The following is a 72,089-nucleotide window of genomic DNA, read 5'->3' as shown; positions in this document are numbered from 1 at the left end:
ATTATCGAATGGAGGGAGTAGCTCTTTCTCTCTCTCTCTGCTATCTCTCACGGGCCTCCCCTCTCACTCGAACTCTCTATACCGACGGCTTATACGCTCACTGTGTCAGCATATAGCTCCGTATATTGTTTAGTTGACCGATCAACCAATCCACATGTCGCGTTGTCAGCTCGTGTTCTGTATCTTGGTGTGTTGGCCCATGGGGAAGTGGGTGAAAAAAAGTAAACTAGAGGCCCATCTGACATGCGGTGAAGTAAACAAAGTTGAAACCACTTGGGGTAGCACCCCACACGCTAGTAAATTGAGGGTGCATTGAGGACAAACTTCTTGCACGCGAAGGACGCAGTCGTGCACAATTCACCACTACGCGGCGGCATGCACAGAAGGACGCACTCGCGCACATCCAACACACAACGCACACCAGCACACGTGTACACCGGTGTCGCCGCCGGTTGAGATGGATGGCGAGGCAGCCAACAAGCGGAGGCGGATCGAGCCAAAACCGCATCCGGCGAGCCTGGACTTCATCAGCAGCCTCCCCGATGACATGCTTCTCGTCATCATCGGCCTCCTCCCCACCAAATTTGCCATGCGGACCGCCCTGCTCTCCCGGTGGTGGCGCCACCTCTGGCGCTGCGTCCCCCTCAACCTCACCGTCGACAGCTGCCTCTGCGATGGGGATTGCAAACGCATGGCCGCAGTCTCCAAGATCCTTTCATCACAACCTGGGCCAGCCAGACGCCTTGACATCCGCATGTTCAGTACCAACTACAAGGTCCAACCCAAGTTCGACGAGTGGTTCTTATCCCCTGCCCTAGATCAGCTCGAGGAGCTCAGCTTTGAAGCTGGACAATGTCGCTCTCTGCCGTCGTCCGCGCTCTGCCTCACGCCAACGTTGCACCGTGCCAGCTTCAGTTCCTGCTATCTTCCCCAGATTATTGTCGCGCCCGCCCTTCTTCTCCCTCAACTCAAGCAGCTCGACCTCTTCGACATTGTCATCTCGAAGAAGGCTATGGAGCACCTGCCCCGTAGCTGTACTGCGCTCGAGTACCTTCGTCTTGAGCAGATCCACGGGTTCATTAGCTCCACATTGCCTCGACGAATCTCCGATGGATTTATGTGTCTTGCTGGCCCCGCAACAAGACATCAATTGGGAAGAGATCACTCCAGCTGTTCCATGTTATGGATATTGAGAATGCGCCTTTCCTTGAGAGATTGCTTGTATCGGATCTAGAAGGTCCAACAAAAATCAGGGTCATTGACGCGCTGAAATTGACAACGTTGGTGTACTCGTCTGCCAAATTCTCCGAACTCTTTATTGGATCTGTAATCGTTCAGGTACAGCACTCATCTTCTTCTCCGTCTTCTTGAAATTCACATTTTTAAATTTCTTCTTGATGTATTTACGACCGTCTTCTAGAAAATGATTCCCACAAGCTTGACCCAATCCATGCGCACAATGAAGATCTTAGCACTAAAATCTATCGACCCCAATCTGGATCAAGTTGTTGGATTCCTTACATGCTTTCCGTGCACAAAGAAGATACTCATCCAGGTGAAACTTCTTTCCTATAAGTAAACGGTAATCACAACGTAGCTCAATTTTTTCGTAATTTTCTCAAATTATGATGACAAGTGTAGTGTTCAAAACTACATCTACGCACTGCACCGAAAGAAATGTTTTTAGTATTTTTTTCTCACGTGATCACCTGCATCGTTTTTATGCTGTACTACTATAGTAGCCTAGGCTAGTCATAGTGGAAAGTAACTTAGACTACTCCAGTAACTCTATGGTTACCCTAAGAGCAAGTACTACCTCCGTCCTGGTTTACTCTTCCAATTTTGTAGTATCAAAATTTGACCATAGATTTAACTGACAAAATGTTAATGCATGTCACTAAGAACTATATCATTGGATTCGTATTTGAACATAATTTCAAATGGTGTAATTTTTAGTGACATGCATTGGCATTTTCTTAGGTAAATCTATGGTCAAAATTTTATACTAAATACGAGGTAGTATTCCCTCCGTCCCAAAATTCTTGTCTTACATTTGTTTAGATACAGATGTATCTAACACTAAAATGTAACTAGATACATCCGTATTTAGACAAATTTAAGACAAGAATTTTGGGACGGAGGGAGTACAAAAGTGGGCTATGTAGGCCAAAACATGTGCCAAATTCACTTGTGATGCATTTGGCATCGATGCCCCTCCATTGCTCACCTGGTGCCCCAATCTGGATCACCTACTTTGCTCTGGTGCCAAATTAACTCACGCAATGAAAAAACACTGCATGGGAGAGAGAGAGGACTGAGGCAATAAAAAACACTTGTTTGGGAGAGTGAGAGGCTTGTGTAGTTGGTTTTATTGATTTGTTTATACATGTGGGTCTGTGTGCACAGCGGTGCCAACTCTCTCACATCACGAGAGCGGTGCCAAAATCTTTTGATTTGACATGGATGCGTATTATGTTGCATACTTTTGCGAAATATGGCATCGGCCACATAGTGGAAGGCAACAAATGCCCAAGCTCTTCACGTGCTCCTAGTTAAATGAGAGGAAACAGAAAGAGAGAGAGAGAGAGAGAGAGAGAGAGAGAGAGAGTGAAAAAATATCACTAGCTAGCCAACCCTATCGTATGACCGAATGATATTGGTACCTCTTGATGACACGGCAATCTTATGCAGCCAGCTGCTCTAATATGTTCTCTTCTTTTGCAGATAAAAAAAGACCCGAAAGTGAAAAATGTGCTGCACTATAACAATCTCATCGAATGCCTTGATCTCCATCTTACAGAAATTAATTTGATTGACTACCGAGGCAGGACATCTGAGATTAAATTGGCTAGGTTCTTTGTTCTGGAGGCAAGCATGCTCAAGGTAATGAGGTTTGGCATTCTCTGGCGCAACAATGGATGGCATGCTGATCACCGCAAGCATCTAAGCCTAAATGACAAAGTCTCCGCAGAAGCTGAATTTGTTTTTGAAACATCAAGTGGCCATAGACTCGAAAACTTATTTTCCCATTAGTGACTTGTCAGGGCAATGGATTTTAGTTTGTACGATAACGCTGCATCCACCTAAAGTAATGAAAGTTCTTACGTAAACTTCCTAGTAATTCCCTCTTCCTAGGTGCAACATTACTCCTAACATTTGTAATATCAGTTTGAAACTTGTAATATTGCCGTGTCCTATTCCCGCGTTTTCAAAATCCTGCGAATCAAACAGGTCCTGAGTTGGTGATGATGTTGTGCCTCCCATCTTTCACCAATAACCGTCGGAGCTAGATCTGACGCATACAAACCAAGCTTCTCCATTTTTGCAAAAAGATGCCCGCACTTGTTCCCTATTTACAAACAACTCATTGTCTCTCACAATTAGCCTTATCTCCTCCCCACCACATCTAGAAGGCCGTGGAAAAATCTGGCACGATGGCCGCTGTCGGAGCCGTCCACCCCCAATCTTGGTGTTCCGTGCAATGCACGGGCATCTATGTCATGATACATATATGTCGTGACTCTTTCCATAGCTCCCTAATGTATCATCGTTCTTGATCTCGCACATTGTTCTCTACACCATCTATTCTAGATCTATCCGTATCACACACACGATGACTCGCATCCCTTGCGCCTCCGTACATAGGCCAATTTCAAACAACATCAACATTGTCTCCCTATCTATACGCCATTTATGGACACAAACGACCCCTCTCGCCCCACCCCCCCTCTCTCTCGCTCTCACAGCCCTCTCCCACACACACACACTCGATGTCTCTTCCGAATAGTCTGCTCCCCCCGCCCACACCCATGCTCCCACACACACACACTCGATGTCTCTTCCAAATAGTCTGCTCCCCCCGCCCACACCCATGCTATCCCACTACTACACATGTCACACCATTCCCCCTTCCCTTATACTAGGTTTACATCATTAGTGTTCTCTCTACTCCACATACACATAGTCCCTCTCACACACAAACGCGTGCATAAACACACACAGACACGCACAAACACCCATTTATCTGGATCCTCATCTCTCCCCATGTCCGCATGTGTATGTCACACAATCACTCTCTAATTATGTGAAAGTGCAACTATCCCTAGGTGGTTTTGGTAATTCCTAACAACATATAGCTCATTGAGCTAACATCATTCCAAGATGAATATTTCAGGAAAAGCTCAATGAATGGCATGGCATGGATTAGAAAAGTGGACCCCTCAAAATGCTAAGGATAAAAGGATTGGCTAAAGATCAAAAGCTCAAGACTCTACATTTTATATTGTAGTGATCCAAGATCACATTGAGTCTATAGGAAAAGCCAATACTATCAAGGAGGGACGAGGTGTTGCTTAATGGCTTTCTTGCTCAAAATTCTTAGTGATATGCTCCAAAGCCATCAACTACTTTCTCACATCCACATATGACCTAAACCAAAAGTCAAACTCAGCCCTACCGATTCTTTCTATCCGGCGCCACCGAGTTCAGATGTCATAGCCACTGCCACAAACCCTAGGCAAATCATTCTCACCTATAGGGATCTCGGTCTCACCGAGATTGGATTGTAATCTCTCTATTTCCCTTCGTAACGTTTCGGTACCACCGAGATGAGCGATCGGTCCCATCGAGATTGCAATGTAAACTCCCTGTTTCCTTTTCGTAACATTTCGGTCCCACCGAAATGGGCGAACCGGTCCCACCGAGTTTACCTGACCAACTCTCTGTTTAGCTTATTACCGAAATTGGTCCCACCGAGTTTGTGTAATCGGTCTCATCGAGATTACGTTAAGCCCTAAACCCTAACCATATCGGTCCTACCGAGTTGCATGTCGGTCCCACAGAAAATCCTAGTTTGGCAAGATTTGTTGAATCGGTCCGACCGAGTTTACCAATTCGGTCCCACCGAGTTTGGCAAGTTGTGTGTAACGGTTAGATTTTGTGAGGAGGCTAGATATACCCCTCCACCTCCTCTTCATTCATGGAGAGAGCCATCAGAATGAACCTACACTTCCATCTTGCTATTTCCGAGAGAGAACCACCTACTCATGTGTTGAGGCCAAGATATTCCATTCCTACCATATGAATCTTGATCTCTAACCTTCCCCAAGTTGCTTTCCACTCAAATCTTCTTTCCACAAAATCCAAATCCTGTGAGAGAGAGTTGAGTGTTGGGGAGACTATCATTTGAAGCACAAGAGCAAGGAGTTCATCATCAACACACCATTTGTTACTTCTTGGAGAGTGGTGTCTCCTAGATTGGCTAGGTGTCACTTGGGAGCCTCCGACAAGATTGTGGAGTTGAACCAAGGAGTTTGTAAGGGCAAGGAGATCGCCTACTTCGTGAAGATCTACCAATAGTGAGGGAAGTCCTTCGTGGGCGACGGCCATGGTGGGATAGACAAGGTTGCTTCTTCGTGGACCCTTCGTGGGTGGAGCCCTCCGTGGACTCGCGCAACTGTTACCCTTCGTGGGTTGAAGTCTCCATCAACGTGGATGTACGATAGCACCACCTATCGGAACCACGACAAAAACATCCGTGTCTCCAATTGCGTTTGAATCCTCCAAACCCCTCCCTTTACATTCTTGCAAGTTGCATGCTTTACTTTCCGCTGCTCATATACTCTTTGCGTTCTTGCTTGAATTGTGTTGAGATTGCTTGACTTGTGCTAAGATAGCTAAAATCCGCCAAAGACTAAAATTGGCAAAAGGATAAGTTTTTATTTGGTCAAGTAGTCTAATCACCCCCCCTCTAGACATACTTTCGATCCTACAAGTGGTATCAGAGCTTTGGTCTCCATTTGCTTTGATTTCCGTAGCTTTTGGTGTTCATAGCCTTGTTTTCACAATCTAGGAGAGTATGGCATCTAGCAAGGGAAATTATCACCGTAGAGGTCCTTACTTTGATGGTACTAATTTTGCTAGTTGGAAGCATAAGATGAAAATGCATATTCTTGGACATAACCCCACCATTTGGGCTATTGTGTGTATTGGCTTGCAAGGTGAATTCTTTGATGGGAGAGAACCGAACCATGAAGCTAGCGCGGAAGAGTTGAAGATGATGCAATACAACGCTCAAGCTTGTGATATCCTCTTCAACGGATTGTGCCCCGAAGAATTCAACAAAATCAGTCGTCTTGAGAATGCAAAGGAAATTTGGGACACTTTGATTGATATGCATGGAGGTACCAAATCCGTCAAGGAATCCAAGTTGGATGTGCTCCAAAGTCAACTTGACAAGTTCAAAATGAAGGATGGTGAAGGTGTCGTTGAAATGTACTCTAGGCTTTCTCTTATCACAAATGAGATTGCCGGCTTAGGTAGTGAAGAGATGACCGACAAATTCATCATCAAGAAGATCCTAAGAGCTTTGAATGGAAAATATAATACCGTGTGCACATTGATCCAAATGATGCCAAATTACAAAGATCTCAAGCCAACGGAAGTCATTGGAAGAATTGTTGCTCATGAGATGTCACTCAAGGATAAGGAGGAACTTCACAACAAGTCAAGTGGTGCTTACAAAGCCTCATGTGAAGCCCCTACATCATCAAGTGAGAAACAAACCTTCAATGAAGACTTGAGCTTAATGGTGAAGAACTTGAACAAGTTCTACAAGAATAGAAACAAAGAGAGAAGCTCCAAGTCAAGGTCCTACAATGACAAAAGATCTTCTAGTCGAGAGCGCAATTGCTACAATTGTGGGAGACCCGGACACTATTCCAATGAGTGTACGACACCCTACAAAAGAAGAGAAGAATCACCCAAGAGAAGAAGTAGAAGAGAAGAATCACCACCAAGAGAGAGGAGGAGTAGAGATGATCGTTATGAACGAAGAACATCCCGGAGAAGCAAGGATTCGAAAAGGAAGGACAAGTCATCAAGGAGCTACACAAAACAAAGACATCAAGCTCATGTTGGTGAATGGGTATCCGGCTCCGACTCCGACAATCACTACGAGAGAAGCTATCACTCCGACTCTGAATATACTCAGGATGAAGGTGTTGCCGGTCTAGCACTTGTGTCAACCAACTCCTACGACATATTTGATTCACCAAATGAAGGACTTGGAAGATGCTTCATGGCTAAAGGCCCAAAGGTAACACACCCCGAGTATGTTGATTTCAATAGTGATGAAGATGACTTGTTAGGTGATGATGATTTACTTGTTGACAACTCTAGTGATGAATACTATGATGAAAGGTCAATTAATCATGCTAATCAAGATAAAATGAATGACAATGATAAGGAGAAGATTGAGCTTCTAACTAAAGAACTAAATACTCTTAAGTTAGATCATGAAACTATCTTAGAAGATCATCGAGAACTTTTAAGGACTCATGAGAAGTTATGCTTTGAAAATCTCAACCTTGAGCAAGAGCATGAGTTCTTAAAGGCAATCAATGATGATCTCCGTAAGAAAAGTTCTTCTTACATTGCCAAGCGTTTACTCTTATCTACTTACATGCCTCAAGTCATGTCTATTAACAAGAACAAGAAGGATTCTTCCTCTAGTAGTAACAATAATCATGCTAAATCCAATATTGTTGCTTCTAGTAGTTCTCTTGATTCCACTAATGATTCTCTTAACCAAGTTACACTTGAGCAAGAAAATAGCTTATTGAAGGGAATTATAGAGAAAGGTGTTTACAAAAGCCTTGCCGGGAGTAAGCAATTTGAGGAAATTGTACGCAAGCAAGGAAGGCACCGGAAGAACCAAGGTGTTGGTTTTGAACGAAAGTTCAATGCCAATGGTGTTGAGTGGGAAGAAGATCAATACCCCAAAATGAAGTTTGTTCCTCAACAAGAGAAGTATGATCCTACTTCCTTCAAGGGGACACAAGCTCAAGATGATCTTCCACCACAAGACCACAAGCAAAAAGGCAAGGATAAGCTTCAAGAGGAGATTGATGCATTTGAAGAAGCTCCAAAGGCCTTGGTCAAGTGGGTTCCCAAGACTACATCAAGCTCTACTTCATCAAGTACAACTACAACTCCAAAGATTCCCATCAAGATGATGTGTATCCCGAAGAAGAAGAACTAGAGAGTTCTTGAGGGTGACTCCGCCAACATATTCCACTCATATCACTTTGGCAATAACAAGTGCAATCAACTTCCACATCTTGCACTAGTTCAACGAGTCACAAACCCTCTTGTTGGTAAGACAAGGGACAAGGTAACCCAGTGCTTTCATAGACATCATCGTGTGTGTGCATCACTCTATGTCTATGGATATCCTTGTTTGTTCCTTGTTGGACTAACCCGTGTAGGTATTGAAAGTGCAACTCACTCCAAAGGATTGCTCTAAATGATCTTCATCAACATTGAGCATCCACATCTTCAACACCTACATGAAGTCATCGTCGACAAAACCCAAGTTTAGTTCATCCCTCTAAGGGGGGATCTCACATCTAGGGGGAGCTTTACTCTAAGAATTGAGTCAAAGCAACTCTAATGGTGTGAACACATCAAAGCATTATGTAAAAGTGGTAACCCCACTTGAGCTTAAACAATGAGTATGACCTATGATCAAATGTTCTCATTTGACTCCTAAGTCAATATACTCATATATAGATGACCTAGTCATCGCAAATTGCTTGATAAATGCTAGAATTGGTTGTGCATGCTTTGCCACATATTTCATTTGCCATTTTATTGTGTGAGCATGTTGGTTGCATATTTTACTCATTCGAGGACATCCACTTGTTGTTTTGATTGATTGATTTCTTTTTCTTTTGCCAAGTGGATGGACAAGAATGCCTAAGAACCTTCTCGAGCTATCTATGCTTTTCTTGTCTCAAACTCTATTCATGCTACATCACAAAATTTGATCAAGTCAGATTCGAACCACTCTGTGTGAGGAGCACTCGGAGTCCCCGATTCGTCATAGACTTAAACTTCCAAAACTACTTTGTGTGTTTCGGTCTGACCGATTCTTCCATTTCGGTCATACCGAGATCACTAAGTCGATCTAGGTTTTCAATCTCGGTGCAACTGATTTGAACTTTTCGGTCACACCGAGTTGCTGTAACTGTCAGCAGTTATGCATCTCGGTGCCACCGAGTTGTTCCACTCGGTCACACCGATAGGGTCGGGCTATATATACCCACGGGCAAAAATTTGGAAACTTTCTCCAAACTCCTTCACCCGCGCATAGCCCGCTCTTCCTCTAGGGTCTCCGGATCGTCCTCCTTGTCGCCAGCCGCCTCCTGTCGCTGGTCTCCGCCACCGTCAATGGAAATCATCCCCGCCGTTGCCGCCATAGCAAGTTCATTGCCGAACTAGGGTATGGACTCGATCATTGTGCTATCCCTGTCCGATTCCTAGCACATTGTGTTCGCCATGAATCTTGCCACGATTGAAATAATCCTGTCTAGTCAAAACACTCTGTAGATTAGAGATGAATTGAAAATTTAGGGTTAGGTTTCCGCCAAAACCATCTCGGACCCACCGAGTTGTAGAACTCGGATCCACTCATTGGGCTAAGGCCATTGCACATGTGATTCTCGGTCTGACCGAGAACTGCAAATCGGTGTGACCGAGTTCAAGACTTTGTGAAACCCTAGCAGTCTTGGTGCCACCGAACTGTGACTTGGTCTGACCGAGTTCACTATTTTAGGTTCCAAAAGCTGCTTCGGTATCACCGAGTTTACAAATCGGTTGATCCGAAATGCTTTATGTGGAAAACTAAAACTAAGTTTTAACTCATTCTTTTGCAAAAACCTCTGTATTTTGTGATGCTCATCCACTCTATCTCATCTATATCTATTCACAGGGTCTGCAGTCAGTGTTTGCACTATGTCTGATCAAAGTGATAGCCAGAACAAGTCAGAGGAGCAGGTTCAAATGATTGAGGGCACTAGTCCCTCTAGCACCTCTGATGATGGTAGTAGTAGCACCCCAAGCAACTTACCCAAAGCTGCCACCAGGGCCAGAAAGAAGAAAACCTCAGAATCTGAGGATGAAGACTATGTGGCAGTTGAGGATGAGGCCACTTCCAAGAAGAAAGTGCTCAAAAAGGAGTATGGCACAGCTGCTGCCATTAAGCCTAGTATGAAGACCAAAGTACCTGCAAAGAGAACTCCCATGTCTAAAGCCAGAGACTCTACTCAAGTTCCTTTGGAATCTGAACCCAAAGAGGCTGCTGCAGAAGGCAAGAAGAGGAAGGAAAGGGTCAAGAAGACCATGGCCAGAGTTGTTGGAAAGCCTTCCATGATGGAAGAGGAAGAAGAAGAAGAGGTTGCTGCACCAGCACCCAAGGCTCAGAAGCTTATGGGTGATGCTATCAGGTCAGGGGCTGCATCATCAAAGACCAAAGAAGCACCCAAAGCTGCCTCAAAGCCCAAGATTGCACCTAAGAGGAATACCAGAAACATATCTGCTGCTGAGAAGAACAAGGCCCCAGTGCCTGAAACTGTTGCTGAAGAGGAAGATGATGAAGAGCATGTCTTGAGAAAGTTGAAGCCAAAAATTCCAGATCATAATGATGCTCATCCTGTGGCTGAGAACATGAAGCTGAGAAAGGATGCAGGCCTCAGACAGTGGAGGTTGTTTGATCCTTATGCAGCCAGGAGAAGGACTGTTGTTGACTACAGGTTCCATACTAAGGAACAGCGGGATTTCTATGAGACAGTGTTGATGGACAAGAAACCTATAGTGTGGGACATGAGGTGGGTGGACTGGACCTACATGAAGGAGAATGAGGAACATTAACATGGTGTGTATGACAGTTTCAGAGCTTGTGGAGTGGCAGACTTTGTTGGGAAGAAGCTCACAAAGTGGAATGATGAGCTCATAATGCAATTCTACTCCACAGCACACTTCTATCCAGATGGCAGGATAGTATGGATGTCTGAAGGTACAAGGTACCAATCATCAATTGAAGAATGGCTAATCTGATCAATGCACCTAAGGAGAAAGAAGATGACTTGGATGTCTATGCCAAGAAGAAGATGGATCACAACACTATGGCACATATGTACAAGGAGATCCCAGATGCTACAATTGAAACACATAAGTTTGGATCGGTACATTACCTTCTGTTAGGACTGCCAACCATCAACTGGATCCTCAAGCAAACTCTCTTGCCCAAGTCAGGTGATCACAACATGATCAGAGGCCATGTAATAAACTTGCTACACTTATTTGATGTTCCACAGAAGTTCAAGGTCATGAGCCTCATAGTTGAGACTATCAAAAGGATAGCGGTTGACCAAAAGAGAAGTTGTGGGTATGCCCCACAGATCCAGGAGCTGATTAACTCCAAGATGGGCACTGGCACATACTTGTTGGACAAGGATCACATGCCTATCTATCTAGACTTTGAGGACAACAAAGTGGTTATGGATGAAGATGAACCATCTTCTGTGCATGCTCAAGCAAAGAAGGAGAAGGCAAGGACAGAGAAGGCTACCAAGATGCCAACAATGGAAGAGGCATATCAGTACTTTTTGAAGAGCAAACAAGATCAGCTAGGGGCATCCACTATGAGGATTGAGAAGGGGCTGGCCACCTTGACTCAAAACCAGGAGAGCCTGGAGAGGATCATGGAGCAGAAGTTCTATGACTTGGATGCGAAGGTAACTGAGATCCAGTCTGTTGTTGAGCAGCTTCAGGATGATATGCAGGAGAGGAAGGGCAAGACTACCACTGATGCATTTGCCAGAGTACCTAGAGCTTAGAGATCAGCTGCCGTGCCAGTGACAGACACTAGAGCCACCTCATCTGCACCAGCTACAGCTCCTACAGCTCCAGTGCAACCAGATCCAACTCCTACACCTCCAGCTCCATCCACAACTACTGAAGTCTTCGTCCAAGGAGCCATCTCTACACCACCACCTAAAGATCAAGCCTGAGAGACGATTTAGTGCTATGCATTTTCTATGAACTTTTTGGTAACTTGTTGCTGAAGAGGGAGAAAATTGTATAGATCATAGGCTTCGAGAGAGAGTGTTGCTTTTTATTCTCTCTTGCTTTGGTGGTTAAACTTTATTTGCTTGTTTTAGATACTTCATGTCTGTGTGATACCTGGATGATCATGTGTTTGATCATATGCTACATTTATGCTTGTTGGATGACATTATCCCGTTTATCTCTATGTGATCATTCACTTTGCTTGGTGATGAGTGCATGTATTCAATTATTATCATTTTGAGCGCTCCACCAAGATGTATGTGACATGGAAGAGTAACCCATGAGCCTAACTCTTTGTGCATTTGTAGTCCAAAGCAAATCTTAAACTATGCACAAATTTAGGGGGAGCTCTTGCTTATCACATACTTCTCAAAGCGACAATGTTTTTCATTCTTAATATCATTTGTCGAAGCTTTAATCTATATGTTGTCATCAATTACCAAAAAGGGGGAGATTGAAAGTGCAACTATCCCTAGGTGGTTTTGGTAATTCCTAACAACATATAGCTCATTGAGCTAACATCATTCCAAGATGAAAATTTCAGGAAAAGCTCAATGAATGGCATGGCATGGATGATAAAAGTGGACCCCTCAAAATGCTAAGGATAAAAGGATTGGCTAAAGCTCAAAATCTCAAGACTCTACATTTTATATTTTAGTGATCCAAGATCACACTGAGTCTATAGGAAAAGCCAATACTATCAAGGAGGGATGAGGTATTGCTTAATGGCTTTCTTTCTCAAAATGCTTACTGATATGCTCCAAAGCCCTCAACTACTTTCTCACATCCACATATGACCTAAACCAAAAGTCAAACTCGGCCCTACCGATTCTTTCTATCTGGCGCCACCGAGTTCACATGTCATAGCCACTGCCACAAACCCTAGGCAAATTGGTCTCACTGATAGGGATCTCGGTCTCACCGAGATGGGATTGTAATCTCTCTGTTTCCCTTCATAACATTTCGGTACCACCGAGATGAGTGATCGGTCCCACCAACATTGCAATGTAAACTCCCTGTTTCCTTTTTGTAACATTTCGGTCCCACCGAAATGGGCGAACCAGTCCCACCGAGTTAACCTGACCAACTATCTGGTTAGCTTATTGCCAAAATCGGTCCCACCAAGTTTGTGTAATCGGTCTCACTGAGATTACGTTAAGCCCTAAACACTAACCATATCGGTCCTACCGAGTTGCATGTCGGTCCCACCAAATATCCTAATGGTCACTAGATTTGCTGAATCGGTCCAACCGAGTTTACCAATTCGGTGCCACCGAGTTTGGCAAGTTGTGTGTAATGGGTAGATTTTATGTGGAGGCTATATATACCCCTCCACCTCCTCTTCATTCGTGGAGAGATCCATCAGAACGAACCTACACTTCCAACTTGCTATTTCTGAGAGAGAACCACCTACTCATGTGTTGAGGCCAAGATATTCCATTCCTACCATATAAATCTTGATCTCTAGGCTTCCCCAAGTTGCTTTCCACTCAAATATTCTTTCCACCAAATCCAAATCCTGTGAGAGAGAGTTGAGTGTTGGCGAGACTATCATTTGAAGCACAAGAGCAAGGAGTTCATCATCAACACATCATTTGTTACTTCTTGGAGAGTGGTGTCTCCTAGATTGGCTAGGTGTCACTTGGGAGCCTCCGACAAGATTGTGGAGTTGAACCAAGGAGTTTGTAAGGGCAAGGAGATCGCCTACTTCGTGAAGATCTACCGCTAGTGAGGCAAGTCCTTCGTGAGCGAAGGCCATGGTGGGATAGACAAGGTTGCTTCTTCGTGGACCCTTCGTGGGTGGAGCCCTCCGTGGACTCGCGCAATCGTTACCCTTCGTGGGTTGAAGTCTCCATCAACGTGGATGTACGATAGCACCACCTATCGGAACCACGACAAAAACATCTGTGTCTCCAATTGCTTTTGAATCCTCCAAACCCCTCCCTTTACATTCTTGCAAGTTGCATGCTTTACTTTCCGCTGCTCATATACTCTTTGCATGCTTGCTTGAATTGTGTTGAGATTGCTTGACTTGTGCTAAGATAGCTAAAATCTGCCAAAGACTAAAATTGGGGAAAGGATAAGTTTTTATTTGGTCAAGTAGTCTAATCACCCCCCTCTGGACATACTTTCGATCCTACATTATGTATATGTGTCTCCACGTTACACAACACAAAGCCCCATGTACATGTCTCTCTATCCTCCACACACATAGACTCAAAGAATCTGTTACCATTGCCTCAGTCTTTAGACATATCACACACGCACACACACACTCTCTCTCTCTCTCGCAAACACGCTCAACAAGGATTTCCCCGTGAATAACTTACCGTCTATTCATCAACAATCATGGCAGTATGGCGAACACGAGACATGAAAAAGAATAAATCTACACGTCCTTAGACCACCTAGTATGACTACTAGGACTAGAGCAAGCCAAAAAGCATGCAGTCGTCACCCCCTCCTTGTCAGTGATAGGAAAACCTTTGTTTTACACAGTCAAGAAGTCATTGTGCTAAGGCCCAACATGCTGAGGCATTGAATAGAATGTAGATGCTAGTTTACGGAAACAAGTATCGATAATACGTTTGTATCTCCATACTTATATTTCTTCTATTATAAAAAACCGAGTTGGAGATGATGGTATGCGTGCCATCCTGCAATATAGATCGTCCGATCTGTATCTGACGGATGGAAATTAAACTAAAAGATACCCGCACCCCTCTCCACATTTGCATACAATGCCTTCCCTCGTTTATCCTTATCTCCAACAACCGCATTCTTGAGCAATTAAGAAAGGAAGCCTTTGGAACAAACTGCCTGGTGGCCGCTGCCGGCATCATCAATCCCCATGCCTCCGCTCAGTCCGACCACTAATCACCACCACGCCCCACTCCTCTTCACCTTATATCATATTTCTTGAGATATCATTAGTTTTTACACATGGGATTACTCTCACATGGGTCAATCACGACAAGTGTTTTATAAAAAAAATGCATCTTGATGTTCCGTGCAATGCACGGATCTTGCTAGTACTCCTACAGAAACTAAGTTGGTGATGATGGTGTGTCTACCATCCGTCGTTTCTGACCATTAGATCTACATCTAATGACAGTGAGGTAAGTTGTTGTGCTTTTTCTCACCAACATCCCACTTGTCTACCAATTTGCAGAAAAACCCATAATCAGTATCTTAAAACCAACCACATCCCTCCCTGACCTCACCAAAAGAGCCCAAGGAATATATTCTAATTGAAACATAATATATCTCTAGTGATATATGTATATCAAAATTAGAGTGTTATCAAGTTTGTGAATAAGTATTATTCTAATTATGATTCTTGCAATGCATATGAACATTGCTAGTATTTCCAACCATGCATTTTTCCTAGTATTCCATAGTTTCGAGTTTTCCATCAAGATATTAGTCACTCATGGTTGATATTTACTTTCAATCATGTACACATATGCACTATGTAACTAGCCTTGCTTATTGGCTTCCAAAGCTTAACTTTCACTCCTACTTACAATATGTAGAGTATTTAAAAAAACTACCACTTTCAACCAGCCCTAGGAAGAATCTATTGTACAAAAAATAGCAAAAACATACCCAAAATTTCTTAACACACACCAAAAACTACTACCTAGTACTCCTACCAATTAGGTTCGTTTAAACACATTTATGACAGGGTTGGCCCACACACCCGTGCTGATGAGGCAGCTTAAACCAACACATTTTGTTTGACTGTTGACACGAGGGACCCACATCTGACCTTCTATCATGTTATTCCCCCTCAAATCATTATTTTTCCTGAACATTACTTCAAACAGTACTGATGCGTGTTCATCGGTGGTGCCGGTGATGAGCGAGCTGGCCGCCGCTCTGCCGAAGGGCCGGACGCCGCGCTGGCCTCCACACGGGTTGGCAGGCTGGCCCGAGCGTGACTCATGAGTGAGCAAGCCGCCGCGCTGGCCTTTGCTCGAGCCATATGGCTGGCCTTAGCGCCGCGCGCGCGAGAAAGCCACCGCGCCGTCGTGCCAATCTAGCTAGCAAACCTTGCAGACAAGCAGCTGGATGGAGCTATCTTGTCTAGCTAGCAGCTGCGAACACCGGAAGGAGTTGGCATCTGGGCTGCCGCAACTTGGGCTCTGCACCGCTGGCGGTTTTGACCTCACCTTCTGCCGGCGGCGGTAGCTGCGTCCCATGGCCGAGGATGACTAGGTGGACGGGCCGGAGGTAGGAGGTCACTCGAGGATTTTTGTGCAGACTGGCATGTAGGTCCCACAAGTCATAACGCATGGTCGAATAGAAGGCGTTGATTTAATGGGCGACATGGGCCCTGTCAGAGGTTAGAGTTAGATTCTAACCCTGAACTAACTCTAACCAAAGTGGTGTTTGGATGGCAGGGTTAGATTGACAACAAATGTATCCAAACAGGGCCATGGGTTGAAACGTGCCTATAACGGCACTTTGTAGAGTAGTCATTTCTTGGTAGGGCTGGTTGGTAAGAGCATGTACAATGGTTGATAAGGGAGTCTTATCTTAAGTCTGCCACGTATGGAAGTGGTAGTAGTTTCTTGGCATTATTAGTGGTTTCTTGCATTATCAGGGGTTTCTTGTAAGGAACAATGTACGTACTACTAGCGACAAAAGGCGATTCTAGGTTGCATTGTACTCCAACGAGTACTACTAGTGGTTGCAGGAGTGTATACCTGATTTTGTGGGTTCGATCCCAGCCAAATGCATGGCGGCCTTTTTTTAAATAGTAACTTCGCTGCGAGCCAATATTTTACACGGGTAGTTTGAGTTTTGAAGTCAAACGGACGTGCGGCACCACAATCTGGGTGCATTGGATAGCCTAGCCACGTGAACGGGTTTTCCTTCCCAGCATCCCGTGGCTCGTGTGCTCGCCCTAGCCGCACATTGCTTGCAGCTTCCTCATCAGCTAATAGCATATTTAAACTAGCGCCTCCCAATTAAGCCTGAGGAGCCGGAAAAGCCTGGCGGGGCATTGGGAACTATGAAATATGGCTATGTACCTAAAGTGCTCTACTACTACTCTGTAGCTTGTGGTGTTGCACACATGGACTTCACTCCATTATCGGCTCTATTATAAAAGAAATTCCTCTTGACGTGTTTTTTTTGAAACAGAGGCAAAAGCTTTGCTTCATCTCATTCATAAAGAAGGAACTACTAACAAAGTTCGATGAGATCCATTACACCTCCACAAATGGAAGCGAAAAGCCTAGTCTCGCTGTATCAAATAACTCAAATGTTCTTCCCTCATAGTAACCATCGCTGATAAACAGGCTGCTAGTGTGTGCGTGAGAGGAGCGGCTGAGTAGGCCAGCTACATGAGAGGAGCGGCTGAATAGAGCATCAAGAGTGCCCACTAGGCCACTACGCAGGTGTACTTTCCCTGCATTGATAGTACAGTGATGGTTCTAGAGAACAGTAGTACCCTCCACTTCCAACTGTAGCTCCTTGGCCCTGAGATTCAAGAGTTCAAAACTGGTGCACCATACTAGACTAGACTAGAAGTACAGTACATCACACTACTAGTTGAGAAAAAGTAGTACTGGTACTGCTACAGTACGAGTACGTACTCCTCCGTCACGTAATGTAAGACGTGTTTTCACACTAGTTGGCGTGTACAAAAAATAGCAAAAACATACCCAAAATTTCTTAATCCACGGCAAAAACTACTACCTAGTGCCAAATATTTCTTACTAGTGCTATTATTTATAGTATAATGCAATCCCATAACGTCCCATAATGCTAGTACTAGTAGTAAATAATAGCCTCACCCCTTCGCTAAGGAACAATCTACAGTTGGAAGGGACGAGGCCCTGCGGTTAATACGCTCTTATCTCCTCCTCGCCAGTTCCCCTCCCCCCGAAGAGAAGGCAGTTCATCGCTGCTCCCATGGGTTCGCCAGGCGGTTCTCCTCCTCGTCGGGGCTGGGAGACCTTGGACAATGATCCTCTGGGAGAAATCGCACGCCGCTCCGACGTCCTCACCGCCGCAGGACTCGGTGCTTCCTGCACCAACTTTTTCAAGACGGTGCTTATACAAGCTTGGGAAAAGGCCATGCTTGTTGGTCTTCGATGCATCCTCGAGGAGAAGGTTCTTCTATGGGACAATCCTTCGAACAGTCCACCGCTCCTTGGCCATGGTCGCACGTTGACTCCGCTAGCGTTGCCGACATTGAGAGGTAGTCGGATTTTGTCCGATAAGCAGGTCAGTAATGGAGTTTGATCATGTAGTACTTAGTTATTCCATTTCCATCCCGTAATTTCTCCGCTGCCTACCATCTTATATATAGGTCTGGATCGGTGCCAACGAATATTGGCTTGCATACCTCCGGCCGGATACCACCATCATTTTGCACAACATCCACAGCAGTGCGGCCATTTTGATAGACCCCTTCTCCACCATTGGGATCGGCCTTTCGGACTGGCTGGGCTTGAATATGTATGATGATGCCTACATGAGATTGAAGAAGATAGCAATTGCGGACCCGCCAACAAAGCAACGCGGCTATGATGATTACTATCTCATCGTGGTGTTCGACATAAGGATTGCCATCAATGCAAGAGGCAGGAACGGCAGAGGCTGGCGCATGTTGGCGGCAACAGATTTGTACCCCTACACGTTCGAAGACGCCATGCGCCATCTAGGCCGCATCTTCGCGGTGACAAGCCAGGGGACTTGTTTCATCTAGTTGCCATCCTATGGTAAGGGATATTACAAATGGAATGCACAAACCATCATTTGCATCCCTAACGGTACTCTATTATTTTGCAGGGACCAGTTATCCCCCGATCAAAATGAGATCGCCGATCCTGGATGTGCATTTGCATCCGTGATTCGGTCTAACCTGGAACCTTGTAGCTGACTTTGGCATATTGGGATCAACTATCTTAGCAGTCGTTACCCATGGTACCACTAATGTCCAACATGGTCACACAATCTACCACGATCGGGCTGTCACCATCTACCCAGGTATTCCATTTTTTAACCCTCTCACCTTCTCTTTCATTGTTGTACTAGTACTTACTAGTACTAGTAGGAGTACTTTTTACCTTGGAAGACGCGTATAGCTAGCTAGGCCCTTGAAGACTTGAACCCACTAGCTGCCACCATTTTTGTTTTTCCATGTCTTACTATCTCATGCATGTAGCCAAGAGTGGCTATATGTAATAAGCCAGTTATTTTACTTCCTCTATACCAGAGTAGTACTATTTGCTGCACAGTATTACTGACCGCCATATTTGAGCACAACATTATTATCCATGGACCTTGACTATGTACGTCACCATGTGTCCAGATCTGAGATGTCGCGTGTACCAGAAGAATGGCGCCGAGTTCGACCCCTATGATGCTACGTGGGTGCTGAGGAACACTCTTGGAGAGTACTTGCTTTTCATTGGGGACAGCTACCCCATTGTGAAGCGGATGCCACCTTCCGTGCACGACAGGAAGGCCTGCCGTTCATGAAGCATGGTTGTGTCTTTAGTGAGCATTGCCGGATGAACAACATGATGGGACACGCTATCCCTGATTTATGCCGCTTCAGCTTGGATGAGTCTCCATCGTGTGGAACCGGACTAGAAAGTTGTGACAATGATTCCCGTTGCCCACCGCTATGGATCGTGCCATCCATGAAGAACACCTGGGACTAGAACCTGGAGGAGGACATGTAGGCCATCTATAACGTGTAAGTGGAGTACGGTAAATTGTGAACGATAGCGCTGTGAATATATGTAGACTAGTCGTGCACAAATTTATCACATGAATTGGAGATGAACTTGTGTGGCATACTGGCATTTGTCCTTTAGAATTTATTACTAGTAAAAGTGTTATGTGTACGTTCAACTTGTGTGGTTGTTGCACGGGCTCCAACATGCTCTTTGAGAAAAAAAAAGGTGGCACAACTTTAGATATACGTGACATGGCGGCATCATACAGTAGCATCATTCGCTATAGTTGTACTAGTAAACTCCTACTAGGACGACAACTCCTATAAAACCTTGCGCTTGGATTTTTGCCTCTTCGGGAGGTTCAACAGTTCATACTCGTGTGAACCTTGCACTTGGCTCTTCGCCTCTTCGGAAGGTCCAACAATGATGATACTACAGTACAATATGCTTCTGGCAATCTGACACCTATTGAACTGCTGCACGTCCACCGCGAGGGCGAGGGCGAGGGAGAGGGAGAGGGAGAGGGCGCTGTAGTCAAAGCCCTCTCCCCGTCCTGCGAACCACCGCGCGCATGGGCGAGGGAGAGGCGTATGATACGTCTCCAACGTATCTACTTTTACAAACACTTTTTCCCTTGTTTTGGACTCTAACTTGCATGATTTGAATGAAACTAACCCGGACTGACGCTGTTTTCAGCAGAACTGCCATGGTGTTGTTTATTGTGCAGAAAACAAAAGTTCTCGGAATGACCTGAAAATCCACGGAGATAACTTTTGGAAAATATAAAAAATACTGGCGAAAGAATCAAGGCCAGGGGGCCACACCCTATCCACGAGGGTGGGGGCGCGCCCCCTCCCCTTGGGCGCGCCACCTGTCTCGTGGGCCCCTGATGCTCCACCGACCTCAACTCCAACTCTATATATTCCGTTTCGTGGAGAAAAAAATCAGGGAGAAAGTTTCATCGCATTTTATGATACGGAGCCGCCGCCAAGACCTAATCTATCTCGGGAGGGCTGATCTGGAGTCCGTTCAGGGCTCCGAGGAGGGTGATTCATCGTTGTCGTCATCATCAACCATCCTCCATCACCAATTTCATGATGCTCACCGCCGTGCATGAGTAATTCCATCGTAGGCTTGCTGGACAGTGATGGTTTGGATGAGATTTACCATGTAATTAAGTTAGTTTTGTTAGGGTTTGATCCCTAGTATCCACTATGTTCTGAGATTGATGTTGCTATGACTTTGCTATGATTAATGCTTGTCACTAGGGCCCGAGTGCCATGATTTTAGATATGAACCTATTATGTTTTCATGGATATATGTGAGTTCTTGATCCTATCTTGCAAGTCTATAGTCACCTATTATGTGTTGTGATCCGACAACCCCGAAGTGACAATAATCGTGATACTTCTCGGTGATGACCATAGTTTGAGGAGTTCATGTATTCACTAAGTGCCAATGCTTTGGCCTGGTACTCTATTAAAAGGAGGCCTCAATATCCCTTAGTTTCCACTAGGACCCCGCTGCCACGGGAGGGTAGGACAAAAGATGGCATGCAAGTTCTTTTCCATAAGCACGTATGACTATATTCGGAATACATGCCTACATTACATTGATGAACTGGAGCTAGTTCTGTGTCACCCTATGTTATAGCTATTACATTAGGAATAGCATCTGACATAACTATCCATCACTGATCCAATGCCTACGAGCTTTTCACATATTGTGCTTCGCTTATTTACTTTTCTGTTGCTACTGTTACAACTACTACAAAACTCCTATCTTTACTTTTGCCACTATTACCAGTACTATCATACTACTTTGCTACTAAATACTGCTGCAGATACTAAGTTATCCAGGTGTGGTTGAATTGACAACTCAACTCCTAATACTCAAGAATTTTCTTTGGCTCCCCTTGTGTCGAATCAATAAATTTGGGTTGAATACTCTACACTCGAAAGCTGTTGCGATCCCCTACACTTGTGGGTTATCAAGACTAATTTCTGGCGCCGTTGCCGGGGAGCATAGCTCTATTCTTTGAGTCACTTGGGATTTATATCTGCTGATCACTATGAGGAACTTGAAAGACAAAAGAACTAAGATTTTTCCCTCAACTACGAGGGGAGGTAAGGAACTGCCATCTAGCTCTCCACTAGATTCTCCTTCTGTTTTGAGTAAGCTTGCGACACCTAAACTTGCTACTGCTTTGAATTCTGATATGCCGCATGTTATTGATGATGCCACTTCTGCTATGCATGATACTTATGATGAAACTATTTCTGTGCGTGATACTACTTTGCCATTAGGTGAATTTCTTGATGAACAACTTGCTAGGGTTAGAGAGAATGAAATTATTAATGATGATATTATTGATGATAGTGATGATGAAGGTTCTCCCCCTAATTATGAGTTGATGTTGTTCCTTAGGGTTATTGAGGGAGTCCCGGATTAGGGGGTGTCCGAATAGCCGGACTACCATCATCGGCCGAACTATCATTGGCCGGACTATCATCATCGACCAGACTCCAAGACTATGAAGATACAAGATTGAAGACTTCGTCCCGTGTCCGGATGGGACTTTCCTTGGCGTGGAAGGCAAGCTTGGCGATACGGATACATAGATCTCCTACCATTGTAACCGACTCTATGTAACCCTAGCCCTCTCCGGTGTCTATATAAACCGGATGGCTCTAGTCCGTAGGACACAACAACAACCATTACAATCATACCATAGGCTAGCTTCTAGGGTTTAGCCTCCTTGATCTCGTGGTAGATCCACTCTTGTAAACATCCACAATATCAATATCAATCAAGCAGGACATAGGGTTTTACCTCCATCAAGAGGGCCGAACCTGGGTAAAACATCGTGTCCCTTGTCTCCTGTTACCATCCGCCTAGACGCACAGTTCGGGACCCCCTACCCAAGATCCGCCGGTTTTGACACCGACATTGGTGCTTTCATTGAGAGTTCCTCTGTGCCGTCACCGATAGGAAGGATGCCTCCTCCCGTCTTCAAGGACGGTATTTTCGCCAAAGGAGCCTTGGCCGCCGGCCAAACTATCTGGCTAGGTGGTTTTCTTATGACCGCCTGTCCGGCCACCGCTTCGACAATGACCTCTCAAGTCATCAAAAGCAATCTTCACGTCAGCTCAGAATTTGCCGAGCGGCTGGATCCAATAGAGCTCTCGTCCTTAAACAAGCTCTTGGATCGCATCGCTGCCCAGGGAGTCGCTACAGACTACAATCAGATTGGGCTTAAAACCGATCTGAGAGAGATTAACTCTCCCCAGGTCACCCACCACGTTGCAGTGGTAGAGGAACAATGCGGCGACTCTTCTCCTGTATTGAAAACTAGTCATGTCCGGGCTCCCGAACCCCCCATGCCGGATTCCCGTGGAGGGATGGACTTCGATCAAGGACTGAACTTAAAAGTCAGGCAACGGACCAGACTCGTTGGACAACGTCCAGCAATCCAAGCTTCCAAATTTGGAAACTTCTCGGCCCTCGAGCCTTGAGATGGGTAGGGTTCCGGACTTAATTCCACCCATCCGCCCAGACATATGCAATCTATCTCTAATCCGGCAAGAGCCTGCTGAGACAGTACATCACTACTGGGCCAGATTCCTCCTGGTTATGGACGGGATAAAGGACTGCCGAGAGGAAAACGCCATCTCAGTTTTTTTGCAATAATTGCACGGACGAGGGAATCTTGAACGCCGTCAGCCGTCGTGAAATTACACGCTTCGCCGACCTGGCGTCCATAGTACGAAAGTACTGTGCAATGGAGAGTTTCCGGACAACCGAAAATAAGTTTTGGGACAATCCGGCCATGAATACAAGCCTAGTCCGCAACAAAAGGGTGCATTACACTCAGGAACCAGATACAAAAACCAAAAAGCAAAAACTCCATAAAGGGCACGGAACCATACTAGAGGGATGGCTTAGCGGACCCTGTAAAATTCACAGTACAGAGGGCGCCATCCCAACACATAGCCTTCGAGCATGTTGGATATTACGGCAGGTGGCCAAAAGTGGCGAGGAGCTTCTAGCCCCGGAAAACCACTCCAACAATACCGGTATGGTATCAACAGTCTTCGAGACTTTCGCATCAAATAATATGCGGAAACGAACAATCCGCAGCCTCGTCGAAGTCTACCAAGTAGCAACAACAAATCCATGGAGCGACACAGCCACCACCTTCAACGCCAGCGACGAACCTAAATTCCAAACAGCCCGAGCACCAGCCGCACTAGTACTTAGTCCAATAGTGGACGGCTTTCGACTTACAAAGGTCCTCATGGATGGCGGCAGCGGATTAAACCTCATCTACGAGGAAACTCTTCAAAAAATGGAAATAGACTGGAGCCGCATTGAGCGAAGCAGCACAACCTTCAGAGGAATAATCCCTAGCCGGGAAGCGCGCTGCACCGGAAAAATCACACTCGATGTGGTGTTCGGCTCGGCGGACAATTACAGATCCGAAGAAGTCACGTTCCAAGTGGCCCCGTTCAATAGCGGATATCACGCTATATTAGGACGAGAGGCATTCACAATTTTTCAAGCCGTACCCCATTACGGGTACATGAAGCTCAAAATGCCTGGGCCCGGCGAGATAATCACTCTCGTTAGTGATCCGGACATAGCACTCCGCACCGAAAACAAAACAGCCGCATTAGCCCTGGAGGCACTATCCGAAGCCCTAGCGGCAGAGGAACTCACCGCGCTGCGCGCTACGGTGCACAGAGACGACGTGATACTCGATAAGAGATCCAAGTCCACCTCCTTTAAACCAGCGGACGAAATTATAAAATTCCAGGTCCACCCAACGGACCCGACAAAGACGGCCTCCATTGGGGCACAGTTGAACCCTGATGTAGACGCCGCGCTGCGAGAATTCCTTCGGGAAAATTGGGACATTTTTGCCTGGCATCCCTCGGATATGCCCGGAATCCCACGCAGATTGGCAGAACACGGCCTAAACATCCTAAAAGGATTCAAGCCAGTCAAACAGGCTCTTCGACGATTTTCCGAACCCAAAAGACAGGCAATGGGAGAAGAGCTAGCCAAACTATTGGAAGCCGGATTCATCAGAGACATCAAGCATCCGGATTGGCTAGCAAACTTGGTAATGGTACCAAAGAAGGACAAATCCTGGCGCCTATGTGTCGATCTCAAAGACCTAAATAAAGCATGCCCAAAGGATCCCTTCCCCCTCCCCCGCATCGACCAAGTCATCGATGCCACTGCAGGGCACGATTCATTGTGCTTCCTGGACGCATACTCCGGCTATCATCAAATCAAGATGGCCGAAGCGGATCAAGCCGCAACGGCATTCATTACTCCATATGGACCATTCTGCTTCAACACGATGCCCTTCGGACTTAAAAACGCCGGCGCAACATATCAGCGCATGATTCAGACATGTCTGGCTACCCAGATCGGCAAAACAGTAGAGGCATACATAGACGACGTAGTCGTCAAAACTAAACACGTCGAAACTCTAGTAGACGACTTGAGGCTCACATTCGACAACCTCAGATCATATGACATCAAGCTGAATCCGGAAAAATGTGTTTTCGGCGTACCAGCTGGAAAGCTGCCGGGCTTCATCGGATCCGGTAGAGGAATTGAAGCAAACCCAGCCAAGATCCGAGCTCTGTCACAGCTAGATATCCCAAAAGACCTCAAGCAAATACAAAAATTGACTGGATGTGTGGCGGCTCTAAGCCGCTTTATCTCCCGTCTAGGAGAAAAGGCATTGCCCCTCTATCGCCTCCTTAGGCGCACCGAACACTTCGAGTGGATGGATCCTGCCACCACCGGACTCGAAGAAATAAAGGCCATATTGGCAACAAATCCGGTCCTGGCTGCGCCCAACCTGGGCGAACCAATGTTGTTATACATCGCAGCAACGCATCAAGTCGTAAGCGCGGTACTCGTCGTCGAACGAGAGACAGAAGGGCATAAATTCCCTCTTCAAAAACCAGTATACTACGTATCCACTGTGTTAACCCCCTGCAAGTCCCGTTACCCGCACTATCAGAAGATAGCGTACGCGGTGTTCATGGCATCCCGGAAGCTCCGACACTACTTTCAAGAGTGTTCAATAACAGTGGCCTCTGAAGTACCACTTAACGACATTATAAACAACCGCGACGCGACGGGCAGGATTGCAAAATGGGCCATTGAGCTCTTACCATTTGATATAACTTACAAACCTCGGGGAGCTATAAAGTCACAAGTTTTGGCTGACTTTGTCGCTGAATGGACCGAAGCCGAACTCCCTAAAGAGTACGGCGCATACTCCAATTGGATTATGCACTTCGACGGTTCTAAAATGTTAGCCGGATTGGGGGCTGGCGTCGTATTGACGTCCCCGACCGGGGACACAGTCCAATACGTACTTCAGATAATGTACACGGACTCCAACAACGCAGCCGAATACGAGGCCCTTTTACATGGTCTCCGGATGGCAATCTCCATGGGCATTCAACGCCTAGAGGTGCGCGGGGATTCAAACCTCACAATATCCCAAATGAACGGAGACTTTGACGCCAAAGATCCGAAAATGGCAGCATATCGCAACGCTGTCCTAAAAATGTCAGCCCGGTTTGAAGGACTTGAATTCCATCACGTAGTCCGGGATAATAACCAAGCAACCGACATACTGGCACGCATCGGCGCAAAACGCGACGCTGTCCCTCCTAACATCTTCTTGGAACGGCTCTTCAAGCCATCCGTACTATGGGAAGAGGAGTCCGGAAATAACAAACCGGAACAAGCCGCACCAATCGGCGATTCAGCCGATGACATAACACCTTCAGCCCACGACATAATGGCAGTAATTGCCCCGTGGACAGAACCATTCCTCGCCTACTTGCTTAGGCAGTAACTCCCCGAAGACCATAATGAGGCCCGCTGCATAGTCCGGCGATCTAAAGCCTACAAGGTCCATGAGGGAGAACTCTATAAGAAAAGCACAACCGGAGTCCTTCAAAGGTGTATCTCTGAAGAGGAAGGGCGAGACCTTCTGGCGGAAATTCACGCCGGACTAGGCAGACACCACGCCGCAGCCCGGGCCCTTGTAGGAAAGGCATTCTGTACAGGATTTTATTGGCTGACGGCCCGGGCAGACGCTCAGGACTTAGTCCAAAGATGTGTCGGTTGTCAGCTCTTTGCTAATCAGAGCTACATGCCACCCACCGCCCTCAAAACTATACCCATTACCTGGCCGTTCGCGGTCTGGGGGCTTGACATGGTTGGACCACTTAAAGGGGGAACCCACAAGCAAAGGTACCTATTGGTCATGGTGGATAAATTCACCAAATGGATAGAGGCCAAGCCAGTTAAAACGGCAGAGTCCGGACCAGTGATAGACTTTATATCCGGGGTAGTATACCATTATGGTGTCCCCCACAGCATCATCACCGATAACGGCATGAACTTCACGGACGATGAGGTTAAATCATGGTGCAAAAAATATGGGCATCAAGCTCGATTACGCTTCAGTCTATCATCCTCAAACCAACGGTCAAGTGGAACGAGCAAATGGTCTAATAATGAGCGGCATCAAACCCGGACTAGTGCGGTCCCTTACGAAATCTGACACGCACTGGGTAGAGGAGCTCGACTCCATACTCTGGGGGCTGCGGACAACGCCTAACCGTACTACCGGATTCACACCATTTTTTATGGTATATGGCGCAGAAGCAGTTTTGCCCTGCGACATCATTCATGACTCACCTCGAGTTCGCATGTACGAAGAAAGAGAAGCCGAGTTGGATCGGCAGGACAGCTTGGACGCATTGGAGGAAGAACGCGACGTTGCCAAGGCTCGTTCCGCATTCTATCAGCAGCAGGCTCGAAGATACCAAAGCAGAGAAGTACGGGCCAAGACTTACAACGTTGTCGAACTGGTTCTACGCCTGCCGGACAAGAAAAAGGACAAGCTCAAGCCCAAATGGGAAGGCCCCTTCATCATCGATAAAGTCTTGACCAGCGGAGCGTACCGTCTACGAAATGCGTCGGATAACCAACTCGAGCCGAACCCATGGAATGCAGCCCGCCTCCGAAGATTCTATGCCTAGCGCCGGACTAAGAGTTCATCCCTTTCCCCCCGTCCAAATTTTTTTTATTTCAGCTGCCTTTTGTTTATCTTTTTCTTCTCAACCCTATTCATCAAAGCCTTAAAAGGCCTACTTGCGCATCGTTCGCACGCAATCGATGTGCTATCCGCACTCAATATACCTGGGGGCTTCTTTACCAGAAGCTTAATTATAAGGGCTTCATGCCCAGCACATGTGTCAAGCCTCCACATGTACCTTTTATTCACCATTATATGCATTGATATGACTTAAGTTTTGGCCAAGCTGGGTTGCCTGGCTCCTGTGCTTAACCCTACGTTCCCGATTGTTCGGCTAGGAGGTAAAGGGAGCACCTCTGCGATTGTTACTGACGGGTCAGCCGGATGTGTACCTCAGACTGGGTGAAGCCGAGAGCTAGCGTTCTTAAGGGAATATTCGGTCAGTGACTTAAAAGATGATTTTTTATCTACTTATTTATCTGCCCCCAGATGTTTCCTGCTTTTTCGCAGTCCAGACATGCACTGTAGGGCATGCCACCCCCAGAGGAAAGGAACCCTTAACGGAACTATTCTCCCTGGAAGATGTTTCTTACTACCCATGTAATATAACATAACTAGTTGGGCACTTGTCTGATAAAGCACTAATGACCCCTACGCCTGGTCTCCATGCATACCCTGGTTGTTTCATAACCGAGAAGGTATTCGGACACACTCCGGACTCTAGGGTCCCGAGGTCGAAGCGAAAAGGTCGGCAAAGACAAACGATCTACAATCCGGCTAGAAGGCATTTTACATGTCATTTTATAATACATTGTCAAATCAACTGATTGTATTCTTCCAAAATCCCGTCTAACAGGTTGTCTAATATACAGTCCTGTTGGGAAAATTTAGTGGCCAACTCTACTTGGCCGTATACTAAACTCACAGGGATCTCCTTCCCATCGGGCCCCACAGGTCCGACTTCGGCCATGTGGTTGGGATCGCCTTCTTGTACCGCGTCTTTACCATGGCCCAGGCCTCCCTGGAACCTTGGCGGCAGGCCGAAATCTTCCATAAATGGAAGCGCTGCCGCACTCCCTGAAGCTTCTCCGCAAGCTCCCCAAGACCCTCGGGTAAGGAGAAGGCTGGCCATAAAGCCTGGATGACGCCGCTCATTGCCTGCCGAACTCGTTCGATCAGTTGCAACAATTCGAGAAGTTGGTCACCCGTTGATACGGGCATCTCCTCCGCAGGGCGACCTGTGAGCATACCTGCAGACATATTCTGTTAAATTGACTTCCTCGCCGAACTCTTCTTTTCAAAGGAGTTCGCTCAAGCACTTACTATAGATGCCGCGACGAAGCCGCTGATTCTCCTTAACGTAGCCCGACAGCTCAGCCCGAACGCCTTTCAGCTCTTCTCCAAGCTGGGCATGGGAATCCTGTAGCTTGTTCCTTTCATGCTGCACCTTATGCAGCACCCTCTCGTCGGCCTTTAGTTGGCGCAGAAGTTCTTGCCTGTCCGGATCTTGTCCGGCAGCACCTGGCAACGTCATTTTTTAGACTTGCGCACAGGCCAAACGCTACTTATCTTTCTAAAATAATGCGTTACCAGGAGAGGTCCCTGTGTTTCCTCCTGTGCCAGAGAGTGCGGCCTCAAGTTGGGCCTTGCACTCTTGCAGCTCCTGAGACAGTTGGGTATTCTTCTCGGTAAGATCCTACGTTTCATATGATCCTTCAATCAGTTAATATAACTACTTTAAGTCTCAGGGGCTACTGGCATATACAACTATTAAATTCTCTTACCCGTATGTCTTTTACATACTGCTCCGTGGCTCTGGTAAAACCATCTTGAGCAGCACGAAGGTGCGCGTCCCCCGCGTTAAAGGCATTCAACGCCTCGAGGGAGAAGCACGCGTCACGAAATACTGTCTGGCGGCGCCTGTGATTCAGGGCACTCTCCACCTCAGACTTGGTGGCAGACAGTCTGTCGGCATCCTCCGTCGGAGGAACGTCCGGCTCGCGCCTTGCGCTCGCCTCCCCCTCCAGACCAGGTGCTGGAGCCTGGCTGGTAGAGGTTGGATTGGCAACCTCCACGCCCGCAGTCAGGCGAACGCTTTTTTCCCTACAAAAGTCATGAGCACTCAAACGCTTCCTAGGAACGTTGCTCTAAATAATGAATTGTGAGCTACACCTTTGCGGCAACGTTTCAGTCCGCGCCGCGCTCCTCTTCCGCCTACTGGTCCGGACTGGCCTTTGTTGGCCAGCCACCGCGGGCTCGGCTTCTCGCCCTAGGGGCGCCTCCTGCACAGCGCCATCGTATACGGTGGTCAGAAATAAGAAAGGAAGGAATGATGGTGTCAGGACTTCGGTCGCAATCACCTGGGAAGCCGGATATAATCCGGGATAGTCGGTCGTGATGGCGACTAAAGCATTGTCCATGCTGAGCTGGTGGAACACCCCGTCTATTAGCTCCACCATTATGTCTGGATCCTCTTCAGAGGCCGGATCCCGGGATCTCTCTGGATCCTCGGGTTGTGGAGCTGGACTTAGCATGTCCTCCATGATCCGGCGTAGCTCCTGCGTCGAAAGAAGAACACAATATAAGAAACTTAAGTTTCAAAAAGCATGGGTCGGGCATGCAGAGTGTTCTCTTACCCTAGGCCGGGGATTATTCATGGAGAACCCATTTAACGGGTTCGTCCGAAGGAAATCCTCCTTCTCCCCCTTATACAGGCCAGACAGGATCGTCACCAGATCTTCGACCGAATCCAGCCCTTTGCGGCCATGACGGGTGGCATCGTCCTCCCCGTTGAAATCCCACATGGGGTGGCCCCTGTATTGTAGTGGCTGCACCCCCCGCATAATGCATGTCGCCATGACTCCAATCATGGTCAACCCGGCATGGGCCAGTAACCTTATTCGGCCCATCAAATAATGGACGCTCTTGTCTTCCTCCAGTTGGGGGCTCCGCGGACGCCAACTAAGGCGTTTCTTCAGAGGAGCATTGCTGAACTCCGGGAGGCCGATCCGAACAGGGTCCGGCAGCGGAGCGTCTTCTATATAAAACCATTCCGAAGGCCAATCTTCGGACGCCTTCTTAGGGGTTCCGGATGGATATCCGGTCCCGGCAATGCGCCATATTTCGGCGCCGCCCACTTGATATATGGACCCCTCGTGAGAACGGGGTACAAGGCAGAACAACCTCTTCCACAGCGTGAAATGGGGATCGACGCCCAGGAATAGCTCACAAAGAGCTACGTAACCCGCAATATGCAGGATTGAGGCGGGCGTGAGGTGATGAACCTGGAGTCCGTAGAACTCCAGGAGCCCGCGGAGGAATGGATGTACAGGAAATCCGAGCCCCCTTATCAGATAGGGGACGAAGCATACCCGCTCCCCTTTGTTGGGACTTGGGGTAACCTCCGCTTGCTTCCCACCTTTGTACGTGGCCAGCCCGGCTCGAACCGGAACCATAAAGGCCGGAGGGAGATATCCCCCCGCTTGGAGCTTCACCAGCTCGTTGTGCGGAACAGAGCATCTCCTCCAATCTCCTGGCAAAGGGCTGGGAGCGCGAGAAGAGGAGCCGCGTTGACGGTCCATGATGGAATGGATTCTTGGTCGAAAGCGCTCCGATGAGTATTTGCGGGAGGAAGATGGTGATTTGGATCTGGATTCTTGCCTCCCTTATAGGCAGATTATTTGCACAACTAGGGGGTAAAACATAAAAGACACCCTGGCTTTTCACATTCGCGCGACGCGTGGAAGAAGGCCATTATTGGGCGTGGAAGCCGAGACGCGCAACATTGATGAGGAAGCCGGACACTATTCGGCAGGTACGTAGAATTTGAAGGAGAACCCGCCTTGCAACGCCGAAGACTACACACATGCTGGACTTATCGTCATTGAAGCCTGGTTCGGGGGCTACTGAGGGAGTCCCGGATTAGGGGGTGTCCGGATAGCCAGACTACCATCATCGGCCGAACTATCATCGGCCGGACTATCATCATCGACCGGCCTCCAAGACTATGAAGATACAAGATTGAAGACTTCGTCCCGTGTCTGGATGGGACTTTCCTTGGCGTGGAAGGCAAGCTTGGCGATACGGATACGTAGATCTCCTACCATTGTAACCGACTCTATGTAAGCCTAGCCCTCTCCGGTGTCTATATAAACCGGATGGCTCTAGTTCGTAGGACACAACAACAACCATTACAATCATACCATAGGCTAGCTTCTAGGGTTTAGCCTCCTTGATCTCATGGTAGATCCACTCTTGTAAACATCCACAATATCAATATCAATCAAGCAGGACGTAGGGTTTTACCTCCATCAAGAGGGCCCGAACCTGGGTAAAACATCGTGTCCCTTGTCTCCTGTTACCATCCGCCTAGACGCACAGTTCGGGACCGCCTACCCGAGATCCGCCGGTTTTGACACCAACAGTTATGTTATGGATGAAGAAGATGCTAAAGCTATTTTTGCTTGCAAAGATAGATATGATCTTAAGAAGTTATTAGCTAAATGGAAGCAGCAATCTCTTAATGCTAGAATGAAACCTGGCCCTGCTTTTGCTACTTCACCTATCTGTGTTACTGATAAGGATTATGAATTCTCTGTTGATCCTGAGATAATTACTTTGGTTGAATATGATCCTTTTTATGGCCTTGAATCTGAAACTGTTCTGGCACATCTTACCAAGTTAAATGATATAGCCACCCTGTTTACCAATGATGAGAAGTCTCGCTATTATTATATCCTTAAGATATGTCCATTCTCATTAAAGGGTGATGCTAAAACTTGGTTTAATTCTCTTGATACTTGTTGTGTGCGTAGTCCCCAGGATATGATTTACTACTTCTCTGCTAAATATTTCCCTGCTCATAAGAAACAAGTTGCCTTGTGGGAAATATACAATTTTGTGCAAATTAAAGAAGAGAGTCTCCCAAAAGCTTGGGGGAGGCTTCTCTGATTACTTAACGCTTTGCCTGATCATCCTCTTAATAAAAATGAAATACTTTATATCTTTTATAATGGACTAACCGATGCTTCCACGAACTACTTGGATAGTTGTGCTGGTTGTGTTTTCAGGGAAAGAACAGTGGACCAAGCTGAATTATTATTGAATAATATGTTGACAAATGAAAATAATTGGACTCTTCCTGAGCCAATTCCTGAGGCAATTCCTGAGCCAATTTAGCCAACTCCTGAGCCTATTCCTAAACCTACTCTGAAGAAGAGGGGAGTTCTATTTCTCAGTCCTAAAGATATGCAAGAGGCAAAGAAATCAATGAAAGAAAAAGATATTAAAGCCAAAGATGTTAACAATTTACCTCCTATTGATGAAATACATGGTCTTAATATACCGCATGTTGAAGAAACACATTTTCTTGATGACCCGACACAGGTAGTAAAGGTAAATTCTCTCTATAGATATGATAAAGTTGAAATCTTGTCTACTAAATTTTATAGCCCATGCTTAGATGAATTTGATGACTTTATGGCTAGACAAGAAAGTTTTAATGCGTATGTTGGTAGAGAATTAAAGAATAATGCTTTAGAGATAGGACGCTTGAGTGATTATATGGCTACAGTTAAAGGTGAACTTAAACTCATTAGCAAATATGCTTCTATGGTTACCACTCAAGCGGAGCAAGTACTTAAAGCTCAAAGTGATTTGCTTGATGAATTAAATAATAAACATGATTTTGCTGTTAGAGTGGCTACTAGAACCGGTAGAATGACTCAGGAACCTTTGTATCTTGAAGGCCACCCTAAGAGAATCGAGCAAGATTCTCAGAGAAATGATTTAGAGGCACCTAGTTCTTCTAAAAAGAAGAAAAGAAAAATGATAAGACTTTGCATGCTTCTAGTGAACCTGTTATAGACACACCTGAGAATCCCAATAATATTTCTATTTCCGATGCTGAGACACAATCAGGTGATGAACATGAACCTGATGATAATGTTAATGATAATGTTCATGTTGATGCGCAACCTAGCAATAACAATGATGTAGAGATTGAACCTGTTGTTGATCTTGATAACCCACAATCAAAGAATCAATGTTAAAGAGATTTTGTTGCTAGGAAGCACGGTAAAGAAAGAGAACCATGGGTTCAGAAACCCATGCCCTTTCCTCCCAAACCATCGAAGACAAAGGATGATGAGGATTTTGAGCGCTTTGCTGAAATGATTAGACCTATCTTCTTACGTATACGCTTAACTGATATGCTTAAATTAAATCCGTATGCTAAATATATGAAGGATATCATTACAAACAAAAGAAAGATACCGCAAGCTGAAATTTCCACCATGCTTGCTAATTATACTTTTAAAGGTGGAATACCAAAGAAACTTGGAGACCCAGGGGTACCAACTATACCATGCTCCATTAAAAGAAATGATGTTAAAACTGCTTTATGTGATCTCGGAGCCGGTGTTAGTGTTATGCCTCTCTCTTTATATCATAGACTTGAATTGATTAAGTTGACACCCAGTGAAATATCTTTGCAAATGGTCGATAAATCAACTGCTATACATGTCGGTATTTGTGAGGATGTGCCTGTTGTGGTTGCAAATGTCACTATCTTAACGGACTTTGTTATTCTTGATATTCCAAAGGACGATAGCATGTCGATTATCCTAGGTAGACCCTTTTTGAATATTGTAGGGGCTGTTATTGATTGCAACAAAGGCAATGTCACTTTTCATGTTAATGGTAACGATCATACGGTACACTTTCCGAGGAAGCAACCTCAAGTTCATAACATCAATTCTATTGGAAAATTCCAACTATCATTATTGGAGGTTTTGAATTTCCTCTTCCTACTGTCAAGAAAAAGTATGATATTCTTATTGTTGGGGATGTTCATATCCCCGTTGAGGTAACCTAGTGTTATTCGAAATTTCTCCGGTTCCATGTTATTCGGAATGAGTTTGTTAACAAGACTTGATCAACCTTGTTAGTGGATTCATTTTGATTATCATGAGATGGATGAAACTAGAAGGCACAACCTTCTGTACCCTCTTTTTAATTTCTGTTATTTAGATTAAATGAAGCAAAATAGTATTATTTGTCTGTTTTCTAAATTATCCATGCAATAAAAAATATCCTGAAAATAAAAGTGCTCCAAATGCCCAGCAAATTTAGTATGATTTTTTATGGAATATTTGAGGATTTTAGGCACTGAGAACACTTCAGGGGGGGCAAGCACCTGGCCACGAGGGTGGAGGGCGCGCCCACACCCCCTGGGCGCGCCCCCTGTCTCGTGGGCCCACAGTGGCCCCCTCCACTTATTCCTGCACCCACACACTCCATCTTCTTCCCAAAAAAGTCCCCATCTAGCTCAAGCACGAGTTCTAGCTCATTTTGCTGCGATTTTCGATCTCCTTGCTCAAAGCTCCATTCACAAAACTGCTTTGGGAGATTGTTGCTTGGTATGTGACTCCTCCATTGGTCCAATTAGTTTTTGTTCTAGTGCTTTATTCATTGCAAAAAAATTTTGCATAGGTGACCCTGTTCTTGAGCTTGCATGTCAAATTTATGAGGTCCCAAGTAATTCTAATGCATGATATAGGCTCTAGGCACTTGTAGGAGTAGTTGCTACCAATCTTGTTTAGTTTGATTCACTTTTATTTTGAAGTTACTAAAAATTTCAGAAATTTTCAAAAAATGATAAGGAGATTTTTGAGGGGCTCTTCTAGCCAAGGCTCCAATGATAAACAAGCTAAAGAGAAGGAAAAGGCCAAGTATAATCTTCCTCGCGTAGCAGAAGTACGGCCGTGTGAATGGCCTTGTGATAATTTCTTGAGAGAAGCCGGGATTTATGAAGACTTTTATTCTTAGGTTGAAAATGCGGGCCTCACCGACTTCCTCCACGACCGGATCGATCTGTATCTCTTACTCACCAATACTTTCGTGCAAAACTTTTATTACCATCCCAAGAATTCACCTCCATTAGTATCATTTCATTTATATGATGAATTCAAGGAAATGTCTTTACATAATTTTTGCGCAGTATGTAGAATACCCTTTGAGGGCAACTTAGATGAACCACATTGTAAAGATGTGGATGGTTTTGTTAACACCATTACTGTAGGGGATCCGAAGAAGGGTTCCGATGCGAGAATCACTAGCATACACTTTCCGGTCTTACGCTACTTTGCCATATTTGCTAGTCGATGCTTAACTGGTCGTGGAAATAGTGGAAACTTCAGTGTTCCTGATATTATTATTCTGTTCCATGCCTTGTTTGGTGATAACAGTTTTAGTATGGGTGCCGTTATTGCTAAACGGCTAAGCCTGAACCATACAAAAGGCCCCATCTTTGGAGGTATCTATGTTGCACGCCTTGCTAAACATTTTGAGATACCTATTAGGCACTATGAGAAAGAGGAGACAAAGTTGCCTCTTTCCCTTTTAGATTACAGCAGCATGGTAGCGCATGAGTTTATTGTTGACAACAAAGATAAGATGCTTCTTTATAACTTAAGATTTAATAAGAAACACAATGAGATTATTACCCTGCATGTGCCTTGGTTGTTCGATTTAACTGCAGATAATTACCTTGTCTTGCCGAAAGCGGTGTATGCTCATCGAGACCAGGCATCCGCTCCAGAGCCTGAGCCGGAACCTCCACTGGACCTTTATTGTCCATCATCTTATCAGTGGGATCCGGGGAGATTGCTAGCTAGTGGTATCCTGATGACACTCCTCAGTACACCGGGGAGAGTAGCCGTGGTCCTTGGCAATAGACCAACCTAGTCCAAAAGCCTAAGCTTGGGGGAGTACGTATTTCTCACCGACTATACATTCATGTTCACACACTATTCTAGTTGTCGGTGCTCATACTCTTTCATTGTATTATCCATGCTAGTTTAATTTCTTTTTCTATATTTCTTCTTGTGTGTTTGATAAACCTTAAGAAAAACCAAAAAAATAGTTAGTTTAATTTCCATGCTTGTAGTAGTAATTATAATGAAAACCCAAAAAGATTTCTCGTTCTTCTTTTGCTTGTTGGGAGCTTTCCCGTGTAAATAGTTTTATTTCTTTTCTTTCCTTTGGGGGTCAAGAGTAGAAGACCATAATGAAAATGTTTAGTGGCTCTCATTTGCATGATTGTTGATTTAACTTAGAGCCCATATTACTTTTTCTTCTCTCTTGAATTGAATGCTTGTAGATTCCAGCTTAGTCCAATGCACATGCACTATTATTATTATACACACCGTTCGGTCGTGCAAGTGAAAGGCAATAGTGACGATATATGACGGACTGATTGAGATGAGAGAAGCTGGTATGAACTTGACCTCTTTTGTTTTTGTAAATATGATGAGTTCATCGTTCCTTATTCAGCCTATTATGAGTAAACATGTTTGCAATGCCATTTAGAGATTATAGTTGCTTATGCCATGCTTAATTAGCTATGAGTTTATAATGGTTTATCTTGCTTGCCAACATGCTATTAAAATGATTATGATGTGGTATGATGGGATAGTATCCTCCTTTGAATGAATTGAATGACTCGACTTGGCACATGTTCACGCATGTAGTTGAAACAAATCAACATAGCCTTCACGATATTTATGTTCATGGTGGATTATATCCTACTCATGCTTGTACTTGGTGTAAATTAATTTTAATGCATGTTCATGACTATTGTCGCTCTCTCAGTTGGTCTCTTCCCAGTCTTTTGTTAGCCTTTACCTATACTAAGCGGGAATATTGCTTGTGAATCCAAACTCCATAAACCCCAAAGTTATTCCATATGAGTCCACCATACCTTCCTATATGTGGTATTTACCTGCCGTTCCAAGTAAATTTGTATGTGCCAAACTCCAACCCTTCGAATGAAATTATGTTTTGTATGCTCGAGCAGCTCATGTTTCAACTAGGGTTGTCTGTATCTTCCATGCTAGGTGGGTTATTCTGAAGGGGAGTGGACTCCGCTCCTCATTCACGAGAAAATGGCTGGTAACCGGGATGCCCAGTCCCATGATCAAAAAGATCAAAGCAAATCAAAATAATTTAAACAAAACTCCCCCATGGTTGTTGTTAGTTGGAGGCACTCGTTGTTTCGAGCAAGCCATGGATTGATGCTTGTTGGTGGTGGGGGAGTATAAACTTTTACCATTCTGTTTGGGAACCGCCTATAATGTATGTAGCATGGAAGATATCGCTATCTCATAGTTGTTGCATTGACAGTGAAAGTATGCCGCTCAAAATGTTATTCATCTCTATTTTAAAATCGAGCTCTGGCACCTCTACAAATCCCTCCTCCCCTCTGTGAAGGGCCTATCTATTTACTTTTATGTTGAGTCATCACCCTCTTATTAAAAAGCACCCGCTGGAGAGCACACTGTCATTTGCATGTATTACTATTAGTTTATATTGGGTATGACTTGACTGGATCTATTTTACCACGAATTACAATGTTTAGTCAGTCCTTGATCTTTAAAGGTGCTCTGCATTTATGTTTTGCAGTCTCAGAAAGGGCTAGCGAGATACCATCATGTTATATTATATTATGATAGTTTTGAGAAAGTGTTGTCATCCGAGTTTTATTATTATTGCTCGCTAGCTGATTATGCCATTGATATGAGTAAATATGAGACCTAAGTGTTACTGTGAATATGGTTAGTTCATAATCTTTGCTGAAAACTTGAATGCCAGCTTTACATATTTACAACAACAAGAGCAAACAAAGTTTGTAAAAGTTTTCTTTATCACTTTCAGTTTATCAACTGAATTGCTTGAGGACAAGCAAAGGTTTAAGCTTGGGGGAGTTGATACGTCTCCAACGTATCTACTTTTCCAAACACTTTTGCCCTTGTTTTGGACTCTAACTTGCATGATTTGAATGAAACTAACCTGAACTGACGTTGTTATCAGCAGAACTGCCATGGTGTTGTTTATTGTGCAGAAACCAAAAGTTCTCGGAATGACCTAAAAATCCACGGAGATAACTTTTGGAAAATATAAAAAATACTGGCGAAAGAATCAAGGCCAGGGGGCCCACACCCTGTCCACGAGGGTGGGGGGCGCGCCCCCTCCCCCTGGGCGCGCCCCCCTGTCTCGTGGGCCCCCTGATGCCCCACCGACCTCAACTCCAACTCTATATATTCTGTTTCGCAGAGAAAAAAATTAGGGAGAAAGTTTCATTGTGTTTTACGATACGGAGCCGCCGCCAAGCCTTAATCTCTCTTGGGAGGGCTGATCTGGAGTCCGTTCGGGGATCCAGAGAGGGGGATTTGTTGCCGTCGTCATCATCAACCATCCTCCATCACCAATTTCATGACGCTCACCATCGTGCGAGAGTAATTCCATCGTAGGCTTGCTAGACGGTGATGGGTTGGATGAGATTTACCATGTAATTAAGTTAGTTTTGTTAGGGTTTGATCCCTAGTATCCACTATATTCTGAGATTGATGTTGTGATGACTTTGCTATGCTTAATGCTTGTCACTAGGGCCCGAGTGCCATGATTTCAGATCTGAACCTATTATGTTTTCATGGATATATGTGAGTTCTTGATCCTATCTTGTAAGTCTATAGTCACCTATTATGTGTTATGATCCGACAACCCCGAAGTGACAATAATCGGGATACTTCTCGGTGATGACCATAGTTTGAGGAGTTCATGTATTCACTAAGTGCTAATGCTTTGGTCCGGTACTCTATTAAAAGGAGGCCTTAATATCCCTTAGTTTCCACTAGGACCCCGCTGCCACGGGAGGGTAGGACAAATGATGTCATGCAAGTTCTTTTCCATAAGCACGTATGACTATATTCGGAATACATGCCTACATTACATTGATGAACTGGAGCTAGTTCTGTGTCACCCTATGTTATAGCTATTACATGAGGAATCGCATCCGACATAATTATCCATCACTGATCCAATGCCTACGAGCTTTTCACATATTGTGCTTCGCTTATTTACTTTTCCGTTGCTACTGTTACAACTACTACAAAACTGCTATCTTTACTTTTGCAACTGTTACCATTACTATCATACTACTTTGCTACTAAATACTTTGCTACAGATACTAAGTTATCCAGTTGTGGTTGAATTGACTACTCAACTGCTAATACTTAAGAATATTCTTTGACTCCCCTTGTGTCGAATCAATAAATTTCAATTGAATACTCTACCCTCGAAAGCTGTTGGGATCCCCTACACTTGTGGGTTATCAGCATAGTAAGCAAGCTTCTCCTCGTTCGGCGAGTTGACGGGACACATCAAAGCAGTACTAGTACTAGTCCATACTGCGTCCTTCCGGTTAATATGGCTTAATTTGAAACGATAAAAATACACTAGTGGTTAACGTATATGTAACAATACGCTCTTTACGATCACTATATATAGTTTTGCGGTGATTATACGATCACTAGCTCATCATAGAGCACCGTATTGCACCCTACGGACCGGCCACATAGTCGACGTGGCACTTTGTTGACTGGTTAAATTGTCACCTAGTTTCTGGGTCCCATCTGTCAGTTGGCAGAGCAAAGAAATCAGTTAAACAAAACTTTACGCGGGCACGACAGGAGTCCAACCCTTGCAGGCGAACCACCCTGGCTGTGTATGTGAGTGCATGCACCTGTACTCCCTCGGTCTTCCAACAAAGAGTGTACATCGGTTAAAAAACAAAGAGTGTAGTACATGATGTACATCTACACTTCCAATGCATTTAGCCTTTAATCTAAATCGATATTGATTGACTAATGCACCAACTTGTGCTCTAGGTATAGGCTACATGTCTGTCCTTAATTACAGCATGCAACGGCCTTCATTTAATCTTCTTCTCTCAATGGTCACATGCACACATAAGTCTGCTACTTTTGGGCGTTAATTATGCCCTGGTCAATGTGTAAATCTGTAAATGTACAGTCTTTCACGGATGTAGGGAGTAGGTTGAGCACTTGAGCGTGAGCGTGTGTGTTGCGTCGTGTGTTGTGTGCCGCATGGGTGCATGAGTGTTGCGTGCGTCCATGTGTATGTGTGAGTGCTGCATGTTGCATGAATGCATGCATGCATGGGGCTTACTCCCTCCCATTGACATGTTCATATTTCAAGCTTCCTATGTTCCCTCCATATGGTGATACTCCCTCTGTTCCCAAATATGGAGTAAAAGCCTCCCTCTATTCCCAAATACGAAGTATTTGTCTTTCTACAGATTTCAACAAGTGACTAGGTACGGAGCAAAACGAGTGAAGTGAGCTTAGAGGCATAGGAATATTGTAGAAAGGAAGTGTTTGCAATCCATTATTCCCTATCTCGGTTTGAGAGAACTATTCATCTAGTCTTTGAAGTGAAGTGACAATACACGCTGCAGCAGATGGGACACATAATTAATAAGCTGAACCAGCGTGTTGGTGTTACTAAATCAGCCTTAGCCATTACTGCCATCATGTTTGCCAGTAGAGCATGCTTCCAGAAATACGCCTACGTACCTCTGTCCTCCATTAACTGACATATGGGCCCTCTTGAGGTAGACCCACATGTCATCGGTGTAACTATTTACACTCCAAAGGATGGTATATCTTGGTAGTAGTACTAGTAGAATTGAGATTTAATGCACTTTCTTCCCCGTCTTCCACTCTTCTTCCTCCTCTCTTCTTCTTCCTCCTCTCTTCCCCATCGTCGGCCGCACATCATTTACCCCCGCTCATTGCTCGCCCGCCCGCGCCATCTTCCTTGGTAGCTCGCGCGTACCATATTCCCCCGCTCACTGGTCTGCCACATGAGGAGAAGCTTCTTTGCTCGCCCGCCCGAATCCACTTCTCCACTGGCTCGCAGGCACCAAAAACCCCAATGGAAGAACTGACTGACACGCAAAGCCGCGATTGGAATTCCCTCCCCGATGTTCTCTTGGAGCAGATCTATAATCGTATGGACCTACTTAGCACCGTCTGTTTGGCCGCATGCTCGGTGTCTTTGTACCATCTACTCATCTGCAACCGGCCGGCTCTTTTCAAGACACCCTGCTTGCTGATGCCCGATCCTTGCAGGTGGCCTAGACACCGACTTGACAATCCTACGGAGGTGTCATGGTGCCCCTCGACATGCTACCACTACCTGTCCACGTGTACTTCATGCGTGGCCACTACTGGGCGGGCATGAAGGCCAACTGGATCGTCCTCATCCACCAATCCGGTAGTCCGTGGCTTCTCATGGATATCTACACCCAGCGAGAGATCACCCTTCCATCGTTGGATACCGCCGCCATCGAGCCTTGCAGCCCGCCATACACTCCTTCCTACTACGCACGAGACGCGTCAAGCTTTTGGTTCGACCTATGTTTGCTGAAAGTTGTAATCTGCGAAGTGCCCATAACATCAGAAGACTACATGGATTACAAGCTCATTGCCTTGTTCAACATGGGATTAGTCTATTTGGAATCCGGTCGCCATACATGGTTATGGCTCATCATCAATCCTGTTGAGGCAACATTTCTGCCTGATGCTATAGTGCATGATGGCATCGTTTACGCGGTCGACGCACAGATTGGCTGCCTATACTGGTGGAATCTATCATCGTGTAATTGTTCTATCTCATCTCATCTTTACCTTATGAATACAATTGCCTGTTCATTGTTACAAATTTAGAATAGATAGCATGTCTATAACCACATCATTGTTATATGTTCCTCTCATTTTCTAGATTTTTATGACCACACATGTTATTTTTGGAGTTGATATGAGAACAAGTGGCATCTAATGATTGTTAGAATAGATATTATGAGCATAACATCATGATTGCTATAGGTTACTCTCATTTCCAAAAAAAATATAACAACGCATGTTATTGCTTAGAGTTGATACGAGAACAATAGTAGTAAGTGCTATGGTAGAATATGAGTAGGCTCGATCATAACTGTTTTCCTCTCATTGTTACATGATGTTTGAACCATGACATAGTGCTAGAATATGAAAGCCATTGGCTTATTTTTTAACTTGGGGTATGATTATGACCACGACATTGCAATTCTCTATCTATGATATGTGTCACTGTTATAATAATCTTAAATCCACACATACTCTAAACATGATTGTTTATTTTTGTCCTTTTGGTCTCCAATTTGAATTGTTGCAGCAGACGCAAATGCGCTGGCCTTCATGATTCCAGTACCTGGAATCATACCAGTCGATGGGTGGTGGTTTATCGTTCATTCAGCTGACGGTGGTCATTTGATGCTCATTCGCACGTACCAAATTGACCAAACCATTACATCAAACCACATGCAGTATAATGCGTGCAGCATTCGTGACATTGATGGCTATGGGTTCTTCATGTTCGAGAAATATCCTAGCTCCATTGGGCCAGGCGTATTCAACTAGAGGCGGGTTTACAGCCTCGGCAACCACTCCTTGTTCCTCGGGCTCAATTATCCGATCATCCAACCAATCGTCGATCATATCACCGGCGATGATTACCATGCTATGCAACTTCCATTCGCCATGGGGGGACTGTGTTTACACATCATACCATGGGTTTCATGAATCACCATATCCAGAGATTCGTCGACACAGCTTGTTGCCAGATAATCTTCAGTGTGTGAAAGGCATCAAGCTTCCATGCGATGAATGGATTTTGCAAAGCCGACATGCAACGATGTGGTTCATGCCAACAGCAAATATGCACACCTTGATTCGTACTGATATCGAGACTGATCCATGTATTCTGCTGCTGTAGCACGACCCTCTTTTGTTGGATATTATGTACTGTTGTTAGTTTGAAGCACTCCTCTGGTTTGAAGGATAGATACCTTCCTGGGACCAAGTGCATCCTAACTCACCTACGTAGGATGTACTGATAATGATGATGGAGATGTTGTGCAGAATCCACACACACACATATATATATACACACACACACACACACATATATATATATATATATATATATATATATATATATATATATATCAATTAGACTTCAAGTGCGTACTTTTTAGTTAAACCTATGGTTAAAATGTGACACTAAATATGACTAGTAAGTAGTACAGTAGCAGTACTAGTATACGTCGGTCAAATTATTCATCATGTCCACACATTGAATTGACGTGACAACACACTGCGCGTGAGGTGACACAAGAATCCCGGTGGCGTGTTCGGGTATTCTGGACTTCATATTTGGAGTACCACTTATCTATCAAAATTTTTCATCATTCAGTTAAAATAGTCGATTGATCATACATTGAGTACCATATAACTGGAATTAACCGATGCAAGTCGAAAAAGGATTGGCCGGTGCTGTCGGCTGGCATCAAGTTCGATCCCACAGATCAGGAGCTGATCCAGCACCTTGAGGCCAAAGTGAGTGCTGACAGCGTGAGATCTCACCCTCTCATCGATTTGTTCATACCAACCATCGACAGCGAGCACGGCATATGCTACACCCAACCTGAGAAACTTCCAGGTAAGACACCGATCGGCTGTCTACTTGCACAAACATATTCCTTTGTTTATAGCTCTGTTTTTCTTTTTAGACGCTGATCTAGTGAAGCAATTATAATTTTACAGTTAATAAAAAGTGAAACAAGTAATTGCAACATGCCAAAGATGTTCTGAAAATGCCAACTACGTACACTAAAACCTGTATTCGACAATACTGCAGGTATCACCCTGAGTGACCTCAGCAAGCATTTCTGCCAGCGCAATTCTAGGGCGTTCAAAAGGGGCACGTGGACGCGTCGCAAGATATAGTCGGAGTGCAGCATGCACGCGATGTGGCACAAGACCGACAATACCTTGCCGGTGATGGTCAACGACCGGCAGACGGGCAGCAAAAAGGTTTTGGTGCTGCACACCAACAAGAACTTCGACCAGCAGAGGACCAACTGGGTGATGCACCAGTACCACCTCAGGGAGCTGGAGCAAGAGAAGGAGCGGGAGTTGGTCCTCTGCAAGATTTTCTACCAGACGAACATTAGGGCCAGGAGTAAAAAGATTATAAGTTAGTTTGGTATTGGTACTTGTACTACCTTGTCATCCGCAAGTTGGTTTTGTTGTTAATGATCTTTTGGTATGAACTTGCATTTGCTTCCAACCATCATGCCGAGGGTCGAAGTGGATATAAAGATGAATCATTTGTTTCGAAACAAATTTTCAGGCAGCTGATTTTTATTTGATGGGTAGCATAAGCACCTACCGTTTGAATTCCCAGTTCTCCAATTTTTTTGAAACAAGTGCATGCACTTATTATCACGATGAAAAAACAATATCCCTGCTGCATCCTAGTTATCAGTCTGTACTTGCAGAATTCTCTCATTTATTGAGCACGTATATTGTTTTTTCAGGTCGAGCAAGTTTCAACTGGGTTGTAGACTTCCCAGGCTTGGTTTTGTTTTTAACAGGCCTAGCCCATGACGACAACGGGGCACAAAGATCCAGCAGGTATCTACTGGCCTCTGGCCCACCAGCATTAGTTATATTTTGTCTTACAACATCCACAGGCAATTTTTTTACTGAATCAAGCACACAGCCCAGTTCTATTTTCCTCTTGAAATGCATGTCCTACATCCATTTTCTAATCTCTACCTATAGTTTTACTAGTTCATATACACATATCATTATATTTAAAATACATAAAATTCCCTTTTCGTATTATCCTTATTTTTGTTGTTGTTTTCCCTCCCAGCGCTGATTTTTTTTACCACTGGTTTTACGTTAAACCAACTCAATTGTCCCACATCTTATTTGCTTACAAAAACAAAATGATTTTTTGGCAAATCAATAAGTTCTTTAAAATGTTTATCATTTCGGGATTACAACAGTTCGGACTCCACCAAAATATGCAAAATAAGGTTGAACTTTTTTGACCGTGGTCTTGGGCAGAAAATGGGTTGTAATAAATTACTTAAGAATTAGCAAATGGGATGTAAATTATTAAAAAATAGCAAATGGGCTCTATGTTGTCTGCCACAGATTTGGAGGCTGACTTGTGGGACTACTAAGTTCATGCGTACACAAGGTTTCTCAAAAAAGAAACTTAGTCAACAATTGACTCTACTAGCGTCAGACCGTTAGATGTCAATCTAACGGCAATAGTGCTTCTTCAGTATCTGATCTTCCTGCCCCAGCCGCCCAAACCAGCATCGTCGGAACCGCCTGCTCCCGCCTCCCATGGCCGGCTGTGCTATCGGGCAGGCCTCACGGCTCCATCATACTCGCATCCCTGGCCTATCTATCACTCTACTCACCCACACCTCCTGTTATTTTCCGGCGACGACAGCCGAACCAGTCAACCCTCGTACTCTCCACCGCGTGGGCAGCCACTACCGTGTCTTCCTCGGCTCCGTGTCATTCCCTTCGTAGGCTTCGCCGTCATCCACCGCCCTGGTGCTCTCGGCGCGGCATGGTCAACGTGGTCAACGAACGACATCCATCAGAAGTGGACTGTAGGTGGAGAGGCTGATAGCTGGGTCCACGGCCGCACACAAGGAAATGCCTCCTTATTACGCGCAAAATAATGATTCCTGCACCTGACATCTGGGACCCGCCGGAAGGGCCTCTGTATTTCGCGGAAAAAAGTTCCCTCCACTGACAGGTCGGACTCATCAACTATATCTTCGCACGCAAGGAAGTGCCTTCTTATAACGAACAAAAAAATGAATACCCCCCTGCCAGCTGGGACCCACCATAGTGGGAGGCTGACTTGTGGGCCTACTAAGTTGACGGGGATGGACGGCTTTGTCAACTTAGTCTATATATGAATGATTCTAGCTCCAGTGGCCGTACGATGTCCATCCAACGGCCGTAGTGCCTCTTCAAGCTCTGGTCTTCTTGCTCCAGCCGCCCAAAGCAGCGCCGGTCGTGCTGCCTACTCCTGTATCCCGTGGCCGGCTGTGATACCACAGAGGCCTCACCGCCCCCTACTACTCCCACCGCTGGCCAGGCCATCCCTCCACTCACCCACACCCCCTACTATTTTGCGGCGACGGCAGCCTCACACCGCAGCCGAACCAGTGAACCCTCGTACTCCTCTCCGCATGGGCATCCACTACCGCGTCTTCCCCGGTTTAGCATTGTCCCCTTCCTAGGCCTCGCTGTCGTCCACCGCCATGGTGCTCTCGGCGCGGCATGGTCAATGTGCTCAACGACCGACTTCCATCGGAAGAGTACTGTACGTGGAGAGGCTGACAATTGGGTCCACGGCAGCTGCAAGGAAGTGCCTCCTTATTACGCGTAAAATAATTATTCCTCCACCTGACAGCAGGGACCCACCGGATGGGCCACCATATTCTGTGAAAAAAATCGTTTCCCCCCTGACTGCTGGGACCCACTGGACAGTCCACTGTATTTCGCGAAAAAATATTCCCCCTGCTGTCAGCTCGGACCCACTGATAGTGCCTCCTTATTACGCACAAAAAAATGAATACTCCCCCTGCTAGCTGGGACCCACCTTGGCGGGAGGCTGACTTGTGGGCCTACTAAGTTGATGTGGACGGAGGGCTTTGTCAACTTAGTCAATATGAATGATTCTAGCTCCAGTGACCTTACGATGTCCATCCAACGGTCGTAGTGCTTCTTCAACCTCTGGTCTTCTTGCTCCAGCCGCCCAAACCAGCGCCGGTCGTGCCGCATGCTCCTTCCTCCCGTGGTCGGCTGTGCTGCCGCGGAGGCCTCACCGTTCCCTACTATTCCTACTACTGGCTAGGCCCTGCGGCGGCGGCAGCCTCACACCGCAGCCGAACAAGTGAACCCTCGTACTCCTCTCCACGCAGGCTTCCACTACCACGTCTTCCCCGGCTCCACGTCGTCCCCTTCCTAGGCCTCGCCGTCGTCCACCGCACTGGTGCTCTCGGTACATTGTGGTCAATGTGGTCAATGTGGTCAAGGAATGACTTCCATCGGACGTGGACTGTACGTGGAGAGGCTGACAGCTGGGTCCACGGACGCAGCAAGGAAGTGCCTCATTATTACGCGGAAAATAATGATTCCTCCAACTGACAGCAGGGACCCACCGGACGGGCCACCGTATTCCAGAAAAAAATGTTTCCCCCCTGACTGCTAGAACCCACCATCTACATCTTCCCACGCAAGGAAGTGCGTCTGGGCAAAAAAAACAATTCGCCCCCTGACTACTGGGACCCACCACTACATCTTCGCACACCAGGAAGTGCGTGACAGTCGGGACCCACCTGGTCGAAGCGTACATAGCGTTGTCATTCTGGTCGCGAACGTGTACATACATACTGGTCGATGTAGAGGCGCGCACGTGTCGTAGTAGAGGCGCGCACGTAGCATATACACGTACGTACAACGGCCAGGGTGCAAGAAAGTAAATATGGCCACGTACGTACATACGGGCAGGCTCTAGAACGCCTACTTGCGCATACGTACGGCCAGGGATTGTGTACATGGCTGGGTCGGCACAGAGAAACAGCGTCGTCGTCGTGTTCATGGGGAGCCAACTGGCTGGGTCAGAATGGAATGCGTCGTCGTGTTCATCGGGAGGGTTTGGACGGAATAGCGGATGGAAACGAGGCTTGGTATACCGCAGAACGGAGGAAACGGCCTTGTGTTCGACCGGCCACGTTTGAAACGGGATCCTGTTCATCGGGAGGGGTCTGGCATACCACAAAACGGAGGAAACGAACTTGTGTTGGACCTCCTATGGTCAAAACAGGGTCCTGTTGATCGGGAGGGGTGTGGCGTACCGCAAAACGGAGGAAACGGACTTGTGTTGGAGCGCTACGGTCAAAACGGGGGTCCTGTTCATCGGGAGGGGTGTGGTGTACCACAAAATGGTACACCACGAGATACTGTTCATCTCCACCGTTGACCTCCTCCAGCCTCCACGGGCTACTGTTCATCCACCGTCGACCTCCTCCAGCCTCCACATGCTACTGTTCATCCACGGGATCCTGTTCATCCAGCCTCCATCGTGTGCTACTCCACCAGCTACTGTTCAACCACCCCTCTCCACGGGCTCCTGTTCAACCACCCCTCCACGAGCTACTGTTCATCCACCCCTCCACGAGCTACTGTTCATCCAGCCCTCCACAGGGTCGTCCTGTTCATCCAGCCCTCCACGGGGTCCTGTTCATCCAGCCCCAACTAGCTCAATCGATCGGGGTCCTGTTCATCCAGAGGCAACACCATGGAGTCCTGTTCATCCACCCCCACTGGGAACTGTTCATCCAAACCCCCCAGCAATGCTCATTGTTCATCCAGAGGTAGCATCGATCGGCTTCAGTTAGCAGCAGTAGCGAAGGAATTGCTCGATTGCTCGGGTTCAGTAATGCGTAGCCTACAGTGCAATCGCTTGGGTTCAGTTAGGCGATGCCTCGCTCAGGTTCAGTTAGAGCCCAACGCCTCGCACACACACGCGTACGTGTACAAGAGAAACGCACATCGCTCGGCCCCCAACCACCCACCGTAACCGGGAACTCACTGAAATTTTCCTTGCCCTCGCGTCTACAATGGTTTTTTCCGTCATGGACGTCCCAAAGAATGTCATGCAGCTGCATCTCCGGCCCGTCCAGTACGAAAAGCCCATTTTCTATCATGATTTTTTGTCATAGAAGTAGGAGCCCACCACATCTATGATGATACCGGGTTTTGTCACAATTATCATCATAGAAATGTCATAAGTATGACAGAAATTTTTTTAGTTCGGCCCAAAATGTCACGGATGTGTCTTTTGTTGTAGTGAATTTGGCCAGGGCTGGGCGCCCAAGGATTCCGTTGTAAGGCAGGGGAGGTCGACCACTCAAAACACAATCTTCTCAGTTTGATAGTTTAACTCTCCCCCAAATGTCACTGGCAACGTGATCTTTCCCTTAGGACAACTCCTACCGGGATTGACTCCTTGAAATGTGCCCGTGGCCTTAAGCTCTTCCTCTGCTATCTGAAGTTTGATGATAACCTGTGGGGAAATCAGATTCAATCACGACCACCTATGGGGCCATGACCCCCTTTTGGTTCGGCGGGGGGAAGGGCACGTTGCACAAAGAGCGGAGAAGCATAATGCAACATGGCAGAGATCACGCGGGAAATTTTACCCAGGTTCGGGCTGCCATGAGGCGTAAAACCCTACTCCATCTTTGGTGGATTGATGGTGGAAAATGGTGGCGAGCGCAACACAATTGCCCAGCAAGATTGCCTCGGGGCAAAAGTGGCTATGCACGCATGTATGTGTGAGGGTCCGAATGGCTGAATCATCGAGCCTCTGGAACAGGAACACTTTCTAAGGTTGTCATGGGCCTCCTTTTATAGATCAAGGGGTCGCACAGTGGCAAATTAGTCTTTACATACTGATTAGATAGCAAACACTGCTATCATACCTATCTCTGTAGGCTGACTGATAACCCACAAGTATATGGGATAGCAACAGTTTCCGAGGGTAGAGTATTCAACACAAATGTATAGATCCGACACAAGGGGAGCCAAAGAATATTTGCAGGTATTAGCAGTTGAGTTGTCATTCAACCACACCTGGAGATTAATTATCTACAGCAAAGTGATCACTAGAAAAGTAATATGATAGTTTTGATAATAGTAGCAGGAGCAATTGTAACGGTAACAGTGATAGCAGTGATTTTGTAGCAGTAACGATAGGAGTAGCAGCAGTAGTAACTTAGCAATGACAATATAAGGTAAATTAGTAGGCATTGGATCGGTGATTCATCGGATGATATCCATCATGAGACAGTCATAACCTCGGGCAATACAACACTAGCTCCAGTTCATAAATACAATGTTGGCATGCATTCCGTAAATAGTGATACGTGCTTATGGAAAGAACTTGCGTGACATCTTTTTTCCTACCCTCCCGTGGCAGTAGGGTCCTAATGGAAACTAAGGGATATTAAGGCCTCCTATTAATAGAGTACAGGAACAAAGCATTAGCACACATGAACTCCTCAAACTACGGTCTTCACTGGGAGTGGTCCCGACTATTGTCACTCCGGGGTTGCCGAATCATTAACACGTAGTAGGTGACTATAACTTTCAAGATCAGATCTAGAACATGGATATATGGTGATAACATAAACGGTTCAGATCTGAAATCATGGCAACCGGGCCCAAAGTGACAAGCATGAAGCATGGCAAAGTCATAGCAACATAAATCTTAGAACACAGTGGATACTAGGGATCAGGCCCTAATAAAACTAACTCGATTACATGATGAATCTCATCCAACTCCTCACCGACCAGCGAGCCTACACAGGAATTACTCACTCCCGGTGGGGACCATCATGGAATTGGCGATGGAGAAGGGTTGGTGATGACGAAGATCGAAGATCCCCCTCTTTGGAGCCCCCGACGGACTCCGGATCTGGCCTCCCGATGAAGAATAGGAGACGGCGGCGGCTCCTTCTCGTGAAATGTGATAATTCTTTCTCCCCTGTTTTTTCTAGAAAAATAGGATTTTATAGTGTTGGTTTCAGGGTCTATGGGGCCACCAGGCGGGTACAACCCATCGGTGGTTCTTGGCTCCAGAAATTCTCTTTTATTGTATAAAAAATCCTCACAAAGTTTCGTTCCATTCTAAGAACTTTTAATTCTGCACAAAAACAACACCATGGTAGTTCTGCTAAAAACAGCGTCAGTCCAGGTTAGTTTCATTCAAATCATGCAAATTAGAGTCCAAAACAAGAGGAAAAGCGTTAGGAAAAGTAGATATGACGGAGACGTATCAACTCCCCCAAGCTTAAACCTTTGCCTATCCTCGAGCAATTCAGTTGATAAACTGAAAAAGAAAAACGTTTACAAACTCTTTTTCTCTTGTTTCCATAAATAAGCTTAAACATCACCCAGGTTTTCAGGAAAGATTATAACTAACCATGTTCACAATAACTCTTAAAAATTATGTTAACTCATATCAAATGACATAATCAACTAGCGAGCAATAATAAGACATCTCAAACAGCAACACGTTGTTAGAACAACCATGATATAATATGAAAATAGTGGTATCTCGCTAGCCCTTTCCGAGACCACAAAACATAAATGCAGGGCACCCCCAAAGTTTAAGTCACGACAAAACATTGTAATTCATGGTAGAAAAGATCCAGTCATGATGCACCCAACATTAGCTACACACAATGCATCAGCATGATAGCAGTGCTCTTAGGTTCTAGTGCTTATTTGAGAAGGTGATGACACAACATAAAAAGTAAACAGATAGTCCCTTCGCGGAGGGAAGCAGTGATTTGCAGAGGTGCTAGAGCTCATGTTTTAAAAACAGAGGTAAATGAAATTTTGAGACATGCACCCTTCTTGTTTACTTTGCGACCATCAGTTATCAATATCTTCCATGTTAAACAAATTAGTAGTAGTTCCCAAGCGACAGAGTAAAGGTTTTGCTCCATAGGAGTTTTTGTTTGATTATTGATAAGTTCTTTTTGCAATTTGGGACTGGGAATCCCTATTACTGCTCTTTTCTCATGCAATGGTGAGTGAATAAACACCCAACCTAAGAATAACCCGCTTAGCACGAAAGATACCAACTACCTCCTGTCGCTCCATGAACAATCTAGGGACACAAAAAGGATATTTATTTGAAGTTTTTCGAGGTGGCACATGCAAATTTACTTAGGACGACAGGGTAATACCGCATATAGGTAGGTATGGTGGACTCATCTAGAATAACTTGGGTTTCAGGTGTTTGATGTACAAGTAGAATTCCCACTTACTACAGGCGAAGGCTAGCAAATAGGTTGAGAAGCGGCCAGCTAGAGAGCAACAATGGTCATGAACATGCATTATGCATAAGTAACATTGGATACTAGCATGAGTAGGATATGAACACCATGAACATAATATCATAGAGGGTATGTTGATTTTGATTCAACTACATGCATGAGCATGTGCCAAGTCAAGCCACTCGAACATTCAGAGGAGAATTGTCGGTGCCATAAACCCTGGGTCTTTTGCCCTGACTGTGCACAGGCACGGGATCAAGATTGAAGCACCAACCCAACACAGAGTACAAGAAACCAAGAGATTCAAAGGACCAACAAGTGGATCAGAGGGACCAAGACCAAGCCAGAGAAGCAAGATATCGTCAAGAGAAAGGCCTACTTTGCCGGGCAGGCGAGCCCGGCAAGGGACGAGGTCAACCCTAGAAGAAGACGACCGAGGCATCCCGGTAGGGCCTGCCGGGACTTGCGAAGGCTAAATCACCTCACCAACCACTCCACCAAAACAAATGTCGTTGATCAGTGTGGTGTTAAGCCGTAGAGTGATTAAGTAGCAGTCATTCGCCACATGGCAGCCTCTCCCTACAGGAAAAACCCATAGATGACACCCGTCCTGCGACGTGTCAAACAAGCATGCGTGGAGCTGGCAAGGCCCGACAAGCCTTGTCGGCAACCAATGATGTGATGTTGAGCGGTGCATTAAATGCGCACTATCAGCCCACAAAGTTAGGTATGATAGCATTGTTTGCTATCATATCAATGCATAACGACTACTTTGCCATTATGGTGACCCCTTGATCTATAAAAGGAGGCCCTTGGCAACCATAAACGAGGTTAGAAGGTTTGATAACTCACACCCCCATACGCTCGTAGTCGCTGCCGCCCTGAGGCAACCTTTGCCGGGAAAGTGTACTAGGCTCCACCACCACATTTCCACCATCAATACACCAAAAGTAGGAGTAGGGTTTTACGCCTCCCGGCGGCCCAAACCGGGGTAAAACTGCCTGTGTGATCTATGTCGCGTTGCCTCACGCTCGTCTATTCTTTGTGCAACACGACTCCCCCCTACCGAACCAGCAAGGGGCCTCCTGGTCCCATAGGTGGCCGTGGTTTTCCACGATATCTTTGGCGCGCCATGTAGGGGGGGGATCTCTTGCGCGAACCTAAAGACGTGAGCAGCTCCTCACCTTCGTCGCCATCTGCATCTTCGACAGAGCCATCAACCATGGCGCCCAAGAAAAAACCCGCTTCTTCGGCTCATCAATCCACCTTGAAGGCTCCGCTTCCTGTGGTCTCCAATGCTGCGGGGGAGGGGGCGGAGATGCGCGAGGACGCGAACGCTGTTGGGGATGTGGTCAGAGCAGGCGGCACCTCCACCACTTCCCCCGTGGCAGATGCAGGAGTAGGAGGCACCGGAGGAGAGTAGCATCAGCAACACCCTGACAGCCGCACACCACAAGACCTGGGCGAAGGGGTTACTCCGTTTGCGCCCCTTCGCCCGCCGACGAGCATAGCCACAACAGCGGCGCTCGGACCGGGGCAAACCACCGTCCTCCCACCGCTCCCACCGCAAGTGCGGTCGTAGCACGTGCACTACCCCCAGGACGGGTCGACCAAGCCGATGCGCTTAACAGAGCGGCTAGCCCTCGAGCGCCTTCACCGCACCACCCTGCCATCCAGATGGTCGCATCACAATAGCGGGGGCGCGGTGTTGCCGCCGCTGGCACCGTCAGGAGCCGAGCGACGGCGCGATTGACTTCATCGTCATCCATGCCAAGTACAGCCTCAAAGGCCATAGCGTGGGCTCAACTGCTGCTGAGGTTTCCGCTAGCGGCCGAGCAGATGGATGAATGGCGTGCCACCATTCAAAGTCTGCTCGGTTTTGCTGAAGCTAGGGGCTCATGGCGAGCTAACCCGCCACCGCCTCCCCAACCGACATCGACGGCTCATGCTGCCCGCACGGAGGGGGACGTCCCCACGGTGTAGTCCCCGCCACGGCAACCAGCGTGAGCGCAACCAAATGAAGACCCGGACATCGTCTTGATGGCCTCCTCTGACCCTCGAGCACGTCCAGGCCAACGACGAACCCTAGAGGATAGGCGGAGAGGAGATGCGTGCATTGATGAGCAACGTCGTGACGACCTCCGCCGAACCTATGGGTGCGATGGCCTCGACATCAACGAGCCTGCGCCCGGTATTGACGGGCGCCTACCTTACGAGGTTGGCTGCCCTGCCTTTACCCATGAGCTGTGGCAAGTCTGTTGGCCGTCCGTTCGCACGTTCAAGCCACAGATACCTGAGAAGTACGATGGGAGGCAAAACCCGGTAGAGTTGTTGAGCATCTACACCATCGCTGTTCAGGCTGCCGGGAGAAGAGATGAGAAGGTGTTCGCCAACTACTTGCCTTTGGCCCTCAAGTCCAATGTGAGGTCTTGGCTGATGCACCTGCCAGAGAACTCCATTTCGTCATGGGTAGACCTGTGCCACGAGTTCATCGGTGCCTTCACCGGTGGCCACCAGGAACTGGGCTGACCGAGCAACCTGCAGCTTCTCCAACAGAAGGAAGGAGAAACCCTCTGTAAGTATTTATAGAGATTCATCAATGTTCATAGAAATATTCCAAATATCCATCCAACAGCTATGATAACTGCCTTCTAGTCCAATGTGCGCAATCGTTGGATTTGTTCTAAGATGAACGTGCGGTTACCCAAAGACTGTGAAGGAGCTCTACACATTGGTGAATAAGTGTGCTCGGATGGAGGGGGGGAGGAAGTTGCCCAGAGAGGAAGATTGCATCAATGTTGATTCAGAGGATGATGATGAATCAACCAGTGAGAAGAAGAGAAAGAAGTGCAGTAAGAAGCAGAGGGATAAGGCAGTGATGACAGTTGAAGGATCAGGAACGCCTAGTACCTGCAAGAAGGCCAAAGCTCAGCCCCCCAGCAAGGAAGCTGTGGTGTGCGCTGACTGTAGGGAAGCCACTGCTGCCGAGGAGGCCGGGAAAGGTGATGGGCCGTATAGAAAATTCATCGGACTAAGGGCCATGACCTTCAAGAGTGTTATCAGGTTGAGCAGCTTGTAAGGAGGCAAAGAGCGGAGTATGAGAAGGATGATAAAGAAAAGGTTAGAATGTTGCTGGCAGTAAGGGCTGAGGTGGTGAAGTAAATCGCCCCGGCAAACCCTTTCGGAACCAAGGAAAGCCCTCCAGGGGTCGAGAGAAGGAAGCCTGTGATGATGAGAGTGATGGAAGGAATGAAGAGGAAACCAGTGAGCAAGAGTTTCAGAACGCCACAGACACCCTGTGCGTTGAGGGGGGTGCATCTCTGCACAACTCTCATCGCTAGCTCAAGCAGTGGACGCGAGAAGTCAATGCCGTGGAACCAGCGCCAGAGGACCGAAAGCCGCTCAAATTGTCCCGGACGCCCATCATCTTTGACGAGGAGGATCATCCTAGCCGTACTGCAGTACGGTGCCTGTCATTGTTGGTTTCTCCAACAATTCGTAAACTCAAGGTCAGGAAGATGTTGGTGGACGGCTGGGCCAGACTGAATCTGATTTCCCCAATAGTTATAAGCAAGCTTCAGATAGCAGAGGATGAGCTAGAGGTTACCGGCACGTTTCTAGGAGTTAATCCCGGCAGGAGTCATCCTAAGGGAAAGATCACTTTGCTGGTAAAGTTTGAGGGAGAACTGAACTACCGGACTGAGAAGATTATGTTTGATGTGGTCGATCTCCCCGGCCGTACAATGGGATTCTTGGACGCCCAGCTCTGGCTAAACTCATGGCGGCATCCCACTATGCCTACAACACCCTGAAGATGCCTGGGACACTAGGAGATATCCCCATCCCACAAGACGAGAAGGATGCAACCATTTGTTTGGACAAGATGTACACGGACGCGGTCGCGGCAAAGGCAACGGCGGCAGCAGTTCCCACCAAGGCAAGTAAAGGAAAGAAGAGGGGTTGTAGGACCTCCTACAAAGATATCGGGAAGCGTGCGCCCACCGAGTGCACGACACCCGTTGACGACGTGCCATAGTGTTCCAACAGCAAGAGATCCAAGGTTGTTTCACCCCATGTGAAGAAGGTCCTAGCATGGCTGGTTGGCGTTGATGGTACTTTTAGTATCAGCGCCACCCTTGATGACAAATAGGAAAGCACGCTCCTTGCCTTCCCGCAGGCGAATATCTATGTGTTTGCCTGGCAACCATCTGATATCCCCTGTGTTCCCAGGGAAGTAATCGAGCACCACCTTGTTGTCTGCCCACATGCCCGAACTGTCAAGCAGAAAGTCTGGAAACAGGCCTTGGAGAGGGAGCAGATCATTGCAGAAGAGATTAAGAAACTTGAAGCAACTGGTTTGGTCAGAGGAGTACCGCATCCCACGTGGTTAGAAAATTCACTGGTAGTCCAGAAGGCAAATGGGAAGTTGAGGCTTTGCATGGATTTAATAGATCTCAACAAGGCTTGCCTGAAGGACCCGTTTCACTTACCGTGTATTGATCAGACTGGGGATTCCACTTCAGGTTGTGATTTGCTCTCATTTCTGGATGCATATTCTAGATATCACCAAATCTTCATGTCCAGAGAAGATGAGGAAAAGCCGACGTTCATCACTCCATGTGGTACATACTGCTGTATCCGCATGTCATTTGGATTAAAGAGTGTCGGGTCCACTTTTGCAAGGGCAGTATAGATCGGTTTTGAGCCACATCTGCATAGGGACATAGAAGTTTATATGTATGATATTGTGGTCGAGACCAAGGATAGGGCCACCTTATTCAAGATTTGGAGGATACATTTACTAATTTGTGCAAGATCAACTTGAAGCTAAATCCGGAGAAGTGTGTATTTGGTGTTCCATCCGGCAAGTTGCTTGGGTTCTTTGTATCCCACCGCGGGATCGAAGCCAACCCCGACAAGATCAAGGCTATCGAGCAGATTCAAGTGCCAGGGACAGTTAAGGATGTGAGGCGTCTAACAGGATGTGTTGTCGTGCTAAGCAGAGTCATCTCCAAGTCTGCCAAGCGTGCCCTGCTGTTCTTCAAAATTTTGTAGAAGGCGGGTCCTATGAAATTGACCCAGGAAGTAGATGCAACTTTGCAAGAGTTGAAGGCCTACCCATCCTCTGTGCCTACCTTGGTTGCTCCCAAACCCAAGAAGCCGAAGCTGCTATACTTAGCAGCAACCAACCAAGTGGTTAGTGTAGCCTTGGTAGCATAGCGAGAAGTGGATGAGGCAGAGAGTGAGCAGAGACCAGCAGAGTACAACAAGGGTCAGGAAAGCAGTGAGCACGGAAACAAGGGCAACCCCAAGGACGTGGCGAGGAAGAAAGTGGTGCAGCGCCCAGTGTACTTCGTCAGCTCCTTGTTACAGGGGGCTAGATCAAGGTACTCTGGTGTGCAAAAGTTGATTTTTGGTCTCATCATGGCATCAAGGAAACTGCGCCACTACTTCCAAGCCCATGAGATCACGGTTGTCACTCGTTTCCCATTCCAACAGATACTCCGAAACCCTGAGGCTACTGGCAGAATAGTGGAGTGGGCTTTGGAGCTATCCAGCTTTGGTTCGAAGTTTGAAAGCACATTAACTATCTAGAGCAGGGCGTTGGTAGAGTTTATTGCAGAATGGACGCCAACCCCTGATGAGGAAGTAACAGAGACAACTGTTATCCCCAGCAAGGAATCACCCAAAGAATGGATTACGTATTTTGATGGTGCTTTTTCCCTTCAAGGTGCAGGGGCTAGCTTGCTTCTTGTCGCCCCCTCCGGGGAGCACTTGAAGTACGTCGTCCAAATTCATTTTGCCCGGGAAGAAACAACCAACAATACAGCAAAGTATGAAGGGCTCCTTGCTGGGCTCAGGATTGCAACTGAATTGGGAATTAAGAAGCTGATCATTCGAGGAGCTTCACAGCTGGTGGTGAGACAAGTCAATAAGGATTACCAAATTCCATTGATGGAGGCATACATCAAGGAAGTTAGGATATTAGAGGAGCACTTTGACGGATTGCAAATAGAGCATGTACCCCATGCGGAAAACAGCATAGCTGATCATCTGTCAAAGTGCGCTGCGCAGAAGCTTCCTATGGAACCAGGAACTTTTGTTCTCCATCTCACTTAGCCCTCTGTATCCCTAGCAAAAATGGCCTGGAAAAGGAGAAAGTTGGACACCAGTAAGCCTCTCCCGGTAGAGCCGTCGCTCCTAGCAGAGACCCTGCCGGAAACAACTCCTTGCAGCCCGCTGGACCACCCCCTCAAGCCGGGCCCATGGACCCCGCATACAAGGCATGTGCTCCCACGACAGAGGAGGTGTTGTTACTCCTCGTTGCCGAGCTCCAAGCTCCAACTTGGGCAAGGCACATTGTCCGCTTCCTCCAAACAGGAGAGCTTCCCGGTGATCAAAACAAAGCTGACAAAGTAGCCCAGAGGGCCAGTATGTATTAGTTTGTCGATGACACTCTGTACAGAAGGAGTCCCAATGGTGTGAAATTAAAGTGCGTCTGCCAGGAAGAAGGAAAGGAACCGCTGGCTAAGATACACAAAGGCATGTGCGGCTCCCACATTGGATCAAGGGCATTAGTTGGGAAAGCATTCCGTCAAGGATTCTATTGGCCCACAGACCTCCAATATGCGGTCAAGCTAGTCACCAAGTGTGAAGCCTGCCAGTTCCATTCCAAGAAAACCCACCTGCCTGCCCAAGCTCTTTAGACAATCCCTCTATCATGGCGATTTTTGGTCTAGGGGATGGATATCCTCGGCCCCTTCCCTCGAGCAATCGGGGGCTTTGAATTCTTGTTCGTTGCTATGACAAGTTTACAAACTGCCCGGCAGTGACTGCTGTCGGTGTCAAAAACCGGCGGATCTCGGGTAGGGGGTCATGAATTGTGTGTCTAAGGCTAATGGTAACAGGAGGCGGGGGACACAATGTTTACCCAGGTTCGGGCCCTCTTGATGGAGGTAATACCCTACTTCCTGCTTGATTGATCTTGATGATATGAGTATTACAAGAGTTGATCTACCACGAGATCGTAGAGGCTAAACCCTAGAAGCTAGCCTATGATTATGATTGTTCTTGTCCTATGGACTAAACCCTCCAGTTTATATAGACACCAGAGGGGGCTAGGGTTACACTGAGTCGGTTACAGAGAAAGGAATCTTCATATCCGAATCGCCAAGCTTGACTTCCACGCAAAGGAGAGTCCCATCCGGACACGGGACAAAGTCTTCTATCTTGTATCTTCATAGTCCAATAGTCTGGCATATGCATATAGTTCGGCTGTCCGTGGACCCCTTAATCTAGGACTCCCTCAGTAGCCCCTGATCCAGGCTTCAATGACGATGAGTCAGGCGCGCAGGTTGTCTTAGGCATTGCAAGGCGGGTTCCTTCTCCGAACTCTTCAAATTACCTGTTGTAAATAGCGGCGTCTGGCTTGCCATTTAATGTTATGCTCATCGGCTTCTGCACCTTAATGGTCTCAGCCTCCACATGTCGAACGAATGCGAGAAGTAGGGGCATTTTTACACTTACCACCCTAACCATGTAAACAAATTGTCTATTAAAGAGATAGGGATCTTCAGATCCAATCCACACCATCTTCCACAAGCGAGGAATCATCAGAGCGCGCCTGAAAAACCACTCCAACATGGCTGGCGCTCGCAGCTCTTCCTCCCGCTCTCGCAACACCAAGCCGGGTGATTGGGATAAGTGTACCGTATCCCACGGCCAATTAGTGAAGTTACAGACCCAGGGGTTTCTACCTCCTGCATATCTGTCCCTGTTCAAGCTGGATTGGCTTCCTTCGATGGCGGGGAGCAAGCGGAGAACTTCCCAACCCATCCAGGGGGGAGCGAGTATGCCTTGTCTCCTACTTACTGAGGGGTGTCGGATTTTCAATCCATCCATTCCTCCGCGGGCTTCTGGAGTTCTACGTCCTGCAGCTGCACAACTTCACACCTGCCTCAATCCTACACATCGCAGGTTACGTTGCTCTTTGTGAGCTATTTCTGGGTTGCGAAGCCCATTTCGACCTATGGAAGAAGTTGTTCTGCCTCCTCCCCCGTAATCAAGGGGGGTCAATATTCCAAGTGGGCGGAGCTGAGATATGGCGCATCGCCGGGACCAGATACTTATCCGGCACACCGAAGAAGGTATCAGAAGAATGGCCTTTCGAGTGGTTTTATATTGAGGATGTCTCCCTCCCCGACCAAATCTGAATGGGTCTTCCTGAGTTTACAAACTCTCCGCTGAGAAAACACCTCAACTAGCGTCCCCGGAGCCTCAGTGAGGAAGATAGCAGGGAGGTCCTTCAGTTGATGAGCAAGATAAGAATGCTCGCTCAGTCTGAATTATCAGTAATCGAGGTTATGGTGATATCCATAATGTGGCGGGTTCAGCCACTGCAATACTGAGGGCATCCCATGTGGCACTTCAATGGAGAACACGAAGCCACCCGCTGCGGTCGAAAGGGTCCGGACTCCACCACCGCTCTGGTGGAAATACTGTTTGATTTGTACAAGGGGGAAAGAGAAGAGTTTATCCACATTAAGCCACAGGATGGATTTTCCATCTACAACCCTCCCAGCTGGGTGATCCGCCATCCATCATTCTATTCCATTCATTTCCTGAGTCTCATTTTTCATAAATATTTACTCCATCACTTATAACAGGAATGGCGGAAAATAACCAGGGAGTTCCATAGCCCAGCACCACAGCTAGAGGACCGTAACCGGGCCCTTAACCCCGGATTCGAAGAGGATCCGGATATATTCGTGGAACTCGTGGAAGGGGTGTTTCACCAGGCGAGATGCAGCACAGAAGTGGCCATCATTGCTGACTATCCCGGCCTCCTCCCTGCATCGCATATAAGTAAACAAGACACTTATCTTTCGAGAAGTATTTACTCCCTCCGTCTTACCCACCGCACAATTCTTATGCTCTAAAGGGAAAATGATTGGCGCGCTAAGCCAAACCCGAGGCGACACGCCAACAAGGGGCACCCGTGCCGGGTAGGCCTTCAAAAAGAAAGGCAAACAGAAACATGGCGAAGCCGTCAACAAGGAGGTGTTTTAAACATGCTCCGTGGTTGTCATCTTAAAGTATGACACTATCCGTTGTGTTTTAGCAGAAAGAACATCCGCCAGACTATGTCCGGGGATCCTGCCAACCGTGCCTCTACTAGCCGGATTTCAGACCCGGTCTCGAGGACGGAGGCCAACACGGAAGTGACACCGAACTGTCCTCATACAGAGGATTCGGATAGAATGTCTGTTACAAATTCTGAAGTGGATTGCGCCATGAATCATCAGCGCCGGCGGGCCACACTCCGCGACCCTGGTTTTTCAGAAGAGGCTTTTAATGCATTCAACTCGGGTGATGCGTACACCTGAGCCGCTTAGGATGGGATTGCTAGAGCCACGGATCAGTATTTCAAAGATATACGGGTAAGTGTAAAAATCTGATAATTATGTATATCAGTAGCCCCTGAGACTTGAAGCAATTGGTACAACTGATTTAAGGATCATTGTGTTAATAGGTTCTCTCGGAGAAGAACAACCTGTTGTCTCAAGAGCTGGAAGAGTGTCGAACCCAGCTAACGGCCACTATGGCCGAGCTGTCAAGATCTGAAAAGGCGTCAACTGCTATGTATTCCCAAATTGAGAAAAACAATATTGTATGTATAAACCAGTAAAGCTAACAATATCTGATGACCAAAATCCTCAGATAATCTAGAATGGAATCCGAGAATCCCACAAGAGGGTGAACAAGGAGCGCAAAGGCAAGCAGCCGCTGGAGAGCGTGTACTTACACGGGTCATACAGGAGAAAAACAAACTCTGAGATGCCAATACCCAGCTGGGTGAAAAATTGGAAGATGTTCGGGCCCAGCTGGCTGACTCCATGAAGGAAAATAAGAGGCTTCAACGCGGCATTTTTAGTATGTTCTCAAATGAACATTTATATAGTTCGGCAAAGATTGGAACTGACAGAGTTATGCCTATAGGTATGCTGACTAGTCGTCCCGAAGAGGAGATGCCCAGATCCTCAGGCGATCTACTACAAGAGCTTTCGCAACTGCGCGAGCAAGTTCGGTAGGTCATGCGGAGTGTCGCCAAGGCCTTGTGGCCATCCACCTCCCTACCAGGAAGTATGGGGGAGCTTGTACAGCTCTTCAAGGGAGCGCGGTGGCATTTCCGACTATGGAAGATATCTGCCTGCCGAGAAGGTGCAAGGGAGGCTTGGGCCATGGTGAAAACACGGTATACCAACCTCGACCCAAATCATATGGCCTGGGTCGGACCTGTAGGGTTAGACGGAAAGAAATTCCCGTTAGTCTGGTATATGACCAGGTAGAATTAGCCGCAAAATATTCCCAATAGGATTGTAGGCTAGACAACCTGTTGGATGGCATAGAGGAAGAAGCATTTGAGTCTAAGTGACTATGTACTTCAATTGACATATTTGTCCCTGGAAGGATTGTAAAACATTTGCCATGGCGGACCATTTCGCTACGGCCTCTGGACCCGACAGTCTGGAGTGTTTCCGAATACCCGCTCGGTAATATAAACCGGGGTACGCGTGGAAACCAGGCGTAGGGGTCATAATTGCTTGAACAAACAAGTACCCAACTAGTTATGTTATATTACATGGATAGTAAGAAACATCTTCCAGAGAGAATAGTTCCGTTAAGGGTTCCTCTCCCTGGGTACGCATGCATTAGCGTGCATGTCTGAACTATGATAAAAATGGCAGTATATTTAACATCTGGGGGTTTATATTGTGATAGGTAAAAACATCTTTAGTCCACCGACCGAAGATTCCCTTAAGAACGCTAGCTTGCGTCTTCACACAGTCTGAGGTGCTCCCTTTATGCCCTAGCCGAACTAACGGGAATGTAGGGCATAAGCACAGGAGCCAGGCAACCTAGCTTGGCCAAAACTTAAGTCATATCGATGCATATAATGGCGAAGAAAAGGTACATGTGGAAAAAGGACACATATGCAGTGGGCTTGATGCCCGGAAGATAATTATATTAAGCTTCTGTATAAGAAGCCCCCAGGTATAATGAGCGCACATATTTGAAGACTAGTGCAGCACAAGTGTGTAGTCTAGCCACACTAAGGCTTTAGAGCTTTTCAAAAGAAAAGGCGGGAAGAGAGCTGAAAACTAAATAAAAAAGAATGGAGGGAAGGAGACGAACAGGGAGTTCGGGGCTAATCATAGAATCTTTGGAGTCTGACGGCGTTCCATGATTTCGGCTCGAGGCGATTATCGGATGCATAACGCAGTAGGTACGCTCATCCGGTGAAAACTTTGTCAATGATGAAGGGACCCTCCCACTTGGGCTTGAGTTTGTCCTTTTTCTTCTCCGATAGACGTAGAACAAGTTCGCCAATATTATAAGTCTTGGCCCATACTTCTCTGCTTTGATACCTGCGAGCTTGTTGTTGATAGAATGCGGAACAGGCTTTTGTGACGTCGCGCTCCTCTTCCAGGGCATCTAAACTGTCCTGCCGATTGAGCTCGGCCTCTCTCTCTTTGTACATGCGCACTCGAGGTGAGTCATGAATAATATCGCAGGGCAGCACAGCCTCTGCGTCGTACACCATGAAGAAGGATGTGTATCCGGTAGTGCGATTTGGCATGGTCCGCAGCCCCCAGAGTACAGAGTCAAGCTCCTCAACCCAGTGCATGTCTGATTCTTTTAAGGATCGCACTAGTCTAGGTTTAATGCCGCTCATAATAAGACCGTTGGCTCCTTCGACTTGACCGTTTGTTTGGGGGTGATAGACGGAGGCGTAATCGAGCTTGATGCCCATATTGTTGCACCAAGTTTTCACCTCATCGGCTGTGAAATTGGAGCCGTTGTTGGTGATGATGTTGTGGGGGACACCATAACGGTGCATAACACCCGATATGAAGTCTATCACAGGTCCGGATTCGGCCGTTTTAACTGGTTTGGCTTCTATCCATTTGTTTAATTTATCTACCATGACCAACAAGTATTTTTTCTTATGGCTTCCTCCTTTAAGGGGTCCAACCATATCAAGCCCCCAGACCGCAAAAGGCCAAGTTATGGGGATTGTTTGTAGGGAGGTGGGTGGCATGTGGCTTTGGTTGGCAAAAGGCTGGCATCTGCGCAATGTTGGACAAGGTCTTATGCGTCTGCTCGGGCCGTCGGCCAGTAGAAACCTTTACAGAAGGCCTTGCTTACAAGGGACCGAGCTGCGGCGTGGTGACCGCCGAGGCTGTCATGAATTTCAGCCAAGAGTTATAGCCCTTCCTCCTCGAAGATACATCTTTGAAGTACCCCGGTGGCACTTTTCTTATAAAGCTCTCCCTCATGGACTTTGTAAGCTTTAGAGAGCAGCACAATGCAGCGTACCTCATTTTGATCCTCGGGGAGTTCGTGCCTATTAAGGTAGGCCAAGAAGGGTTCGGTCCATGGGGCAATAATAGCCATGATGAGATGGGCCGAAGGTGTTATTTCGGTGGCAGAGCCCCCGATTATGTCAGTGTGTTCGGAATCTGGGGTTGTGGTCGAATCCGGACTAATGTTGCTGGTCTCCCCTTGCCACACCATGAATGGCTTGAAGAGCCTTTCGAGAAAGATTTTAGGTGGGTCGGGGTCGCGCTTAGCACCGATGCGGGCGAGGACATCTGCCGCTTGATTGTTTTCTCGAGCCACATGATGAAATTTGAGACCCTCGAACCGAGCTGACATCTTAAGGACGGCATTACGATAGGCCGCCATTTTTGGATCTTTGGCATCAAAGTCTCCATTTATTTGAGATATTGCGAGGTTTGAATCCCCACACATTTCTAGGCGCTCAATGCCCATGGAGACAGCCATCCGAAGACCATGCAATAGAGCCTCGTATTCGGCTGCATTGTTGGAGTCTGTGTATAATATTTGGAGTACGTATTGGACTGTATCTCCAATGGGGTTAGGAAAACACCTTCCCCTAGACCTCCCAGCATTTTAGAGTTTTTGAAGTGCATGATCCAGTTGGAGTATGCACCATACTCTTTAGGGAGTTTGGCCCATGTCCATTCGGTGACGAAGTCCACCAATACTTGGGATTTAATGGCTCGCCGTGGTTTATATCTGATGTCGAATGGGAGGAGCTCGATAGCCCACTTGGCAATCCGGCCCGTGGCATAGCGGTTGTTTATTATGTCATTGAGTGGTACTTTAGAGGCCACCGTGATTGAACACTCTTGAAAGTAGTGTCGTAGTTTCTGGGATGCCATGAAGACCGTGTATGCTATTTTTTGATAATGTGGGTACCGGGATTTGCATGGTGTGAGGACAGTAGATACGTAGTATACCGGCTTTTGAACTGGAAATTTGTGTCCGTCCTCCTCTCGTTCAACGACGAGCACCGCACTCACAACTTGGTGTGTCGCACTTATGTATAACAACATGGGTTCGCCAATATTCGGCGCGGCCAAGATTGGGTTGCTTGCTAAAAGAGCCTTTATTTCCTCCAGTCCGGCTATCACCGTGTCCATCCACTCGAAGTGTTCGGTTCGTCGAAGAAGGCGATAAAGTGGCAATGCCGTTTCTCCTAATCTGGAGATAAAGCGGCTTAAAGCTGCCACACATCCAGTTAGCTTTTGGATTTGTTTTAGATCTGTTGGGGTATCCAACTGTGACAAAGCTCGGATTTTAGCTGTGTTTGCTTCAATTCCTCTATTGGAAACGATGAAGCCCAACAGCTTTCTAGCGGGAATGCCGAAAACACATTTTTCCGGATTGAGCTTAATGTCATATGTTCGTAGGTTGTCGAACATGAGCCTTAGATCGTCTATTAAAGATTCGGCATGTCTGGTCTTGATGACTACATCGTCGACATATGCTTCACCTGTTTTTCCGATTTGTTTCTCTAGGCATGTTTGAATCATGCGTTGGTAGGTGGCACCAGTGTTTTTAAGCCCGAAAGGCATAGTGTTGAAGCAGACACTACAAAAAATACACTTCCGTGATGATACGTTTTTGTCACTGTAGGTCGCATTTTTTGTCATGCATGTACATCCATGACAAATTTATGACAGAATCAAGATAGTCATACCTGTGCTGTCGTAGAAGTGTTTGATGACATTACCAAAATTATCATCACGGAAGTGTCCACTTCCATGACGATAAATCGCGCGTCACAGAACTGCTTTCGTCAAGGGTGACCGACACGTGGCATCCACCGTAACGGAACGCCGTTAAGCAATCGGGTCGGGTTTTGGATCTGATAACCCGTTAACAGAGACCAATGGGGATTTTCCACGTGTAAAATCATCATTGGCTAGAGGAAACACGTGTCGGTTCACCATTGGGACAGATGTCATCCGCTCATTGGATAGAAGGCGCCTATGATATGTCGACACGTGGCACGGCCCAACAGAGGCCCATTCCAGTGAAAAGGCCGGCCCGTTTGACTTGGTCAAAAGGTGGCGGGTCGGCCCATGGAAAGCCTGTTAACGGCCTATTCGCATATAGCCCATTTATAGCCCACTAACCCAAGGCCCGTTACGCCCTATCCGAATTAGGCCCAGTAGCGTCATCTGGGCCATCCAATATGATTCCAGCCCGTTTTCACTTCTGGCCCATGTATGGCCCATGACGTCTTTCGTCCCATATGAGGCCCTATGTCACTCTTGGCCTATTAACGGCCCGTGGTGAAACTGGCCCGCAATGAACAGTGTATCACTTTACACCCACTAACGGCCTGTCGCAAAACTGGCCCGTAATGAACAGTATATCACCTTATACCCATTAAGGGCCCGTTATTCAGTTGGGCCATTTCCAGCAAATGTTATCTTTCGGCCTTCTCAGAGCCCATTTATTCTTGGGCTCATTTCCAGCATTTGTTTACTTACGGCCCGTTACTATCATTTTCTGCTTGTGGGCCAAATTCAGCCCGTGGTTACATCGGCCCGTTTGTGGTCCGTTAATACATTGGGCCATTTTCATAGCGTCATCAAATACGGCCTATTAACGATGGCACGTTATGGTCATACGGCCCGTATAAGGCCCATTGATGATACGGCCCGTAGAAGGCCCATTGTTTCTATGGCCCGTAGAAGGCCCATTGTTTCTACGGCCCGTAGAAGGCCCATTGTTTCTACAGCCCGTAGAAGGCCCATTGTTTCTACGACCCGTAGAAGGCCCATTGTTTCTACGGCCCGTAGAAGGCCTACTGTTTCTATGGCCCGTAGAAGGCCCACTGTTTCTACGGCCCGTAGGAGGCCCAGTGTCACTACAGTAAATATTAGCCCATGGTTATTGTGGCCTAGTTTTAAAAAGAACTGCACTGACTACAAGCAAACAAATAAACAAGACAACAAGGAAATAAATAAGCAAGCAACTTATGCTAGGCTATCACGGCTGTTACACATGTTACATCCACTGGGCATCAAAGTTTGCCACCAGTGCAAATATAGGGAACAAAGCAGCATATCATATACACTGGTTGTCAAAGTTGGCGACCAGCGCAAATAAACGCCGCAGCAAAACAAATCCAGAACTGAAACCACTTCAGAAGATCTCAAGAAACAATATCCTGGGTACCCATAATGCTGGCAAGATGCTTAGCAAGCTTATTAACTTTCTCTTTTTTGGCGCTTAAATCCTCCAGCGCTTGTTATTGCACCAGAAAATATGCATCTGAATTCTGCAGGGACTTCCTCAGTCCTTCAGCTTCCTGTCACAGCACATCTGATCGATGTCTTTCAACTTGAAGTTGAGACTCAAGAAGACGAACTGATTCAGGCAGCGAGTTCGAAGAGCTTGTGCCAGCAGTAGTGGCCAGTAACTCGAACACTACATCAAGACAGGACTTTTGGGTTCCGTCACTGTCGTCAAGATAATTTTTATCATCTTTCTTGGAGACCAGCAGGGATGTCTCACTATCTTGAACCTTATCTGCATTACTTCCTTTACCATTGGATAATGCGGTACTGTTCTCCAATGTTTTGTCCACATTCTAAAAGAGAAAAAAGTAGACACATCACATGTTTACCATCTTGTATATGAAACTCATTTTGGTAAATGAGTTCAGTAGTAAAGTGGACAGGATAACAGACTGAAACATACATATATCTATGTGCCATGGTCACTTTATGGTCTATATCATTCTAGTTTTTGTTGCCAAATCAAGATAGAGACACAGTTCAAATAATATTTGTTCAAGACAAAGCAGAATAGAAAGAATATAAGTGTGGGTAACTATAGATCAATAACAACACTTGTAATGTGCATGACATGAGAACATAACTGTTTATTCAATTGAAACTGAAATCAACATAGAGCAGATTACAACAGCAAACCAGTTAAAGAAACAGGTTTGAAACATACCTGTTGCGCCATTGGAGTTTCAATTCCATTCTTCAAATTTGAAAATAGTTGGTTTGAGTAAATACAGTAATGCAAGAGCAAAGGAGTATGAACCATAGCTATAGAACCTGACCTGAGAACAAATCTTCTTCTCCTATAAGCGTTGAGTTGGGATTCGGAGTGGTGGTCCTCGTGCTTTGGGCACTGCAGTTCCCTTACTAACCGCTCGTGTTTGGGTGCTCTATGGTGGAGACGGTGCTGTGTCAACTCGAACTGGGTTACTATCTGCCGGGGTTGGGGTTAAAAGGAGTGTAGCTGGTTCTCTGTCCAACTGGGTAGGGGTACAATCTGCGAGAATCTGGGTTATGTGTGGTGGATCTGGTCCTTGGGCAAGTACAACCGTGGTTCTATCTGCATCAACTGGTAGCACTATCTTTTCTGAAGACCGTGTTGTTACTCCCTTAGATACTGCCATCACGCTCTCCAATTCAAATGGCTGATAAACAAGAAAAGTAATTGAAAGTATAGACATTGTATGATAGACAGGTGCAATGGATAGTGGGGAATAAAAGAGGGCATGAAATAATTCATATTTATGTTGTCTAACCAAACAGGATAGCATGACACAATTTCACATATATGATGGCTAACTAAACAGGATAGCATGACACAATTTCACATTATGATGGCTAAATAAAAAAGATGGAAAGACATAGTTCAAAATATGAGACTATGTAAACAGGATGACATGACATAACTATATAATGTGTTTATTAAATAGGTTGGCATGCCATAATTCACATACATTCATGGATAGAATGCCATAATTCTAAATATGATTATTGTAAACACTAAATAGGATGAGATGATATAACTATATGATGTCTTTATTAAATGGGTTGCCATGCCATAATTCAGATAGATGATGTGTATGTACTATGTAAACATGATGGCATGATATAATTCAAATATATGATTTATATAGTAAGCAAGTAAGCATATGGCAATCTATATATGATGTAAAAACTAAGCAATGCAAGACAACATGCATGACATGGGTAATAAAACCCTGCCAAGTTTGAGCATAGACCTCAGGGGGGGAATAGGACTGGTCATCAGTCTCTGAATCCTCCTCTGAGGAGCTCTTTGTAGCCAACAAGATGTCTGCTTCAGCAGGTAGCATTGTCTGCTCTGAATACCTTGTTTTCACTCCAGATACTTCCATCACCGCTTCAAATTGCTGATGCACAAGAAGAGTAGTTGAATATACAAACGTTGTCGACAAATGGAACACGTAATACAAAAAAATGATAGCATGATATAATTCACATACATGATGATTGGCTAAATAGCATGGCATTGCATAATTCACATATATAATGCCTCTTCAACAAGATAGCATTGTATAATTCACATATATAATGTCTTGCAACAAGATGGCAATGCATAATTCACATATATGATAATTAGACACTGAACAGGTGGCATTCACACAAAGCATGTCTAAACTAATCAAATGGCATAGCAATGCGAGACACCATACGCACGATATGAGCAACATAACCCTACCAAGATAGAGCATACACCTCGGGGGGGAATAGGACTGGTCATCTGTCTCTGAATCCTCCTCTGAGGAGCTATCCGTAACCAGCGAGATATGCGCTTCGTCAGATAGCATAGTCTGCTCAGAAGACCTTGTTTTCACTCCAGAATTTGCCATCACCGTGTCAAATGGCTGATGCACACGAAGAGCAGTTGAATGTACTAACATTGTTGATGAATGTAATATGTAACGGGAAAAAAAGATGGCCTGATATAATTTACATATAAGATGACTGGCTAAGCAGGATGTCATTGCAAAATTCACATATATGATGCCTGGATAAACAAGGTGGCGTTGCATAATTCACATAAACGCTGAATAAACTAAACAGATGGCATTCGCACAAAGGATGTCTAAACTAAGCAGATGACATATTTGATGTATAAAGTAAGCAATGCAAGACACCATATGCATGATATAACCAACATCAGCATGCCAAGTTAGAGCGAAGACCTCAGGGGGTAAATAGGAGTTATCTTCTCCTTTTGAATCCCCCTCAGAATAGATATCTTCCTCTCGATTACAATCTGAAATGCATGGAGGGGGGCTGCCTTTGCGCCTACCATGGAGCAACATCTGCATGAAATTATATTTCCACGCAAGGCTCATCTCTTTTGCTCTACATGTTTGGTTCCATTGTTTACAATAACTGTCATGCATAGGAATAAAACATAGTGAGATTATGTAAGGAGTGCATGCAGAAATCCAGAGTGATGATAGCAACCTGTGGATAGACCCAAAACCAATAATAGCAGGCAGATAATGGCTTCAGTTAATAAATACAGATAATGGCTTCTTTACTGTTTGTTTCCCACCCAACATGAAATTCATAGTAGGCACCAGAGTTTAACCAGATAGTAGATAGATACTATTGATAGAGGCCCCGATATGTACCCCACAACAATTTAAAAACTCAAGTTTGACCATTAGTTTGGAGCTGACTCAGAGTCTAATCGGTGAACAGGATGATAAAGTAGCATGTAATATTAAGCGATGCATAATGTAAGCAGACACGAAAGAGTGCGACCTCTCTTACGGACCCGTGTAGTCCTCGAGGTCATCTGCTCGGTTGGTGATGGTAATGCAGTTTTCATGGCTGCCAGCGGCGGGGAAGAAGATCTGAGGCGGCGAAAGACAGTCTGGAGGCCGGATCCCTACTCTGCTGGACCCTTCTGTCGTTGGAGCAGCTAAGCTGGGGTGGACGACGGCGCAGCAGGACCGGGACAAACCACGCAAGGTTTTCTTTGACAACTATCTGTAAGAGAAGTAATTCTGTAAGGGCTCGTTTGAATTGGAGGATTCCAACAATGCAGGGATAGGAAATAGACAGGAATAGGATAGGAATGCACGTGCAAAACAGAGAATTTAAAAACACAGGATTTCTGCCAATCTGGGTGTTTGATTCACAACAATTGGAAGATCACAGGATGCAAAGAAACATGGTGAGATTAAGTCAAACCACAAGAAAATGTGCGGTTATAATGCTATTATGCTACTATCTCTTAGTCTTGTGCTTCATGAATAGGAATTTGAAAAGGAGGACAAGTGAAAATTAAAATTCCTACGTTTTTTCTTTCAAGGAGACACTAAAGGAAAAAATCCGTCTGCTTAGTGGACAATATATATAACATGTAGAGTAAAAAAGAGATGCAACAAGTGTACAACCTCTTTGGCGAAGCCATGTCGATCTCAGCGTGATTGGGTTGGCCGGTGAGGATGCTCCGGCTGACTTTGCTGTCGGAGGAGGGGAAGAAGATCTTAGGCGTCTGGAGATGGAGCCCGAGGTACTGCTCCGCTCTGATGGAGGGTTTCATCGTTGGAGCAGCT

The sequence above is a fragment of the Triticum dicoccoides genome, chromosome 3B (assembly GCF_002162155.2).
Source record: "Triticum dicoccoides isolate Atlit2015 ecotype Zavitan chromosome 3B, WEW_v2.0, whole genome shotgun sequence".
In the NCBI taxonomy this organism is placed as follows: domain Eukaryota; kingdom Viridiplantae; phylum Streptophyta; class Magnoliopsida; order Poales; family Poaceae; genus Triticum; species Triticum dicoccoides.
Note: the sequence above shows the minus strand (reverse complement) of the source record.